This window comes from Caretta caretta, chromosome 1, assembly GCF_965140235.1.
Source record: "Caretta caretta isolate rCarCar2 chromosome 1, rCarCar1.hap1, whole genome shotgun sequence".
NCBI lineage: Eukaryota > Metazoa > Chordata > Testudines > Cheloniidae > Caretta > Caretta caretta.
In genome coordinates this window covers 260,167,119-260,237,016 of record NC_134206.1, presented here as the reverse complement: position 1 = coordinate 260,237,016, position 69,898 = coordinate 260,167,119, and the positions used below count along the sequence as shown (strand labels likewise).

The following is a 69,898-nucleotide window of genomic DNA, read 5'->3' as shown; positions in this document are numbered from 1 at the left end:
GATGAAAGGTTAACATCCCTAGGTTAGTAGAGTTAAATTTGGGGTGTGTGGTCTGTGGTGTAAAGTAGTCGTGGTAGTGATACAATGGTGCTTGGGGGTGGAAGTTAAGAGGCTATGTACTGTTAGGTGGCTTAACTTTCCATTTCTTTGCTTTTGTGGTTTTGTGTCAGGCATGTTATATGTGTAGCAACCTTAGCAGTTTAATGATATTTTTGTGCATTAATTTCCTAGTTTTTCTTACATTTAAGTGATGAAGTTTTATCCATTCAACAGAGAACATTAATCGACTGGTTACCATGTTGTGCACAAACTTTCAGTTATAACAAATAAGGGCAAAAAATGACCCTAAATCCTAATTTTTATTGAACTCCCTATTTCATTAGATACACTCGAGGGTCATCTCTCCGCAAAACTTTGTGTAGGCAGACAATGTTTTTTAAAAGTCAGACTCCAATGGACAAATATGATCCACAGCCCTATTTCAAACATGTACTATTTAAACTTTATGAAAATAAATCAAACAAAAACCACACAGAACATTCAAAGGGCACAAAAAACTAACTAACACTGTATGGAAAGGCCTCTTACATGTAGAGAAAACCAGGAATTTATACCCTATTTTTAGCCCATTTTAAAAAGCAACCATAACTGTTGAAACATGAACAAGCATCTCCATAATATTCTGCAGATTATAATTACTGTATCTAGCATAGCTCATAATTCTAGTTAAACCAAGAGGAGGGGAAAAGGACTCATACCAATTTTGGGATGAGAGTCTGTTGCACAGCACCATTTGGCACAAAGAGTTCCTTATGCTGTGAGAATTCCCCCACCCTGCCCATGTCCTAACTCTGACTCTTTCCTGTAGCCCCCACCTCATCCCCTCTACCCCAAACAGCTGCAGTATTTGTTTGAAGGCGAGGAGCTGCGGTGAGCTGTATCCCAGAGACATGTTGGGACGCAGAGGGAAGAGCGGAGAGATGGATTCAACTTGTCAACTCATGATAAAATATGGTGATAAAACCAAAAAAGTTCAACTTTTGTGGTTTAAAAAAAAAAAAGAACTTGGCTAAGCCTCTAAACCAGCTGCTTCCTACCTAAATAAGAAGCATGTATGATGCACAAAAAGGAATATCTGACATCCCAATCAATTAGACAAGGGGGAAAATGGCTCATTTTCCTTCTCAACGTATAATTATTGTAGTTACAGAGGATTTCAAGGACATCTGGTGTTTTGGCAAAACTGGATTGATGACCCACGAAAATAGCAGGAAAATGGCTGAGTTACCAGTTCGGATTGAAGTGCACTGGCACAACAGCATGTAGAGGTGTGTCAGGAGAGAAATAGCAGGGGATGCTGCCGATCAGGACAGGTGTGCCTTAGTAAAACAGTGAATAAACATCTGTTTGTGATGGTTGAGCCAGAGCTAGCATCAAGAGGAATTGTTTTGAGACAGGATCTGGACAAACTGGAGAAACGGTCTGAAGTAAATAGGATGAAATTCAATAAGGACAAATCCAAAGAACTCCACTTAGGAAGGAACAATCAGTTGCACACATACAAAATGGGAAATGACTGCCTAGGAAGGAGTACTGCGGAAAGGGATCTGGGGGTCATAGTGGATCACAAGCTAAATATGAGTCAACAGTGTAATGCTGTTGCAAAAAAAGCAAACATCGTTCTGGGATGTATTAGCAGGAGTATTGTAAGCAAGACACGAGAAATAATTCTTCTGCCCTACTCCGTGCTGACCAGGCCTCAGCTGGAGTATTGTGTCCAGTTCTGGGTATTTCAGGAAAGATGTGGACAAATTGGAGAAAGTCCAGAGAACAGCAACACAAATGATTAAAGGTCTAGAAACCATGACCTATGAGGTTTGGGTTTGTTTAGTTTGGAGAAGAGAAGACTGAGAGGGGACATGATAACAGTTTTCAAGTACATAAAAGGTTGTTACAAGGAGGAGGGAGAAAAATTGTTCTTCTTAACCTCTGAGGATAGGACAAGAAGCAATGGGCTTAAATTGCAGCAAGGGCAGTTTAGGTTGGACATTAGGAAAAACTTCCTAACTACCAGGGTCGTTAAGCACTGGAATAAATAGCCTAGGGAAGTTGTGGAATCTCCGTCATTGGGGATTTTTAAGAGCAAGTTGGACAAACACCTGTCAGGGATGGTCTAGATAATACATAGTCCTGCCGTGAGTGCAGGGGACTGGACTAGATGACTTCTCGAGGTCCCTTCCAGTTCTATGGTTCTATGAAAGTCTAAGGATTCAGGTGCATCACCAAAACTATGCAGGGGAAACTTGCATAGCTCCTACTTGTGCTATATCTGGCTTTGGAAACTTTTATAAAAAGTTATCCATGGGAATAAAGAAGAAATATACAGTGGCCTAGATGTCTCAGGGGATTGTAAGAGTCCTATTAGAATTCAGTTCAGGACATTTCAGTAGTGACTGAGAGTTGGTACAATCTGTTGTCTGTTTTGGACCTTATATGAAATGGATTGGGGATCTCAGTCCAATTGCCAGAGATCAAGTGCCCATGTCACAAAACCCACCCTCACAATTAACTCTGATTGGCATCCTAATGCAACAATTCAGTAGAGGCCAAGTATTGCACAGGGTACAGATGCTGCATTATCCTATCACTCCACAGAGGGGGCCCTTAAGGGTAAAGGATTTACACACAGTAGGCCATATGCTGGCCCTCCCCCTGGCCCTTTTGTGCCATGCCAGCAATGCAAAGGGGTTGGAAAGTTGCTCTAATGTGTCAGCTGAGAAATCCTCAGGAGCAGGAGACTCCTATACCACACCCTTTTAGTTCCCTTCATATAGTGGGCGGGACGAAGAGGGGGCACGGGAGAAGTGTGCTGTGCTCTGGAGACCCCCAGCAGGCTTAAGAGCCTCTAGGGATCCATTACAGAATCTGAGAGAAGGTCTAAGGCTACCCCAAGTTATGCTAGCTACCACACCCAGGGGTTTGGGGGAGTGCCAAGATGGCTCAATAACATCTTTGCCCCCCAGCCCCCACTTTCTTCATCATTATTGAGCACAGCTCTGATGCAGCTGAGGCTCGTGGACATATGAGCCTGATACTTCACTCATTTATAACAATTTTACATCGGTGTGACTGCAGTCCCTTCAGTGCTATCGCTCCCGATTTATATGGGGAGAGCTGGAGACACTGTATGGGGAAGCTTGACTACTGCTACCTTTGCTGTACCTGTTCTGTGGCAAAACAGAGGACTCCAGCCCTGGTCTACACTACAAACTTATGTCGGTAGAACTATGTCGCTCAGGGGTGTGGAAAATCCTCACCCCTGAGTGACACAGACATACCGACCGAACTCCTAGTATAGACAGCACTATGTTAATGGGAAGGCTTCTCCCCATGCGACTGCCTCTCGGGGAGGTGGAGTACCTATGTGCTGATGGGAGAAGCTCTCCCGTCAGCATAGGTAGCATCTTCACTAAGCACTACAAAACTGCACCGCAGCAGTGCTGTAAGCGTAGACAAGCCCTTAGTCTCCAATGCTGTCAAGACAGCAGCTTTCATCAGCACTCCGTTCACCCGCTCAAAAAAGAGGGGCAGGGTGGGAGGGAGGCCAGGGGGAATTACAGAGATTACAAACCCCAGCCCAGATCAAAAGGAGCCTCAAGAGAGTGCACTCTCCCTGAAACTTTAGGCGTATAGCGCCACCTAATGAGCAATTAGCTTTCAGACATGAACGAAGCACAAAATGAATGTAAACCAAATCAGAATGGTATCATTTTATATCCCCTATGCACTGGTATAAATGACTACACAAGGTGCAAAGCAATGGTGAATCTGGCCCTATGTCGCCTTCTCCCCACAGCTCTGCCTGTCCAGCCCATGCACTCAAGTCTGTGGACCAATCAGAGAGAGGGTGAGATTGTGGTGCTGGCTCATAGTTCTCCTCTCCTTTTCTTTGTTGACAGTTTCAGAGCCATCATGGAAGGCCATGGGGCACTAATGCACACCTCAGCTGGAAAAAGCGATGGAATGCCGTTCCAACCTGTTCTTCCCACTCCAGGTCTGAGTCCTGCTTCAAAGTATGCCTCAACCACCATCCTGGCAAGTTTATAAATAGCAACTTAGCCATAGGCCAAAGTGCCAAAAACAAAATATATTACAATAAAACTTAAAACTAAATCAAAAAAATTAAACTACCAAAATACATGTAAATACAGATGAAAAAGAACATAAAACTAATTAAACCACGTACAATCACCGTGCCACTTGCCTTTCCCTTATTTTAGAGGCTGACCGTGCAAATAGGACAACTGCTTGGATCACAGTTACATTGTCAGTTCCTAATAAATATTCTGTTTTCTGAGAGCTCACAACTGTATGAAGGAAACTGCACAGATGGTGGATTAGGCCCAACTGCCACACCAGTACACCCAACTGCCACCCTCACAAATCTCCCAGCATCCACCCCTCAGTCCAACCACTCACACAAGAACACAACCCCCATACACAATAGCCTCAAACATCACTCCGTGCAACAGCATGGGCTTTCAGCTACTTAACTGTATAATAGCCCTTCACACTTTCTAGTGCCTTCCAGCCACACACCTCAAGGTGCTTTACAAAGATTACTTAAATAACCCTGACAACATGCCTGGAAGCCAGGGAGATAATATTACTCTTGTTTAACAGACAAGGAAACTACAGAACAAAGAAGTGAGCTGTAGCTCATGAAAGCTTATGCTCAAATAAATTTGTTAGTCTCTAAGATGCCACAAGTCCTCCTTTTCTTTTTGTGGATACAGACTAACACGGCTGCTATTCTGAAACAGAACAAAGAAGTTAATTCACTTGCCCAAGGTCACGTAGTTAGTCAATGGTGGAGCTGGGACTAGAACAGATCCTTCCCCTACTCTAACCACCAGATTTCACTCTTTCCCAAGGAACAATAAGGAAACCTGCCACCATATGGCGGCACTGGAGTACTCATCTGTGTCCTTGGCTCAGCTTGAGTGATACTCATTGGGCAGCTTCCCATACTCTACCATTTACCATCCTGTTGGTTTCAGCAGCTCCTTCTCATCTGCTGGGCAGCGCAGGAATGGAATTTAGGTTGGTTCCCAGTTGATTAGGAGCTGAGCAGAGCAGTTGCAATATTAGTAGTAAGATAATATTAATAACATCCATAAAGAACCAGACCTACCATTTAACCAGTATGTAATTACCAGATGGAACCCAGCATTTTATATGATGAAATATCTAACAGAAAATGAACAAACTTTCCATGTTGGTGTGAATTTGGTGCTTGTGGAAATTGCTGATTTGACAGATCCAGTGATCAAAATCCTCAGTTTATCCACAGAATAGGGACAGCATGGGAAAGGCATGTTTCCTCAAACTGCCCCATCAACATGTCTCAAGCTGAAGAGACCATTGTAGAGATGAGAAGGTAATTCACTTGCATGCTCGTTCAGTCCTTGGACTTCAGAGATGCTCAATAAGGGAGCCAATTGTGGTGTTTCTTATGATCTGAGCACTAGGAGCTGGACTAAGACCGCCAAATTTATCTCAGCTAGTGCTATGACACCTAACAGCAATCCGACGATAGCAACTTTCAGTCACTCCAGACCTGGGCAGACTTTGAACCACCAATCTACATGCGAAAGATGCTATAGCCCAGTAACAATTCCCCTATGCCATCCAGTCCTCACAATAAACTTCTTTGAGCGTTGTCTGCACAGAATACCTGAACGTCTCATCACTGACCCCTCTGCAATGGAGGAATTGGGAATTTATATATTCCAGCCATTTCAAGAACTAACAAGAGAAATTAGTGCTGGCTAAAACTGCTTCTCTGTTGTGCTTTCTGCAGTGTGCACTTTGAAAGTGTATGTTCCACTCTGAGGCATAAATACTATGAAACAGAAATAATGAACTCTGTGATCAGAGTGGGATAAAATATTGAATTGGAACAAGGTTATATACTCTTTGTGGTGGATACACAAACCCTGTGCTGGATCTCGACAGAAAGGGGTTAATGGTCTATCCTAGTAACTGAGACTTAAATCAGTCCAGTCGCCACAGCCAAAAACATCAAGCCTGATACAAAGATCTTCCAGCTGTAGTTGATAATCAGGAGGGAAGATGACATAAAGGGGAGGAAGTATAACCTAGAGTTAGCTATTCTGATAGTGGGAACACACATCCGCAGAAGGAGATGCACCTAGGGATTAGAATCCACAAGCAGCCTTCCCTGAACTAGGTAATGTACAGCCAACAGAATGTTTGACCATCCAGGAAATACTGACCAGATCTCCGTGAGGAAAGGGAATGCCTATGTCATAAATATAAAGGGAAGGGTAACCACCTTTCTGTATACAGTGCTATAAAATCCCTCCTGGCCAGAGGCAAAACCCTTTCACCTGTAAAGGGTTAAGAAGCTAAGGCAACCTAGCTGACACCTGACCCAAAATGACCAATGAGAGAACAAGATACTTTCAAATCTGGAGGGGAGGGGGAACAAAGGGTCTGACTGTCTGTGTGATGCTTTTGCCGGGAACAGATCAGGTATGCAGACTCACAACTCCTGTTAAGTTAGTAAGTAATTTAGCTAGAAATGCGTTAGATTTCCTTTTGTTTAATAGCTGGTAAAATAAGCTGTGCTGAATGGAATGTATATTCCTGCTTTTGTGTCTTTTTGTAACTTAAGGTTTTGCCTAGAGGGATTCTCTATGTTTTGAATCTGATTCCCCTGTAGGTATTTACCATCCTGATTTTACAGAGATGATTCTTTTACCTTTTCTTTCATTAAAATTCTTCTTTTAAGAACCTGATTGATTTTTTCATTGTTCTTAAGATCCAAGGGTTTGGGTCTGTGTTCACCTGTACAAATTGGCGAGGATTCTTATCAAGCCTTCCCCAGGAAAGGGGGTATAGGGTTTGGGGGGATATTTTGGGGGAAGACGTCTCCAAGTGGGCTCTTCCCCTGGTCTTTGGGTAAGACGCTTGGTGGTGGCAGCATACTGTTCAAGGACAAGGCAAAGTTTGTACCTTGGGGAAGTTTTTAACCTAAGCTGGTAAGAATAAGCTTAGGGGGTCTTTCATGCAGGTCCCCACATGTGTACCCTAGAGTTCAGAGTGAGGAAGGAACCTTGACAGCCTACATTTGGACTATATATTCTTTTTATATTCTTTTTCTTTCTTGTGGATCTGACCTCAATCCATTCCCAACTTGGGCTATGGTACTTGTATGGTTGTTTTGCTTGTTGGTTTTGAGTAAAGATGATTGTTTTTTCCAATACTACTTACAAGTATCTCATTCTTTTTGGCCATCGCTGTGTCTAGCTGACACTCTACTGGTGTGAAACCCCACTGCAGATGCCAGAATATTAAGAGAGTTAACTGAAGGCTCAGATTTGAACACAAAATCACTCTCTGGGTAGGCTTGTGTGTTCCAAGGGTTCTGGGTTAGCCTAAATTGACACCAGTTTGGCAGGAATCTCCTACTGCATTCTTTCCATGTGCTTCTACAAGCAATAAAATTAAAAATACAAAACAAAAAGTCCACACCATACAGGGTAGTTTTTCTGATTCCCCACAGCTTCCTGACTTGGCTTCTAGTCAACACAGACCCTGTTGGCCTCTTCCTTTTCTTTTAAGCTGTTGAGCCTCTGAACTCTGTCTGGGAACTAATTCCTGAAACTCCAAACTGTGACTTGCTCATCTGGGCCCTCTCCTAGGGATAGTATTGGCATGAGATATGGCAGGGCTTTGGGGTCACTCACCGTCCATGGAGTGCCGCAAGACCTATATATCCTTATTCCAGTAGGTGGTGCTTGCTAATCTGTCCAGGATCTTGGCTTCCTAGGCCAAAGTGGTATTAACCTTATTTGTGGCATTCAGAAGGCAAGCTCTGATGTCAATTAACTATTTTACTGTGTGGTCCCCCCAGCTCTTGTGAGGACATGTATCTCCCTGAATTGCGGTTACATGAGTTCCATATAAAATACAACTGTTTAGGCAGACATATATAAATAGTGCCACCTACTGATAAGACAATAGCATTGGTCATAACTATGTAAGTTCAGTAAACTTGTTGATATGCATTGTAAATGGCTTCCTGAGTGCAGCTCTTAATGGTTGCCAACTCTTGTGACATTACGGGACAATGGCAGCACAGTGCTATCAGGTTGCCAAGCCTTGCTTCTGTTGCAAGGTCACTACTTGGAGCTCTGCCAAACAGCATTCCTTCACGGAGGCTACTCACTTCTGCTGAGGCTACCTATGCTGATCATTGCTGCAGACTTCTCCAAGATTAGGTTTTGTAGAGTGCAACTGACCATGAATAGATGTTAGTTATTAATATCAGTGTCTGCATCAACTGCAAGTTAAATCACTTCATCAAAGAATAGTAGCCATTTAGGGTATGTCTACACTACGGAATAAGGTCGAATTTATAGAAGTCGGTTTTTTAGAAATCGGTTTTATATATTCAAGTGTGTGTGTCCCCACAGAAAATGCTCTAAGTGCATTAAGTACATTAACTCGGCGGAGTGCTTCCACAGTACCGAGGCTAGAGTCGACTTCCGGAGCATTGCACTGTGGATAGCTATCCCACAGTTCCCGCAGTCTCCGCTGCCCACTGGAATTCTGGGTTGAGATCCCAATGCCTGATGGGGCTAAAACATTGTCGCGGGTGGTTCTGGGTACATATCGTCAGGCCCCCGTTCTCTCCCTCCCTCCGTGAAAGCAAGGGCAGACAATCGTTTCGCACCTTTTTTCCTGAGTTACCTGTGCAGACGCCCTACCACGGCAAGCATGGAGCCCGCTCAGGTAACCGTCACCCTATGTCTCCTGGGTGCTGGCAGACGCGGTACGGCATTGCTACACAGTAGCAGCAACCCCTTGCCTTGTGGCAGCAGATGGTACAATACGACTGGTAGCCGTCATCGTCATGTCCGAGGTGCTCCTGGCCATGTCGGCTGGGAGCGCCTGGACAGACATGGGCGCAGGGACTAACTTTGGAGTGACTTGACCAGGTCATTCTCTTTAGTCCTGCAGTCAGTCCTATTGAACCGTCTTATGCTGAGCAGGCAGGCGATACGGATTGCTAGCAGTCGTACTGTACCATCTTCTGCCGGGCAGGCAAGAGATGAGGATGGCTAGCAGTTGTACTGTACCATCTTCTGCCGAGCAGCCATGAGATGTGGATGGCATGCAGTCCTTCTGCACCGTCTGCTGCCAGCCAAAGATGTAAAAGATAGATGGAGTGGATCAAAACAAGAAATAGACCAGATTTGTTTTGTACTCATTTGCCTCCTCCCCTGTCTAGGGGACTCATTCCTCTGGGTCACACTGCAGTCACTCACAGAGAAGGTGCAGCGAGGTAAATCTAGCCATGCATCAATCAGAGGCCAGGCTAACCTCCTTGTTCCAATAAGAACAATAACTTAGGTGCACCATTTCTTATTGGAACCCTCTGTGAAGTCCTGCCTGAAATACTCCTTGATGTAAAGACACCCCCTTTGTTGATTTTAGCTCCCTGAAGCCAACCCTGTAAGCCGTGTCATCAGTCGCCCCTCCCTCCGTCAGAGCAATGGCAGACAATCGTTCCGCGCCTTTTTTCTGTGCGGACGCCATACCAAGGCAAGCATGGAGGCCACTCAGCTCACTTTGGCAATTAGGAGCACATTAAACACCACACGCATTATCCAGCAGTATATGCAGCACCAGAACCGGGCAAAGCGATACCGGGCGAGGAGGCGACATCAGCGCGGTCACGTGAGTGATCACGACATGGACACAGATTTCTCTGAAAGCATGGGCCCTGCCAATGCATGCATCATGATGCTAATGGGGCAGGTTCATGCTGTGGAACGCCGATTCTGGGCTCGGGAAACAAGCACAGACTGGTGGGACTGCATAGTGTTGCAGGTCTGGGACGATTCCCAGTGGCTGTGAAACTTTCGCATGCGTAAGGGCACTTTCATGGAACTTTGTGACTTGCTTTCCCCTGCCCTGAGGTGCATGAATACCAAGATGAGAGCAGCCCTCACAGTTGAGAAGCGAGTGGCGATAGCCCTGTGGAAGCTTGCAACGCCAGACAGCTACCGGTCAGTTGGGAATCAATTTGGAGTGGGCAAATCTACTGTTGGGGCTGCTGTGATGCAATCAAAGATCTGCTGATATCAAGGGTAGTGACCCTGGGAAATGTGCAGGTCATAGAGGATGGCTTTGCTGCAATGGGTACCCCTAAAAGTACCCCTAACTGTGGTGGGGCCATAGACGGAACCCATATCCCTATCTTGGCACCGGAGCACCAAGCCGGCGAGTACATAAACCACAAGGGGTACTTTTCGATAGTGCTGCAAGCTCTGGTGGATCACAAGGGACGTTTCACCAACATCAACGTGGGATGGCCGGGAAAGGTACATGACGCTCGCATCTTCAGGAACTCTGGTCTGTTTCAAAAGCTGCAGGAAGGGTCTTTATTCCCAGACCAGAAAATAACTGTTGGGGATGTTGAAATGCCTATATGTATCCTTGGGGACCCAGCCTACCCCTTAATCCCATGGCTCATGAAGCCGTACACAGGCAGCCTGGACAGTAGTCAGGAGCTGTTCAACTACAGGCTGAGCAAGTGCAGAATGGTGGTAGAATGTGCATTTGGACGTTTATAGGCGCACTGGCGCAGTTTACTGACTCGCTTAGACCTCAGCGAAACCAATATTCCCACTGTTATTACTGCTTGCTGTGTGCTCCACAATATCTGTGAGAGTAAGGGGGAGACGTTTATGGCGGGGTGGGAGGTTGAGGCAAATCGCCTGGCTGCTGGTTACGCGCAGCCAGATACCAGGGCGGTTAGAAGAGCACAGGAGGGCGCGGTACGCATCAAAGAAGCTTTGAAAACCAGTTTCATGACTGGCCAGGCTACGGTGTGAAAGTTCTGTTTGTTTCTCCTTGATGAAACCCCCCGCCCCTTGGTTCACTCTACTTCCCTGTAAGCTAACCACCTTCCCCTCCTCCCTTCAATCACCACTTGCAGAGGCAATAAAGTCATTGTTGCTTCACATTCATGCATTCTTTATTCATTCATCACACAAATAGGGGGATGACTACCAAGGTAGCCCAGGAGGGGTGGTGGAGGAGGGAAGGAAAATGCCACACAGCACTTTAAGCACAGCACTTTAGAAGTTTACAACTTTAAAATTTATTGAATGACAGCCTTCTCTTTTTTGGGCAATCCTCTGTGGTGGAGTGGCTGGTTGGCCGGAGGCCCCCCCACTGCGTTCTTGGGCGTCTGGGTGTGGAGGCTATGGAACTTGGGGAGGAGGGTGGTTGGTTACAGAGGGGCTGCAGTGGCAGTCTGTGCTCCAGCTGCCTTTGCTGCAGCTCAACCATACACTGGAGCATACTGGTTTGGTCCTCCAGCAGCCTCAGCATTGAATCCTGCCTCCTCTCATCACACTGCCGCCACATTTGAGCTTCAGCCCTCTCTTCAGCCTGCCACTTACTCTCTTCAGCCTGCCACTTACTCTCTTCAGCCCGCCACCTCTCCTCCCGGTCATTTTGTGCTTTCCTGCACTCTGACATTATTTGCCTCCACGCATTCGTCTGTGCTCTGTCAGTGTGGGAGGACAGCATGAGCTCGGAGAACATTTCATCACGAGTGCGTTTTTTTTTCTTTCTAAGGTTCACTAGCCTCTGGGAAGGAGAAGATCCTGTGATCATTGAAACACATGCAGCTGGTGGAGAAAAAAAAAGGGACAGCGGTATTTAAAAAGACACATTTTATAAAACAGTGGCTACACTCTTTCAGGGTAAACCTTGCTGTTAACATTACATACATAGCACATGTGCTTTCGTTACAAGGTCGCATTTTGCCTCCCCCCACCGTGTGGCTACCCCCTCAACCCTCAACCCTCCCCCCTCCCCGTGGCTAACAGCGGGGAACATTTCTGTTTAGCCACAGGCAAACAGCCCAGCAGGAATGGGCTCCTCTGAGTGTCCCCTGAAGAAAAGCACTCTATTTCAACCAGGTGACCATGAATTATATCTCACTCTCCAGAGGATAACACAGAGAGATAAAAAACGGATGTTGTTTGAATGCCAGCAAACATACACTGCAATGCTTTGTTCTACAATGATTCCCGAGTACGTGTTACTGGCCTGGAGTGGTAAAGTGTCCTACCATGAAGGATGCAATAAGGCTGCCCTCCCCAGAAACCTTTTGCAAAGGCTTTGGGAGTACATCCAGGAGAACCGCGAATGCCAGGGCAAAGTAATCCTTTCACATGCTTGCTTTTAAACCATGTATAGTATTTTAAAAGGTACACTCACCAGAGGTCCCTTCTCCGCCTGCTGGGTCCAGGAGGCAGCCTTGGGTGGGTTCGGGGGGTACTGGCTCCAGGTCCAGGGTGAGAAACAGTTCCTGGCTGTTGGGAAAACCGGTTTCTCTGCTTGCTTGCTGTGAGCTATCTACAATCTCATCATCATCATCATCTTCTTTGTCCCCAAAACCTGCTTCCGTATTGCCTCCATCTCCATTGAAGGAGTCAAACAACACAGCTGGGGTAGTGGTGGCTGAACCCCCTAAAATGGCATGCAGCTCATCATAGAAGTGGCATGTTTGGGGCTCTGACCCGGAGCGGCCGTTCGCCTCTCTGGTTTTCTGGTAGGCTTGCCTCAGCTCCTTCAGTTTCACGTGGCACTGCTTCAGGTCCCTGTTATGGCCTCTGTCCTTCATGCCCTGGGAGATTTTGACAAAGGTTTTGGCATTTCGAAAACTGGAATGGAGTTCTGATAACACGGATTCCTCTCCCCAAACAGCGATCAGATCCCGTACCTCCTGTTCGGTCCATGCTGGAGCTCTTTTGCAATTCTGGGACTCCATCATGGTCACCTCTGCTGATGAGCTCTGCATGGTCACCTGCAGCTTGCCATGCTGGCCAAACAGGAAATGAGATTCAAAAGTTCGTGGTTCTTTTCCTGTCTACGTCGCCAGTGCATCTGAGTTGAGAGTGCTGTCCAGAGCGGTCACAATGGAGCACTCTGGGATAGCTCCCGGAGGCCAATACCGTCGAATTGTGTCCACAGTACCCCAAATTCGAGCCGGCAAGGCCGATTTAAGCGCTAATCCACTTGTCAGGGGTGGAGTAAGGAAATCGATTTTAAGAGCCCTTTAAGTCGAAATAAAGGGCTTCATCGTGTGGACGGGTGCAGGTTTACATCGATTTAATGCTGCTAAATTCGACCTAAAGTCCTAGTATAGACCAGGGCTTAAAATGATAATCACTATGAGCTAAATCCTGCCTGTAGTGCTTATTCTTATCTTACTCAGGCAAAACTCTCAAGCAGTTAGCTGGGATTTTGACTAAGAGATTCTGGATTTGGGTTTACAAATTTGAATGAGATAATGATTCTGAGGAAAGGAAAGAGTGAGAGCAGCAGAATAAGGACAATGGACTTCAAAAAAGCAGACTTTAACAGATTCAGAGAACTGGTAGGTAATGTGTCATGGGAAAAAAATCTAAGGGATAAAGGAGTTCAGGAGAGCTGGCCGTTTCTCAAGGAGATCATATTAAAGGCACAACTGCAAACTATCCCCAGGGACAGGAAAGATAGGAAGAACAGTAAGAGATCAATATGACTCCATCAGGAGCTCTTTAATGACCTGAAAATCAAAAAGGAATCCTACAAAAAGTGGAAACATGGACAAATTGCTAATAAGGAGTACAAAAGAACAGCACAAGCATGTAGGAAAAATTCAGAAAGGCTAAGGCATAAAATGATTTACACTTAGCAAGGGACATAAAAGGCATTAAGAAAAGGTTCCTTAAATTTATTAGGAGCAAGAGAAAGATGAAGGAAAGTCTAGGTCCTCTACTTAGTGAGGAAGGAGAGCTAATAACTGATGATATCAAGAAAGCTGAGGTGTTTAATGCCTATTTTCCTTCAGTCTTAACTAAAAAGGTGACCAGATACTCAACACAATTAATACTAACAATAAGGGGGAAGGAAAGTAAGCCAAAATAGGAAAACAACAGGTTAAAGACTATTTAGATAGGTTAGATGTATTCAAGCTGGCAGAGTACTTAAGGAGCCAGCTGAAGCAATATTGCAACTGTTAGTGATTATCTTCCAGAACTCCTCGAGGATAGATAAGGTCTCAGCAGATTGGAGAAGGGCAAACATAGTACCTATCTTTCAAAAGGGGAACAAGAAGGACCTGGGGCATTATAGACCAGTAAGCCTAACTTCAATACCTGGAAAGATACTGCATAACTGCAACAAATTATTAAACAATCAGTTTGTAAGCACTTAGAGATTAATAAGGTTATAAGGAATAGCCAGCATGGACTTTTCAAAAACAAATCATGCCAGATCAGCATGATTTCCTTCTTTGACAGGGTTACTGGCCTAGTGGATGGGGGGAAGCAGTAGATGTAAAATATCTTGATATTTAGTAAGGCTTTTTACACAGTCCCACATTCTCATGAGGGAAATGTGGTCTACATTAAATCACTATAAGGTGGGTGCACAACTGGTGGATAGACCATACTCAAACAGTAGTTATCAATGGTTTGTTGTCAAATTGAGAGGGTGTATCTAGTTGGGTTCCGCGGGATCAGTCCCAGGTCCAGTACTGTTCAATATTTCCATTAATGACTTGGATATTGAAGTGAAGAGTATGTTTACAAAATTTGTGGATGACACCGAGCAGGGAGGGGTTACAAGAGCACTTTGGAGGACAGGATTAGAATTCAAAACAATCTTGACAAATTGAAGAATTGGTCTAAATTCAACAAGATGAAACTGAATAAAGACAAGTACAAAGTACTACATCTAGGAAGAAAAAATCACATACACAACTACAACATGGGGAATAACTGGCTAGCTGGTAGTACTGCTAAAAAGGATTTGGGGGTTATAATGAATCACAAATTGCATATGAGCCAACAATGTGTTGTACACAAACACAGGAGGTATTTGTTCCGCCCTACTTAGCACTGGTGAGGCCTCAATTGCAGTAATGTATCCTGTTCAGGGAGCCTCACTGCCATAAAGATCTAGATAAATTGGAGAGTCCAGAAGAGAGCACCAAAAATTATAAAAATTTAGAAAACCTGACCGACAAGGAAGGGTTACAAAAACTGGGCACAAGCGGCAGCGGTACTTATAACAGTCCTCAAATATGTTAAGGGATCTCATAAAGAAGACTGTGATTAATTGTTCTCCATGTCCACTGAAGGTAGGACAAGAAGTAATAGATTTAATCTGCAGCAAGGAAGATTTAGGTTAGATATTAGGAAAAACTTTCCAACTACAAGGGCAGTTAATCTCTGGAACAGGCTTCCAAGGGAGGCTGTGGAATCTCCATCATTAGATGTTTTTAAAAATAGGTTGGACAAACATCTAGCAGGGATGGTCTAGGTTTACTTGGTGCTGCCACAGAGCAGGAGGCTGGACTTGATGACGTCTCAAGGTTGCCCTCCAGCCCTACATTTCTGTGTTTCTATGATAATATTTGCTTTGAATTGTTCTTGTATTTAATAGTTTAAAACCACTTGCATATTGGGACCCTACACCACCGTGTATTTTAGTGTAACAGCACTTTAAATCATGTGCTATTATGTAACAGCACTTAAAGTCATAACAGGCATATTTTCAAAAAAGATCTAAAATCTACCTGTCCTAGATATGCTATGAAACAGTATTTTATCATAAAATTGCTTTTCAAGCACTTCCAAAATAGACTGCAGGATCTGAACACCTTGGTTATCTGTCTTAATTATCCCTAGTCAATATTAAATGAATCTTACTAGCCTTTACCTGGTATTCAAGTTGTAAAAACCATTATTTTCCTTCCCCTTCCTCTTTAATTTTCCTCTGGATAGATGACCAGAGGTAGAAAAAGTGGAATCCCACTTCAAAACATTACTACACTCCAGTGATTAGCAACTCCAGTGACAATAAATGTAAACCTAATGTAAATTATTTTCTCTGACGTATAAGATAAAATCGAGTGAACATGTTTTGACAAAAAAAATTATTTAGATGGTTTATCTCTAGAGTTCAAAAAGATGTACCACAAATTACATCTATTAGATGTCTTAAATAATGATTATGAACCCTATCAGCAATCCTTTCCTTTGGAAATAGCCAGTGGTTTTCAACCTTTTTTCATTTGCGGACCCCTAAAAAGTTTCAAACAGAGGTGCAGACCCTTTTAGAAATTTAACCGGTTGTCTGTGGACCACTACCATAGAAGTCTTAGACTGAAAACTAACTGAACAGAATTCAATTATAAACGTTGCAGGTGCTTGGCATGGCATTTGATGCAGCGTGAGAAAGGGCGCTAAATTATTGGCTTCTACAGTAACACTTCCGGGTTTTGACCTGTAGGTGGGAGTATTCACATATTTTTGATAGATCAGAAAAATGGAATGATTACTCTGGGATCTAACATAGTCTGTGGCCCCCCAGGGATCCGCGGACCACAGGTTGAAAACCACTGGTCTAACTGAAAGCGGTGGAACTACTCATGTAAATAAAGGCTACTTGTCTGAGCAAGGGTTGTAGGATCAGGCTCTTCACCATCATAATCATCACACAGAAAACAGCCAACTTACACATTTTGTGCTGTCTTGGAATCAAACTGGAACTTCGCTGCTGGTGTCATCTGGTGCCAAGAATTAATTTGCAGTCATTCCAGGTGAGATACAAGTGCCATTTCAATACCTGTAATACCAGTGATATAATAAGTGACATTCATGAAACTTACAATTTTAGGCAACTATTAATTTGGGGGTTTTGTGATTGGGGATAAATAAATGATACTAATGGGGTCAAATGTGACCATTTCTATTGGATTACCCTAATTTATAGCGACACTGCCAGGTTGGTCAGGCCCCAAATGCAGGTTGCTTAAAATAAAAGTTTGAAAACTTAGTATTAAAAATGTTCACAAAATATTTCTTAAACGTCAATGAAAACAGTGCGCGTTCAAAATTCAAGGAATATCATCTACTAAAAATCAACCTGTAAATCTTTTATGTTTAATGGCTTAGATTACTAAACATTGACATTTTAAAAATTCAATTTGGTTCTTGCTATTCACATGCTCCTTGTTTTTCTGCTTCTATCTCACACTGAACTATGTCAATTTTATTATTGTCATTCTCAGGATCATAGTGCTACAATGTCCACTACAAAGGAAGCTTTTAAAAATCTGATGGATTTGTTGCAGTTCAGAGAAATGTTTCCAATTTGTTCATCTTTTGCTTTCTGAAAGCTTGTGTACCTCAAACTTAAGCTTTATGCCAAATTTAAGTTACTGCTGCCCTTTAAAACATTCTCTGTAGAATCTGAACCCCAAAACTATTGAAGTTTGTGCAAGTGCATGAGAAAATGAAACAGACTCAAAATAAATGTGAAATTGTAAAGTCTTATTTCACCATGCAGTTCAGAAAATAATCAAATATTGGTGGTGAAAGAACTTTTGTTCTAATTTTAATAATCTAAGTTGTTAGATGGAGGTTAAGAAATTTTTTAAAATGACTTCTAACCTAACAGTGTCTACTTAAAACTCAGCAAAAAGAATACAACCTCTACGCTATGCTGTTTGTGTAGTTTTTGAACGAGTGTGTAGCTGTAGTAAATATAAAAACTATTTGCAAGTTCAAATGAAATAGATCAAATGCAACATATTTAAAGCAGATAATTAAATAAAACTTCCCTCCCTCACGTTTTTGAGGAGTTCAAATGTACCTGCAAATTACCCCACGCTGTATATTAGTCTGCTCCTCACATAGGCGTCCTTTTCTCTAACATTTCAATTTATGTAGCAGAATTGATACCAAAGTCCTCTAAAAACTTACATACATACAGCATCAAAGAAGTGCAGCCACTTCTCCCAGAGCTTGCTACAGCTGTTTGGTGGTGGCAAGCGCTGGGAGGTAGGCAGAGGAGCGGGGACCCAGCACACTCAGGGGAGGAGGCAGAGGTGAGGTGGGGCAGGGCAGGGAGCTTGGCTGCCTGTGGGTGCAGAGCACCCACCAATTTTTCCCCGTGGGTGCTCCAGCCCCGAAGCACCCACAGAGTCAGCGCCTATGCCCCCCACGCCCCTAGTTCCAGCACCTATGACCCCAACCCTCTGCCCCAGCCTTGAGCCACTCATACCCAGCCCCACCACACATCCATATTGGCACACATAATAAAATTCATTCCACACATGGGTGGGAAAAATTAGAGGGAACTTTGCCCCAGCGTGGGGACACCCCAGCCCCTCTCCTAAGTGACCATGACAAGGTTGGGGGTCGAGCCCCTCAGCCTTGCGGTTACAAGGACTCTGCCACACAGGAAAGTGGAAGAGGAGCCCTCGAGGTCAGGCAGGCCTCTGGGTAAACGAAGTGGGTGCAAGGACTCAGATCCTTTCACTAGCCCATTTCACAGGGGTTATTTATAAGCCAGGAAAGTTCCCCACAATAACAGGACCATTCCCCCGCTTACATACAGCAAAAATGAGAATATAAGAAACCATAAAGCAACAGCAAAGTGACTTACATGCTAACAGCACAGGGGAGACTGCATCAGACAACATTAACCCAATAAGAGAAAAGGCACAAATGTGAAAGCAGCAGTCGAACCAAATTAAAACATAAGAACAGTGCACAATTAGAGAGTGGGAAACCAAAAAACCTTCATAGGAGGGAAGATTGGAAAAGCTGTGGAAGATGTGGCAAAACACCAAGCCACAGATGACAACAGTGTAAAGAGGCAGAATGTAGGAGATACCACAAAATGAGACATTTTACAATAGCATGCACCTCACCAAGAGCAGTGGAACAATCCAAGAGGGAGCGTTATCATCAGTTGACAATGAGTTCATATTTCTAGGGACTATATCCTCAACAGAACATACAAACTTTGTTATGCAAGCATGAATCTAAACAGCTGAAACCTTATATTTAAAATTGATACTGGGGCAGCAATCACTGCAATTCCAAAAGAAGATTATAACTGATCCAGGGATGGAGATCTGCAAAGACAAAATAAGAATCTCCATGGGGCTAGTAACACTGCATTTCAGAGTAGCAGCCGTGTTAGTCTGTATTCGCAAAAAGAAAAGGAGTACTTCTGGCACCTTGGAGACTAACCAATTTATTTGAGCATAAGCTTTCGTGAGCTACAGCTCACTTCATTGGATGCATAAAGTGGAAAATACAGGGAGGAGATTTATATACACACAGACCATGAAAAAATGGGTGTTTATCATACACATTGTAAGGAGAGTGATCACTTAAGATGAGCTATTACCAGCAGGAGAGTGGGGTGGGGAGACAGAAAACCTTTTGAAGCGATAATGAAGGTGGGCCATTTCCATTGGATGTCTGTGGCCAGTTCCTTGGGAAACTGGAGAAAGGACAGAAATTTCTTCAACAAATATATGTAATACATGGACTGACAATTCCCCTACTAGGATTGCCAGCAATATAAGGAATACAGCTAGTAGAGAAACTGGAATGCATTAATGGCAGAAAGCAAACTATACAGGAGATGTATCCACAAATCTTCACAAGGCTAGGAAAGCTGTCAGGGGGGTACAGAATAAAATTGACACCAGCAGCAACTCCCTTTGCTCTCAAAGCTCCAGGTCACATCCCTAAACTCTTGTTAGGGAAAGTTAAAGAAGAATGAAAGAGACTGGAACATAGAGGGTTTATTTCCCAGATAGAAGAACCCACTGACTGGAGTCCAGGGATGATTGTAGTACCAAAGCCCAATGACAAAATCCAGATTTGTGTGGAACTCACACAAATTAATAAAAGCATGTGCAGAGAGAGATACTTGCTTCCTTCAGTTAACCAGAAATTAACTCAGTTATCAGAAGCTAAAGTCTTCTCAAAGTTAGATGCTACAGCAGGCTTCTGGCAAATCCCCCTTGCTAAGAATTAATACATTCATCACCCCATTTGAAAGGTACCGTTTTGGTCATCTTCCTTTTGCCATATCTTCAGCACCACATCTTCAGCACTAGAACATTTCCAAAAGAAACTCTTTCAGATCATTTCAGGTTTGCCTGGCACCCTTTGCCATGCAGATGATGGGTTAGTATACGGCAGAGATAAAAATGAACATGATGAGCAACTACATGCAGTTTTGAGATGCTTCCAACAAGCTGGCCTCACTCTGAAATGAGAAATGTGAACATGGAAAGAAGCAGATATAACACATCATTAGCAAATGGAATTCAGCTGAATTCAAACAAACTGATGGCATTACTCGCCTTACCTGAACCTACAGACGTTTTTGCTATAAGAAGATTCCTGGGCATGATTAGTCATTTTTGGAAATTCTTACCAGATTTAGCTCATCTAAAAAAACCCTTAAAAGATCTCCTTAATGGTCAAAATATCTGGATTTGGGGAAGCCGCAACAAAATGCATGTAGTAAAATAAAAGAACTATAGGCATCTCCACCTGTTTTGGCACAATATTCGGTAAACTACCCAACAATTGTAGCAGCAGTATATGTTCATAGCGGTTAGAAACAGTGCTGACATAAAAGCAGACAAAAGGTGACCACAGACTGGTTGCCTTCATACAATCATAGAATATCAGGGTTAGAAGGGCCCTCAGGAGGTCATCTAGTCCAACCCCCTGCTCAAAGCAGGACCAATCCCCAATTTTTTCCCCAGATCTCTAAATGGCCCCCTTAAGGATTGAACTCACAACCCTGGATTTAGCAGGCCAATGCTCAAACTACTGAGCTATCCCGCCTCCCAAAAATAACTTCTCTTCACCCCAGATGGGGCTTGAACCCCTAATCCCTGTTTTAAGAGGGCAATGCCTTATCCATTAGGCTACTGGGGCTGCCTCATTTCAAGAAGCCTCACAGAGACCAAGCAACTGTAGGCCCAAATGGAAAGGGAAGCTATAGCAGTCATGTGGGCCTGTGAACAGCTCAGTGCATATCTGTTTTGCCTGAATTTTAACACAGAAACAGACCACAAGCCCTTAGTAGCACTATTGGTTCAAAACCATTGGATGACCTTTCACCTAGGATTCAAAGATTTTGACTATGGCTAATGTGATTTTCTTGCAACATACATACTAGGGAACGCACTCATAGCAGCGGACACTCTATCTAGAGTCCCAGTTGAGTAGCCACCAACAGAAGAGGTTTCAGAGAAAGATGTCAAAGTCTACATTGACCGTGTTCTGGCAGCAATTGCAGCATCTGCCAGCTGACTTCAGCAAATTAGAGATGAACAACTAAAGAATCAGACTTGCCAGAAAATGACTCAATGTTGCCAAAGAGAGTGGAGATAAAGCAGTCAACTTCCAACAGATCTGTTATCATACTGACAGGACTGAAATGACTTTCACATGGCCAAGGGCCTGTTTCTCAAAGGCCAGTTCATTCTTATCCCTGCAGTACTTCAGAAACAGATACTCTCCACAATCCACAAGGTATGCCAAGGTATAATCAAGTGCAGGGCACAAGCATAGCAACCTGTATGGTGGCCCAGTCTGAGTAGGCAAATTCCTTGGGACCTTAGTAGAGGACTGCAATATATGTAACAAGAGGAAGAAAAAAAAAAAAACAATTGCCAGAACCATTACTTTTTACAAAGCTACCTGACAGACCTTGGAGGTGGGTAGCCATAGATGTTTTTCTGGAAAGGACACATATACATTATTGTAGTTGATTACTTCTCCAGATATATTTGACTTGGCTATAGGTACGCAGACTTCATCGGCAAAGGTCATACAGAAACTAAAATCAATATATGTAAGTCATGGAGTTCCTGAAATCCTCATATCTGATAATGACCCTCTATTTACCTCTGAAACATTCCCAGAATTTCACAGGACTTTGATTTTGAACATGAGACTAGTAGTCCACATTACCCCCAGAGCCAACAGGGGGAGGTGGAAGGAGCAGTGCAGACAGAGGCGGATTAAGTTCTCCTGGGGCCAGGGCCAGAGCAAGTGGAGTGGTCCCAGCACTGAACCATGGACCTGCCTCACGCCTTCTGCCTGCAGCCCTGCCCATGGCCCCATCCCATTCTGCCCCTTCCCCCGCAGCCCTGCCCCTGTTTCCCCAGGGCCCCTGGGCACATGCCCCATGGGCCCATTGGATAATCTGCCAGTTAGTGCAGACTACAAAATGTTCTGCAAAAATCAGTGGACTCATATAAAGCATTCCTGGCATATCAATCAACACCACTTGCATCTAGACTATCTCCAGCAGAATTTCTCACGGGAAGATGACTAAGGATGCCTTTATCTGTGGCACAAATACAACTTAAACCTAGGTAGACCAACCTGCACGAATTTTGAAAATAGGTTGCCAAAATAAAAATTCAGCAGCAACAAAACATCAATGTTCAGCACAGAACAAAAGCGCTACCGAACAAAAGCACTACCTTTTGAGCTAGGGAACAAAGTTTGGCTCAAAAGCTCTCAGACATCTGGAACTGTTCTGAACTCCTCAGTCTCTCACATCCTAACTAGTGAAAACTCCAAACCCAGTGAAGAGAGGATCTGGGACCTGCTGGCACAGGTGCCAACTTTCCAAAGTGCTTGGGGGTGCTCGACCCCTGGCTCTGCCCCAGGCCCCGCCCCCCACTCCATTACTTCCCCCAGGGCCTCCCCACATCCCCACCTCTTTCTGACTCTGCTCCACCCCTGCCCTGCCTACCCAGTTCCGCCCATCCCCTGAGTATGCTCCTCCCCTCCGGGAACCTCCTGAATGCTGTGAAACAGCTGACTGCGGCTGGCAGGCGGGCGGGAAGCACAGGGAGGGAGGGGGACGCACTCATCCACAGGGTACACCGGTGGGCGGGAGGCGCTGGGAGCTAGGGAGAGCTGATGGGGGGCTACCGATGGGTGCTCAGCACCCACCATTTTTTCCCTATGGGTGCTCCAGCCCCAGAGCACCCACGGAGTTGGCTCCCCAGCCCCAGAGCACCCACAGAGTCGGCGCCTATGCCTGCTGGTACTTTGTCAGGAAGTGAGCCCCCTCCACAGGGAATGCCATGCACAAACTCAACAGAAGTGAGAAAACATCTGGAAGACTGATCAAAACCCCCTTAAAGACCTGATCTTTAGAATACTGTTCAAGACTATTTAAAAGGGAACATAGAAGTTTAAATAGTTTTAAGGAACTGAAGTTTATTTTGAACTGCTGTGTGTATACACATTGGTTTATAATTTAGGTTTTAATCTTATAGAGTACCTGGTCCTTCACCAGGTACCAGAGGGACCAGGATGTGTAGAAGCAGGGATCTTAATAAGCGGGGGAACTTCGTGGTTAGGGAATTCTCCATTTGCTGCTTAAAGCATGGCTCTCTATGTTTATATCCTCCTACTACAGAAATAGCACCACAAAGAGGTGAAGTGACTTGCCTAAAATCACACAGCAGGTCTATTCTGTTCTCCATAAGATTTTTATATTGTGCTTATCACTGTAGTATCTGAGCGCCTTCCAGTAGCACATTACTAACATTTGTTATGTGGTGGTTGTTCTCTCATCCTTTCCCCAGGGGGAGAAGTGTGTCCCGTGGAATGTTTTGGAAGGGTTTTTTAAATAGTAACATACCACAGGCACTGACTTTTCAAAGTGCCGGGGGTTCTCGACCCCCAGCTCCACCCCAGGCCCTGCCCCCACTCCACCCCTTTCCCTCAAGGCTCCACCGCCGCTCCACCTCCACCCCGCCTCTTCCCGCCCAGTTCTGCTCTCTCCCCCAAGAACGCTGCGTCCTCGCTCCTTCCCCCCGCCCCTAGCCTCCAAACAGCTGTGCGCAGTGGGCAGGAGGCACTGGGGGGTAGCAGGGGGAGACGCTGATCCGCAGGGCCCGCCAGTGGTCGGGAGGCACTGGAGGCAGTGGGGAGAGCTGATAGGAGGGCTGCCGGTGCGCGCACGCACACACACACACACACACAGAGCTATGTGTTTATATTCAAGAAGGTAAGGTCAAAGAATGCACCTTGCCCTTTGAGCAGAAGGCGATGAGGTTTGTGATGGCCCTCAGAGTTCATTCCATTCTTGAACTGACCCCCGAGAAAACTCTGTCTCTTGCACAGACAAACTTTACCCTTGTGGTAGAGATTCCATTGTGTCAGAGAAGCAAAGTTGTCAACCATGGTCTTCATTCTGTAACTTTAGATTGTCTTTTAGATATCCTAGGCACAGGCCGTGGAACATCTTGAAGATAAATTCTGAGACCTTCAACTTGATATTCTCTGAGAAGCCAGGGTAGAGAGCAGGGGACAGGTGTGATGTGCTCACAGTTGCCCGTGTTGCTGAGGTGATGCACTGCAATGTTCTATACTAGTTGGAGTTTCCTGAGAGCTGAAGTCTTCATGCCCAGATACATCACATTATTGTAGCCTAGCTGAGAGGTGACAAAAGCGTGAACAGCTGAGGTCAGATCATTGTGCGCCAGGATAGAATGTGTCTGCTAGCCTAATGGAGATGATAGAAAGCATTACTTCCACATGCTCATCAGGGGCAGAGCTGGGAACAGAGCCCAGGTCTCCTGGCTTCCAGTCCAGTGCACTATCTGCCTACTGCACTGCATTTCCTCCTTTAAGGTCTCTTCTTAAATAGTAAAAAAGAACCCTACCCTGCTCTACACCCCACAGAGCTCAGCAATGCTGCTCTTGGGCTTTCAGATGGAATGAGAACTGCTGGAGGGGAAAGACAGGGGTGAGGCACTCCATCCCCATCTGCTTGATCCCCCTCCCCATCATCTTCCAATTATGAGAGGAACACACTGCATGGGCCCTCTGCCCCTCCAAACAAGGGCAGTTCATCTCCTAGAAGGGGGTAGAACCTATGGCAGGGAGGATCGGGAGCGCAATGCCTCTCGCTCCCCCAGCTCCTCTTACACAGCTTGGGAGTAGAGGAGCTCCGGGCTCAGCGGGCTCCCCAGAGAAAACTGGCCTAGGCCCCACCCTTCAACCTCAGCCGTCTAGTCAGCGCCAAATAGAGACCCATCGGGAACAGCGAGCGAAGGCCCGGGAAATATCTCACATTCACGATCCGCTGGGCGGGAGGAGGGACCCGGCAAAGCGCGCGCCCGCGGAAGGTGGTGGGGGGGGGCTCGCGCGCGCCTGGGAAAATGTTGCGCAGATTCTAAAATGGAACGTTGTCGGCGGCGTGATTGAGCGCGAGGGGGTGTGTGAGCGTGAGTAAGACAGGGACCAGCGGCAGCAGCCACCACCGCACCCGCCGCCTTCTTGCAGCCAGTCCCCCCGCAGCGGTACGGGGAGCAGCCGCCTCCTCCTTCCCCCTGCATGGAGCTCTCTGCTATCGGGGAGCAGGTTTTTGCGGTGGAGAGTATCAGGAAGAAGCGCATAAGGAAGGTGAGGAGGGGGCGGGGGGCACCAGCATCTATTCCCCACCTCGCCCTCCCCTGCTGCAGGCAGGGGGGGCTCCAGAGCCTACTGCCTGTAATCTCTCCCATTCGTGCACCACGCTGCAGGGAAGGAGGGCAGGGGCCCTGTTCCCGTCTTGCCTCTCGTACATATTCTGTGCTGTAGGGAGCGTGGTGGACACTGGGATCGCCCCATGCTGCAGGCATTGGGTATGGGGGCATCAGTATGTACCCCCAGCCATGCTGCATGCGGGGGGGGGGGGGGGGCGTGGTGATGGGTACTAGCACCATGCTGCGGGCAGGGGGCGTGAAGGGGATCATTGTCAAGCCCCAGTGCTGCAGGACATGGGTATGTTTTTCTGTCACCATGTTACAAGTAGAGCTGTATGGTGCGGGTCACCATCACCTACTCCTCCAGCGTCCCATAGAGAGGACAGGTACCATTTCCATACATGCGTCTCTGCATGCTGTTCCTTTCGGGGATGGAGAGAAAAATAGCTAGATGCGAGGCTTGTAAGGGAAAGAGGACCCATGCCTGTTCTTCTTCCCTTTTTCCACCTCCCACAATGAGGTCATCTTTTTCTTTTACCACGTCCCCTTAAATGAGTAATGACCTGGTCAAGAATAGGCCACCTTGCCAAATTTCCTGACCTCCCCTTCCTGACTTTTCATGCCTGTGGATGCAAGTCTTTTTGAGTGTGGCTTATATCTTCAATTCTTTGAGGATCTTAATTTGTAGTAAGGGTTCATTCCCCACACCCACATTTTTCCAAAAAGAAGAGAGGCACAGATGGACATGGGAGAGATGGCTGCATGTTTAACCTCTCACCTCTGCTACCTTAAGACAAGTCATTTTTGAACCATGTCCTGACTCTTAGGTGCTGAGCTATACTTGTGGTTTGAATGGACACTTCTGTAGATGATGGGGTGATTGAAAAAGTGCGATGAATGCAGAATTTGTTTTGAAATGCTGATGTGGGACTCTAGGATGGATCATTGTATAAGAAAGCATGGCTTTGTGCTTAAATGATAGAAGCGGGAGTTGAAAGAGCTGGGTTCCTACTTCTGACACTGACTCTTTTGGTAACCTTGGGCAAGTTATTTTGCCCCCCCCCCTTTTTTAAATTGCCTCTAATTTTAGGTACTGTTTTTGGATGCTTGGGGGCTCTGAATTTTTTCAGGGGTGCTGAGCTCCCATTGACTTGAATTGGAATTGTGGGTACTCAGCACTTCTGAAATTCATGCCAAGATGTGACAGATTGGGCACCCAAAATCAATGGACACTCCTGAAAATGTTGGTCTTGAATTTAGTGACTGTTTTCACAGCTGTAAAATGAGGATGGAGAGGGTATTAACCACCTTATGGGATATTGTGAGGATTAACCCATAAACATCTGCAAAGTGCTTGAGAGCCTTCAGTGGAAGGCATCTTATAAGGCAGTATTTTTTTTTTCACATATTTGAAAGCTGAACCCCCCCACCCCTTTCAAGAAAATGAAATCAATTCCATGATCTCCCTTCCTTCTACAACCCATTGTGTATGTTAAGTGTATCTTAATTTGTATATTTTCGATGCCCTGCCTCCATAAGTATGTGTGTACACACCACACTTCAGGCAAACTTTAAGGGTAAAGTGATGCTGTTATTTATTATTACTCAAATATCATATCAGTTGTACACATACTCAGGGCTCTTGAACTGATTTCCATACTCTCCCATTTCTTCCATCTCCCCCCTATATAGTGAACAACTAATTGGATACCTTTAAATTCAGTTTTGAATTGCTGTTTGTTCAGGTCAGAACGTTGAGTGGCTTGGATGGAGGGGGACAGTGTTTGGGTAAAACATGTAGCAACTGGAAGGGGACATGCCAAAGAGGCATTTCATAGCTTCTAAAATTTTGTATTTCTTTTGGCTTCTTATAACTAGCCCCTCAGACACTTGTTCCATTCCTGGCATGAGTCTTCCTCCCATCATGTTTATGCATGCGGACTTGTTGTAGGGTTGCTCATGAGTTGTGGAGCTGTGCGTATGCGGTATGCCTGTTGGAGGGTTGCTGGGGCTCCGCCTTCTAGTACATTAGTCACTTTTGAAGCACCTGCAGAGCTGTGTTCCCTGGTTGATAGTAGGGTCATTTGAGAGCACTAGGAATACGTGTGCGTTTGCTTGTGAAATCTGTGGATTTATTCAGTTTGAAGAAAAGGCTTAATTTTTTTTAAAGGTGGTGATGGGGAACAAGCTCTTCAGTGCGCGCTGTTGCCAGTGCAGAACAAAGGGCATTCTCTTGACACAGTTTCTCCTCTTCCTGTAGTACCCATTTTGGGTTGCAGGGCTTACCTCTTCTTTTTGTTTCCCTCTCTCTAGGGTAAAGTAGAATACCTGGTGAAGTGGAAAGGATGGCCCCCAAAGTAAGTATCTCCTCCCTCCACCCCGCTTGTCAGTAATGGCTTTGGCTGTATTTCTGCTCCCCATGTTATTAACATATGTTCTCTTGTGCCTTGCTCCAAAAAAGACAGACAGCCCCAAACAAAGTCTATGTACCCATATTCCTGACTGACTTAATGACTGGTGAGGCTGAAGCATGGGCCCATATCCTTCAGTTGCCTGTCTCTTTTCTTTCCATTATCCTCTCCCCTCTGTAACTGTTCACTTGCTAACTACTTCCAGTCTATCCATCTTACACAGGAAAACTCCAAGGGAAACCCAGGTGCTAGGGTTTTAAGTGTTACATTCAGTAGGTGTTCTTCCTCCCAGGTCAATACTGAGAAGACCCCCCCCCCCAACATATTATTAGAGGGTGGGTTGCATCTAGAAGTGCTTCCTTTTGGATAAGACACAAATTGTGAGCATTATCTCTTATAATTAAAGATTTCCTTTCATGAGAGAAGAGGCACTGACTCAGATTTACTGGTCACAGTCCTCTGTGTTGCCTTTTGAGGATTCCCACTATTTTCCATTGGTTAGGGTATATTTCTGTTCCTGTCCTAAATTATTTTAGTAGTTAGTTTAGTCTTCCCCAGAAGTGGCTGCATTTCAATTGGGAGTGACTTTTTTGGCAAGGAACAATCTGTAAAATGCTGTAAGATGAAAGGCATTATGTAAAATTATTACTGTGTGAACTGCCTGCCTAAAAGGATTATGGACATCTGTCTTCACTCGTCTAAAAAGAAGTTTAAACATCCCCAGATGCCCTGTCTCACCCCCCAACCTCCACTTCCCAGGTGTATGTGTGCGTGTATACAGTCCCTATCTCTTTGGTTGGTGTGGGAAGAGAGATTTTCTTCCTGGCTATAAATTCTGTGATCAATTTAACCCTGTGCACTTGAGTACCAATCTCTATAGTGCAGTTTAGCACCAAAGCCATTTTCTGTGGACCTGCTGACTTTAGAGTTAACTTCAGCTTTTTGTATTCAGGCATTCAGATTGGTAGCATGTCTGCACTGCTAGAAGCACAGAACATTGGTGTTTGTCCCCTGTTACTTTCCACAAGTGCAGTCACTCCAGTGGTGCCTATTTCACTTCTGCTTGATTATTAGTCAGTAGGAATGGGTGGACTGAGTTTGGTCTAATAGCTCTTCTGAAGGACAGTGCAGCACTTACCTCCTTTTGTCTTTTTCTTCCTTCCTTCCTTTCCCCCAGACCTTGAGATCCGCAACAAAACAAAATCCTAGCATGGGCATTTGAACCCTCACAGCCTCCTGGCTCAGAGGCGAGAGGATTCCTTGTTTTGCTGCCATAACACCTCAAAACATAAAAATATGAAACCCTGTTGATTGGTATCACATTTTTGAAACCTGTTCTCTCCAGAGCTAGCATTGCTTGAAACCTAAATGCTTCAGTTGTTAACTCTCTTCCTTCCTTTTATCAGTCTCTGTCTTGATCTCTGAATGCTCTGTACATGCAGAGGTGTGCAGCATACTTAGGTGTTTACATCCTAGCCTTCCAGCACATCCCGTCTCCCCCTACCCATCTTGGTTTTCTCTTCCTGTGTGTGTGTGTGTGTTGCCATTTCTGATCTCCTTTACCCGTTATTCAATTACTCCCACTGTGGTGTTGATGGAAAGGGGTAAAGGGTCGGGTACAAGTAGTGCATTTGCTTCTTTCCTGTGTGTTCCATGTACTCTTCTCAAATTTCCCTCATTAATTTGCCACACCTATCAAATCACTGGGCTGTGCTGCTGCAGGCAGGGACTGGAAGGGTTACAGATGTGACTCAGCCACAAGCTTGTTTACAACTTGTGTTTGAGGTGGGGGAGGGGAGAAGGAAGATCATGTGATCTGTGTTTTCCAGAGTGTGTGCTCTCTCTGCAGTTCTGCTGCTGCAGCCTGGACTCTGTGTGTGTGTGGGGCGCAAATTGCACCATGTTGTTTTTTTTTTTTTTATATATATATGCAGTGTTTTGTCACTGCAGTGAGCAGGGAGCTGAGCTGCAGAGGAAAAGGAAACACCCATCAGGTTTTTTGTAACAAATCCCCCTCCTCCTCTGCCATCAGAAAAGGAATCCTCTGGCTGATTTTTTCTCTCCCTCCTCTGTAAAAAACGAATGCTGAAATTTCTGGAAGGGAGAGAAAGGAACCTTCCTCTGCACGAATAACATCTTGACTTTGACAGCCTGTGCATACAGAGACTGCTGCAGGAGGCTTGAGTGAAAAGATGGGGGAGAGTTGGTGATGGTGGAGTGAGAGGGGACGGAAGAGTCAGTTAACAGGGAATGGTGAAGGCCTGTCTGTTCTTAACCCTGTGCCCTGTCCATAACCTTCTGAAGTAAAGCACATCTTAGAATTCCTGGATTTCATACCTGTCCTTCTCCCTTGTTGAGGAATCTACATTAGGGTTTCTAGAATCATCCTCGGGAATCTCCCCTATCTTGGTACTCTCTTCTGCCTCAGAAGTGAATGTTCCAGAACCACACGCACAATATACACCTCTTCATCCAAAAACCAGACCCTTCTGTAATAATTTGGCTTGCTGCTCTGCTTCAGAGATGTTTGTACAAACACCACTGCCCTGCTTGTGATTTTTGGTACCACTTCTCTCTCCCCTTCAGGAATGTATGAGATTGTGTGCCCCGCTGCATGGGTGTTAGACCTTTTTAGTCCAGAAAATAAATCACTCTGGAACATTTTGTTCTAGAGCTATATTCTTCTCCCTGGTGGGATGGGCATTCCAGATGTATACCACCCCCAGTCCCAGTCAAACATGACCTTTGCGAGTGGTAACCCTTCCAGAATTGTTCTCTTGCATTTAGCTCTTCCATGTTCTAGCTCTTCTCTGAAAGCGGTTTTTAAGGACTTCCCCATAGTCAGAGTGTTTCGCTGATACCACACCTAACCCCTAGTTCCTGTCTCAGCTGCATAACAGTCAGGGAGGAAGACGGGTTGATGACCTTTCTGCTCTGCAGCTCTGCAAGGCTAGCTTCTGTTTTCTGGGTGCCGAGTTCGGAAGCACTATTTCCAGTCCTCCCCCCTCATAACACCTGGCTTATGTTAGATAGTTTCTGTGCCGCTGAAAACAATATGCATGCATCCCTTTTTTTCTTATCCCAGTCTAGAACTGGTGTATAAAAGCTAATTGATCAGCGTCTTGTCACCTGTAGGAGGAGTTAGGTGCATAAGAAATAGCAAAAGGTCTGAAGGCTCACAGTCAACTTACTTTAGGCCCCAAATCTAGGTGTGTGTTTTTGTTTTTGTTTTTTTTAAATCAGCATCTGTGGTGAAAAATCCATTCAGCTGTTATAATCCTTTCATCTTCAATAATCCGAGATTGTTTCTTCACCTGTGTTGTTAACTTATTAATATTTCTGCTTAGGACTCTATTAATCTCGAGTGTCCTGTTTTCTTGAAAATCCCATCCAGCCGGGCCCATTGCCTTAGTGGTTAGTGCTCTGCCAAGGGGGAGAGCTGGATTTGCTCCCCGAGTTGGGAGCAGCACTGCAGAGCAGATTTGCTCAGCCTTCAGTGGTGGGAGTAGTTTATGATGCTCCTGCTGACTTTAAGAGAGGTTTCGAGGGGGCCTGTGGTGGGAAGCTCTCTCTCTTCTCTCACAAAGAGTGGATGATGTAGGGTTTAGACTGATTCAGAGGGGTGTATGCACATGTGAAAATGGGTGATGGGAAGTCCCCAAAGCTCTCAAAGTGGTGTGGCTGATCCCTGACCTCCCACTGAGGAGCGATCTATGCATGGGAGGCAGGTTCCAGGGCTTCAGCAATGCCAGTAGCAGCCCTTGCAGAGAAAATGTTTCACTGAAGCCTTTTTAAAATATATTCATTTTTATTTCTTCAGATACAGCACATGGGAGCCGGAGGATCACATCTTGGATCCTCGCCTGGTAGTGGCTTATGAAGAGAAGTAAGAGGGCTCGTTCCCCCCCCGCGCCCCTCCCCCCCCCCCCCCCCGAGGCAAACTTTTAATAAAAAAGTCCTGTATGCATAGAATGGGCATAGCACGGGCAGCAGGGGCATAAGCATCTCTCCTGTCCTGCCAATATGCCTCAGTCGCCATCAAGGGTGGCAGCCTCTTGGAATGTCTGGTTCATTCTCCATGGCCTATTCAGCCCTGGGACTCTGCTGAGACTGGCAAGAAAGAAGTCCGTGCCAGTCATGGCGGTTTTTTGAGAAGGACACTTCTCCTCTCATTGCCCAAACGCTGCTGGAGAGCTATTGTGAATAACTTCCAGTCGCTGCCACCTGGGCTGGATATAAACAGGTGACCTAGAGGCACCATATCCCAACCTAGATCAACTGAGCTGTGACCTTTCCTTCCCAACAAGGTTTTTACTCCCACAAGAAGCAGCTCTGGGGTTTTCTCCTCGCTCATGATGCTGGCCTGTGGGGTTTGGTGAAGGAATTAAGGGAACTAGCTAGATACGGAGAGTGGAAGCCCTAGTTGGGCCTTGAGCTGTGTTGTTCTGTATTGTAGTTTGTCATGTTGTGTCTCACATTTTTTCCTTACAGGGAAGAGAGAGACCGTGCATCAGGATACAGGAAGAGAGGGCCTAAACCGAAGCGCCTCTTATTACAGGTAACCTTTCACTCTTCCTGGCATGTCCTCTCCCATCCTTAGCCCCTTCGGTACTGCGTCTATGGATCTTCCAGGGTGGAGCTGACTTTCTGTTTGCAATGGTATATCCTCTGACTATCTGTACTAGGAAGAAAGGTGGTGGGTTTCAAACATAATAGCTAACACGCTTTAAAATCTTAGTGTAGACAGGGCAAGCTGCAGTTTTGACCCACTTAGCGGATTGAAATGAACCCAAGGCATTCCCATCGAGGGCGTGCCTATACTCCCAGGCTGGATATGCAAACTTGTGTTGGCAGGGCTCGCGCTAGCGTTGCAGCAGTGGCAGAAACTGGCTAGCGCGTGTTAAAACTAGAGTGTGCCCTGTCTATGCAAGGATTGTACAATGTGTCAGCTGGCATGTTAAACATCTCTTGTTCTAATGTGCACACGTCCCCTTTCTTTGCTGCTTAAGGCTCTGAGAGGGCACTGAGAGCATCCCTCTGCTGGAGATTATCCCTACCTGAGGGATGGAGGGGGTATGGGCGAGCACTTGGATATTCTGTCTTGTAAACAGCTCTCCAGTGAAGCTTGTGCCTCCGTGTTAATGTTTATTTTCAGCAAAACTTAAACCATGCTCAGGCTCAGATGGAGCTGGCCTGTAGAGGGTCGTTGTGGCAGTGGAGGAATCAGATTAGGGCAAGTGGGTTCCACTGTGCAGAAGGGATGGCTGTAGGTCCCCTGCAGGGCAATTAGGGCCAGGTAAGTACCTAAACAATTAGATTTCTAGCATAAAAGAGATGCTACCTGTTTGTGTGCTCACTGGATTCACCCTGTGAGAGACCTTAGAGGACCGACAAAAGATGGGAGGGGAAATGGAGGCACAGAGGGGTGAAGTGACTTATCCAAGGTCATTTAGAAGACACAAGAGTAGAACCAGGTCTCCTGACACCTAGACCAGTGCCTAGGGATGGACCAGGCTGTCTCAAGAGACTATTCTGTACAGCAGCGGTTCTCAAACTTCATTGCACCATGACCCCCTTCTGACAAGAATAATTACTGCATGACCTAAGGAGCAGGATCTGAAGACCGAGCCCTGTCACCCTGGGTGGTGGGGGCCAAAGCTGAAGTCCAAGGGCTTCTGCCATGGGCAGGGGGCATGTAACCTTAGCCCTGAGAGGTGGGGCTTGGGCTTCAGACTTCCTGGTTGCGACCCACTTTGGGGTCCCGACCTACAGTTTTAGAACCCCTGCTGTACAGTAACAGCTCTTGCTGTTGGGACTGTTGACTTGATGCATTCATCTCAAGCTTTCCCTCTGCTCAGTGACCTTGCTGTACAGCTGTCTCCTCCCTAGGCATTTAGGCACCTGTAGACAGTTATTCCCCTTCCTCTTAGCATGGTTCTGTCTCTGCAAGGGCATTGAAACACACAGGTGCTTTAGTTCTGTTACTCTGGGATGATTGGCTTTTCTGCTCCTTTCCCATTCACAGAGGCTTTACGGTATGGACCTGAGGAGTGCCCACAAGGGAAAGGAGAAGCTCTGTTTCTCTCTATCACGGCGATTTGGAGGAGGAAGCAATCTGGTGGGGGCCAAGCCAGGACAGACAGAGCTATCTGAAAAGAGTGGGGGAGGCGTCCTACCATTCCCACTCCGGAAGCAGCGCAAGAACCAGAAATATCTCCGGCTGTCGCGGAAGAAGTTTCCACGCATGTCAAGCCTGGAGAGCCGTAACCACAGGCGTGAGTTCTTCTTGAAGGAGTCAGTGGCACTAGAAACTAGGCAGACTCCCAATGACTGGGATGCGACGCAGCATGCTAGCAAAGAAGGTAAGGCCAGGGACCCCATTTGACTGTGAATTCAGGGGCATGAGCGTGATGCTGTCTGATTTCGTTTACTGGACACACACTCTTCCTCCTTGCCTACTGCATCCTGGGAGTGTGGTTTTGGGTCAGCTCTTTACAATGTGTGCAAAGATTATAATTGGCAAGGTTGTCCCCAAACACCTCTGCAAGTTGTCTGGATGAATAACTCGGTTAATCTATCAGTCTGCTTCTGTGGTGTTGCCACCTATGTGTTCTTATATTGGTGACCATCATCATAGTATCAGAGTGCATGTGAAAGCTAGTGCTGCTTCTCTTCCCCACTGCTTTTCCAGAGGGATGACATGGCTGTCTGTTGCAGTGAGAAACTGTCTTGTCATGTTCCAGCATATAGTCCTTCCCCACACCCTGATAAAGGGAACCTTCAAATGGATAAATTCACATACTCATCATCCTCTCGCAGTGCCACTTTGAGGCATGTGTGCAAATGTCAGTGGGAACCCTGCCCTCCTCTCTGCCACCCAAAATCCCTTTACATTAATATTGTGCTAAATCATCAGCTTTGAGGGTGGGGTGCAAAGGTCACTGGAATTTCATCAAATGTCATAAGCTAAGTAGGGCAGTAAGTGGATTGCAGACCGCCAGGCAAACCCCGGAAGCTGCAGGGCGGGCTCATGGCATCTCAGGAGTCATATCCTTCAGAGTCAGTAGCAAACCCCATTACCCTTGCATAGTTTGAGCTTCTGAAGGTGCGGTTTTCCTGTCGAGATGTAAAATCAATGTCATGGCACTCCTGGTAGGAGCAAGGTGTTACCCAAGTTAGAATTAGGTTGGGCCATGGGGCTAATTAGATTCTGGCGATCTAAACTTTCCCTTCTAGTTTCAATTGGAGAAAGTACTCAACTTCCCCTCCACGACTGTCCTGTAGCACCACCAATGCAGAATGGCTGTCGTGCTGCATATTGATGGTGGGTGATGTGATCCCTAGCTGTGCAGTCTGTAAAGCAGTTTGGGATCTGAAGGATGAAAGGTGCTAGAGAAATGTAAAACTATTTTTCTATTCTCCCCTCGACGTGTGCACATTCGGAATTCCGGTTAGTGTCTGGGTGAATGGACTCTTTCCGAGGTGAGAGTAGAGACACCTCAGATATCTGAGACAGAAGCCAGGAAATGCCCAGTTAAGGGGTCCACATTCCATACCCAGGTGGGACAACAGGGTGCAGTACAGGTAAAGTAATAGAGAGGGGATGTTTCCCTCCCCTCTCCATATATTTTTGTGGCTCTCTTTGGGTGCGGGTTTGTTCAATCTGTTCTTGAGTTTTTTACACTGTGGGGAAGTGGAAGTGGGGGGTATTTGGGTCCCTCACTTTGAGTGGTAGAGATTAGGAGCTCCAGGGGAGAGTAGATGTTTTTAGCTTCCTCTCCTCGGTGGGGAGGAGCAAAGAGGAAGACTCTTGTAACCTTTGGACCCCCAAAGGAGTGGCATTGATGGGCTTTGGAGAGAGTCACATCCAGCCCTTCCCTTGGCTGGATTTGGAGGTACAATGGAGGAAAATCCTCAGTTTGTTAGGGCCCCCTTAGGCCCAGGGAACATGGGGTATCGGGGATGAGCTTGAAAAAAATGAGTTCTGATTGTTTGTTTTTTATTTTGGTTGATTGGTTGGGGTGGGGGTTGAATTTACACTACAGTGAACACGTGCACTAACCAGGAGACCTAGTGGGCTGAGATCCAGTTTCCAGATGTTTCCCCTAAAGTGGGATATTTTGACTCCCATTTGGAAAGAGGGTGGGGAATGTATAATGAAAATGCTGGTGGACCTGTAAGCATGGTGGTGCTGTTGGGGGGCTGTTGTAGTATCAGCCTGCACAGTTGATTGTGTGTCTGTCGTTCTTCTTGACGCTCTCCCTTCTTTCCCTCACCTTTCAATGTCCCGTTATTATCTTCCCACCTCTTCCCTCTGCCCCTTACTTTCTGTGTGGGAGGGTTAGACACCTACAGTGCCTTGGAGCATGTGCAAACTTGGCACAGGTTGATGTCACCCACCCATAGCCAGCAAGGGTGCTCCTCTTCTGTTAGCCCTTCATTCTTTTTCTAACGTGCTCTTATCCACCTCCCCCTCTGCAGTAGGCATGGATGCAGTTGATGGCAGCCTCCCCTGGATCCCCACCTTGTCCCCCAGCGAAGTGACAGTGACAGACATCACGGCGAACTCCATTACCGTGACCTTCAGAGAAGCACAAGTGGCCGAGGGCTTCTTCCGAGACCGAAGTGTGCAGTTCTGAATCTCCATTTTTAATGTTCCTAGTCAGATTCTTTTGGGGATGGGGTGATTATTTCACTCTTTAAAAATATCCAAAATGTTTCTTTTAAAAAATGTTTACAGAGGAGGGTTTTTTTTTGTTTGATTTTTTTACTGAAGTCTCATTGATTTTTCTTTTCCCCTTCAGATATGCAAAAACGAAAGGCAATGTACGCGGTGCCCGTGTTTTTGTTTGTTATACTTGTCTGTTGTTGCTTTGTCCGTCTGAGAAACTGATACCCCTTTCCTTGGCAAAGACTCCCCTGGTAGGGCATTTTGAGAACCTTTTTTCTCTATGTATTTCCTTTACTCTGTTAGTTCTGACAGCTGCATTTAGGGTGAGAGAGGACACGGAGATGGAGAAGGGGTTGGACCTATTGCTTGCTTCCCTGATTTGCAGTTGTTGTCCCTTGGATAAAGATGCTTCCTCTGGACATCACCCTCCCCATCTTCCTCCTCCCACCCAGCTAATGCAGTGAGATGTAATGGACCCGATCACTTTAGGTAACTCAAGTCTGTTACAAGCTTCCTCCCTTCCAAATGTTTTATCTGTGGCGGTATTGCAGGTAATCTGTTTGCCTGGGAAGGTAGGAAACTCCATGGCAAATAATGAATGGGACAGATGGTTACAGTGTGATTCCATGAAGAGTGAAGGGATGTCTTCCTTGTCTGCATGATCCATTTATCCTGTAACACATAGCTTTGTAATCTCCTAGCTGTGGTATATTAGCTACACATGCTCACTTTAGATTTCTGAGCCTTTAATAAAGGCATCACTGTAACTTAATTGCCCTTTAGGAGGATAACTGTATAAAGAAAAGGAGTACTTGTGGCACCTTAGAGACTAACCAATTTATTTGAGCATGAGCTTTCGTGAGCTACAGCTCACTTCATCGGATGCATACCGTGGAAACTATGTCTGCTGCAGTTTCCACGGTATGCATCCGATGAAGTGAGCTGTAGCTCATGAAAGCTCATGCTCAGATAAATTGGTTAGTCTCTAAGGTGCCACAAGTACTCCTTTTCTTTTTGCGAATACAGACTAACACGGCTGTTACTCTGAAACCTGTATATATTAACATAGTGGTACTCATTCTTCTCTATCCAGAGACCTTCCCAGAACCCTTCTATGATCTAGAAATATGGGAAGAGAAAGGTATTTATATGTAACCCCCCCACCCCACCCCCTGGGGGATGAGGATTCCCCCCAGGCTGAGAACCCCTGTACTAAAAGATTTACCAAACCCAGACTGTATATAAATATTGTCCTGAAAATGCTTTACTAAGTCAGTGAAAAGGGTGGCTCTCTTCTTGGGAAGAATGGCTTATAGAGGGATTGAAACATTGCCTGGCAGTGCTGGAAAACCGCAGATAAGGGCAGAGGCCAGATGCATGAGAAGTAAGCAGTGAAACTGGACTTTAGCTGGTCAGTTTCCACTTTTAGGTAGTTTTTTTTGCTCTCTGATCAAATTTAAAGGGCAAAAGTGAATAGCATAAGGGCTGGGAGGAGTCTACTAGACTTCTAACATTTTTTAACTTTTAATTTATCCTCTAAAGTGATAAGGACTCTTGGACTGAGTGTCCTACTTATATTTTCCCTCCTCAACTTACCATATCTGTGACCTCATCCTTATTTGTTCCCTTTACCAGGGGAGTTTCCCTTTTGAGGGTTTAAAAAGCTTTGCCAAGGAAAGCCATCTGCAGTTCTATAGACTGCACCTGATCTTGCACTTAAAAACGCCTGGAGATTTGTGCTGGATTCTACCTGTGACATTTTGGGGTTTCTAAGAATTGCTGTATCTTCAAAGTTGATGTTTAGCATCTGTTCTTGCATGCTCACTCTCTTCCTTCTTTATTTTAAACTTAAAAATCTTTCTCTCTGTGGAAAGCAAGAGGGGAAAGCTAGGGCCTTGGGGGGGAATTGTGGGGCAATGTGATACAGTGCAGACTTGACTCTTTCTTCATTTGCTCCCCTCCTTTAATTCCTTCCCTCAAAAAAAAAAAAAACTTCATCTGCTGGTTTTGTGCTATCTGAAGCTACTTTCATACAGAGCTGAAGCTAAGTGTTAGTGTAAATCCTAAATGCTGTTTCTCTGCAGCTCTCCCCCTGGAGGGCTTAGCTCCTGCAGAACTTCGGAGTTCTGCAACGCTGATGCTTTGGATCCTGCAAACACTTGCTTTTTACAAAGGTTTTGGACTGCTCCTAAGCTTGCTTTAAAAGCACATTTTACCTCTAATAAGCTCTAGCTGCTTACAGGATACTAAGATTCACCCTCCATTGTCTGAACTAGACTGCCTTCCACCAGGTCATGGTACGTGCGGGATGGATTGACACGCCCTATATTTCAGGTGTCTCGGTGCAAATATTTTTGTCCCTCAAAATAAACACAAAGTGGGGGATGCAGGAGACTGCCCTAGCTCCAAGTTTTAATGAGTGGTGAATTTTGAGAGGAGGGGTAGGGGGTGAAACCTGAGTTGATTTTTTTTTTTTTTTTTTAGTGGTGGGAGAAGGTGTCAGATGAGAAGAGGGAGTGCTGAATCCTTTAAAAAAAAAAATAGAAACAGTGCAACCTGTGGGATAAACATAGACTCAGGACAAAGTTTGTCAATCGTGGTTGCCTAGAGTTATGCTTCTAAATACATATATAGTCACCTACATAGAAGTGTCCTCTTTCCCCATCCCTTCCCTCAAAAAAAGAGTGCTGAGCACCTGCATCTTTTACTGACTTCCCTGAGAGTTGCAGGTGCTCAGAATGTCTGAAAATCAGGGTGACTTTGATCCAGGTGACTCTAGATTTAGAAGATTAATCCTAGGCACCTGAGTTTGAAGAACTTACTTCCCAACTCCTTGTTCCAAACTTTTGTAGGATCTGGAAGAGAGGCTTTAACTTTTTTTTATATGTGGGTACGGCCTTCTATGCACTTTCCCCAGTTTAGTCCAGAAACACTGCAAGAAAAACTCTTGTTTGTGGATGTTTCCAGCCCTGGCCAAAATCTGCAAGGCAGCAGAAATCCTGTAAAGGGCAAGAAAAAAGCTTCTTCTCTCACCAGACTTCCGTTCTGCTTTTCTCTCTCTCCTTGGTGTCACGTCTATGCACCCATTGAGATTTTCCAGACCAAAGAATTCTGTCTTGACATTCATTTTCTTTGAAGAACACTGTTTTTGCAAACTTGACTGTAAGTGGAACTCTGGAGCCCTTGCAAACAGGATTCACCCACTGCTTCATTTTTAACCCTTTTGTAGATGTTTACTTGTATTGCTTCTGATGACTAATATCCTCTCCTGACCTAAAAGGATTAAGGAGGTATCTTGGTAGCCGTACTACCTTATGCCCAAGTCACTGGGGGGGTTAATTCATTTCCAGTTGTGATGCAGAACTTTGCTGATGTGTGGGTTGGCTTTTTTGGGGGCATGGAGAGAACAAGTGGGGAGAGGGTGTTTTGTGGTAGGAAACTAAACATGTATTTATCGATTTTTATTTTATTTTATTTTTTTGACACATCCTTAGCAAGGTTTGCATGTTGTAAAAATCAATCTTGCTCTCTTAACAGAATGGTTTTATTGTTTTTAGTCTCTGTAAAGTGTCGTTCTCTTCTGAAAAGTGACTAGAGAAATGGTGGCGTGGGCTCCAGGGTGGTGGAATGTCAATGATTTTCAAATCAAATGTGCTCAGTTTACAAGTGCAAAGTTTAACTGCAAACTCAGCCTGGAATCTGAAAGTCATGCGGGGGCCTTTTTGGCTGCTATCACAAAAATCAAAGATTCTGTGATTAGAGCTTCACTAGCTATTATGTTTGATGCAAGAGCCAAAATAGAGTCCAGTTGGAGCTTACTTTAATGATTCTGTTTGAAATATGAGCCAGAATAGAATCCAACTGACTCCCCTATAGCTCTGTTGACTGCAAGGCTGAAGCAATGCAGACTGACTTCAGCCAGCAGAATCGCACAAAAAGCAGGTCCCTTGAGTAAGAAGGGACTGTTCTTATAGAGTCAGTCTTCAGAACAGAACTGCACTGTAATAACTTGCCAGCAGTTCGTAGGGCAGGCAACGCTTGTTTCATGCATCTGTTCATAGTGGTATTTTATGTATTGTTTGTATCATGCCCACACTTAGGGGCCCCTGTCACATTGGGACTCGACTCCATTGTACTAGGCACTGTATAAACACTTGTGGAAGACTGCTTCGGCCCCCCCCCCATACCTTCCATCTCCACGCCCCAGTATTTTTGATTCCTCTGAGCACCAACTACAAATCATTTGTGGTATCTTAAGGTACATCTATGCTGGAAAAAAAACAACTCCTCAGAACAAAGTCTCAGAGCCCAGGTCAACTGACTTGGGCTCCCGCTATAGGGCTAAGCATACCAGTGTAGATGTTCCCATGTCCAGCCAAGCAGGAACATATACACCGCTATTTTTAGTCACTCAGCATGAGCGCAAGTCAGTTGACCTGGGCTCTGAGACTTGCTGCCCCAGGTTTTTTTTTTGTTTTTGTTTTTAAACAGTGTAGACCTACCCTTAGTAGCCCTGTGTCTCCAGCACACCCCTTATTCTCCTGTAATGACTTGGGCCCTTGGACGTGTCAAGTCCAAATTTGTTTTCAGTGGCAGACAGGATATTGTGGGAACACCCAAATGCAGTTCCTTTTGCCAAAATAAACCCAAGTCTGCCAGTGAAGTGACCCTGACTAAGTCAGAGCCTGAGACACAAACGAACATAGATGTGATTTAACATATCAGAACAGGGTGTTTTTGTTTTGTTAGTGTTGTGAAACTGTCTGGAAAGATTCTTCTGGTGTGTTTGATTGAATGTGTGAACTTGGTTTTGACCTCATGGGGCCCATGGCCCCAGTACTGCTTCCTGCTCTACCCCAGCCCCACTCTTAGTACTGTTTGACAGTTTAACTGGAATAGAGAGAGTGGCCTCATGTAGGCTGAAAAATAGGCAGGCTGCTAATAGGAGATACTTAATGCAACCACCACAACAAAGGTTGGGATGAGGAAATACAGTGCTGATGGCTGTGGGCAACAGCCCAGGGTTGATGGTTAAAGCAGGGCCCCTTTGCTGAACATTAATTTCATGATTTTGAAATAGGAAAGAAGCAAACCTCCTTTCTAAAAATGGTAATATTTTCCCTTCTCTTCTGTTCCTATTCCATATACTCTTCCTGTAGCCTAGGAAGGAGGGCAGTGTAGCTTCCTGGGACAGTGTAGGGGCTGCTTGATGAATGGGGCCCCTAACTTGTCCATTCCTTGGACTCCAGAGTTGTGCTGGATCTGTGTACCATATCCCCATTGTCAATAATGCCCTTGCTAGACTGTTCAGGACAGACTGTTGGGTAGAGTGCCTGTTACTTCAAGAAGAGAGTGCATTGCGATGCAGGGAGCATTCATTAACTCCCAAAGCCCTTCCGGGGTCTGCATCATGCTGATACTTCCCATTGAATAAAATCAGATGCCAAAGTGAGAAATCCAAAACCTTCCTTCTTGTTGGAGACTTCTGCTCCCATCCTTTGTACGTCCCAGTTCTGACTAGTTAATGGCTTCGTTCAGCTGGGATGTGCACTACACAGTGGCCTGTCACAGCTTTGGTTTTGCCACATATTTGTTCTCATCTTTTCACTCAGATGGGGGAAAAAAAGGTGAATATTAGATGGGGGTGTGCATGGAGAGGGGAGTATCTAGGAGATGGAGTATGTTTCTGTTCAGTGTAGCCTAGTGTATTCAAATGCACAATTTTCTTATCTCTTCACTTCCTTCTCCCTCTTAGGACATCACTGCCCTGCATCAGCATTTTAGAAGGATTAACTGGCACTCTTCTGTGTGCTCTGAATGGGTACTGAGTAAGTGAGCATGTGTGGAGAGAGTCGTTTGCTTCTGTGTTAAGTAGCTGGGTCTTCCAGGGGGAGGGAAAGCAGAGACTTATCTTTGTGGGGGCGGGAGCCAAACAGGAGAATGACAGTTCAGAGCCATTATTAGAAAGGAAAATCTATCATTGGCAAATGCAGGTGATGGGAACAGATTGTTGCAGATCTCAAGTCAATATCTCCCAGAACACAATGATCTAAAATCAGCTCTTTCTCATGTCAGAGGGTCCGTGTTGTCCTCTGCCCCACCGAGCTCAAATGCCCATAAGCCAGGACTGTAGCCTTCATGCAAAAGGAGAATGACTGTCCCAAATTATTTTATCACTCAGATGAAACCTAAGCTCTTAAGCAGGTGGAAGTGGTTGTGGGACTTGCCCAAGAGATGAGCATTTGTAAAGCAGAGGTAGGTTGCCAGTCTCATCAGAACAGTCACTGGTGGGGAAGGGCAGACATAGCATTCGTTCAGAACCTCATATCTTCCTCTAACATCCATTTCAGATTCTTCTTTAGGAGAAGGAATGTTTCCTGGGGAGTTGGTCGCTTCCCGGATTTCTGAATGGGCAATGGCTTCTGGATGATCAGAAGTAGCACAGAGCGATTGAGCCCAATAATGGAAGCTGGTAGTGGCTCCCATTGAATGGGAGACTGAATTACTGTACTTGCGAAATGGGATGGGAGGAAAGCTTAGGCTCAGAGAGAGGATTTGCTGCTTTCATTAATTGTGGGCCACTTGTTACCCTGCTTGTCTTTTCAGAGAAGAGGCACACTCCCCTCCCACAACTGTGTGTGTGCTGGAGGTGCCAGATAGACATCTTTGGATGGGAGGGGGTGCACTGTGTGATGGTCAGAAACGTGACCTTTTAAAATCTATCTGTGCTGTATCATTTTAGTGCTAACAGTGTGGGAGGGTTGACCAGAAATGTAGAGGTAGCATCAAAAACTCTCTGAAATCTAAAAATGTTAGTCTGCTTTTTGGCTTTTCTTAAGTCAAGGCCTAAGTATGTTTGAAGCACTTTGAAGATGCAAAGCACTAGGAGCGCTGAGTACTCGTATTGCCTCTTTAAAAAAGTGGCATTTGAAAAGGGAAAGATGTATCCATTTCAGACCACTGGCTATTCCTTATCTCCTTTCCACAGCTGCCATCCAGCCCTTGGCATCCCTTCTACAGTTGTAGGGTGGGTTTGCCATTCCAGGCATCCCAAGTGAACAAGGGCACAATGAAGGAGGGAAGGAGACTTTAAAACTCCACATCCACCTTCAGAACATGTTTTTCCCCCACCACTTGCGGTATATAGGGGAGTTATTAGGTTCTGTTCCCATGTTAAGTAGTCCCAGTGCTCAGAGATGGCCGAGATGTGATCCAATGGGTTTCTTCCATCTCTAGTTATGGAGACCTCCTTTTAGTTCCCTTTTCTGGACAAATTGCACTTTAGTAGCTTAATGGGGATGGGAGGCATGTGTACCTCTTTGGGGTCGGGGCAACCCAACAGCTGTTCTCAGTGGCTGCTGGACTCTTCCAGTGGGTTAATGTCTCACCTCACATCCAACAGAACAGGTGCAAAGGAACTTGCTTAAAAAAAAACTAATCACAAAGTTTAGGCTTAAAAAAAATTGAACATTTTAGCTGGCTATGTGGGGTGTTTTACTTAGTAGCAGGCACCTGTGTTTGGAGGAAGCCCAATCCTCCCAGCTTTTCAGCGTTGACCTTCTCTACCATGCTCCTGCACTGCTTGATCTAGGTGGTTCTAAGACTGCTGTGTGACTTTATTGCCTATTTTATATGCTTGTTTTCCACCAAGGATGGGGTTGGGGAAAGTTACTTTATTTTTTATTCTTGGCATGATAGAGCACCTGAGTCTTTGCACAAGAAAGCTTCCTTTGCACAGAATGAGCTTCTAGCTTTTGTACAGACTAATTGAATGTATTTGGGCAGAGGGGGCTGAGGGAACGAATCAATTCCAAACAAACAAAAAACCCCTACATATATAATGCCTTTTCTGAGTGAGCGCGTGTTGTAAATGGAAATTGTAATACAAATGGGAGGACAGGTCTAGTTACAATTTGATGCAAAGTGTGGTTTTATTTTTGTACTGATATGGGTAAGAGACTGTACAGCATCTATTTATTTAGATGATTTATGTGGTAAATGTTGCAATCAAAGTTATTAAAAATATTAAATATGATAACTGACATTTAACTAATGGCCTGTTTCTGTCTTGTCATTTTCCCCCTTAATCCTACAATTCCATTCTTGGCCTATGGAATGAATGTGCAGTAGTGCTACCGGCTTAGAAGAGATGAAAATCATATGTGTATGATGCACAGGGATCATGTTTAGTGAGGGCATTTTCTGACAACACCTCCCTTATTGGATCATCTCAAGCAGGTTAGGGTTTTTTTTATTAATTTTTAAACCTGGAAAGTGAGTTTTAGCTGACCTCTCAAGATCCCTTTCAGTCCTATATTGCTGTTCTTCTTAGAGTGCTTGCTCATATCAGTTCCAATTAGGTGTGCGTGCACTGCATGCACGGCCGTTGGAGAATTTTTACCCTAGCAACACCCAGTGGGTTGGCTGTGGAGCTCCCTGGAGTGACGCCTTCATGGCATTCGATATATACCCCAGCCGACCCAGCGCCTCCTCAGTTCCTTCTTACCGTCTGTGATGGTCATTGGAACTGTGGAGTCCCGCTTCACTTGCTCTCCACTCTCCCTAGCGTATACCTAACAGTGGATAGTTTATAGTTTTGTTTTGTTAATTATAGGTGGTTTACTTAGTGGGGTTGCTGGGCCTTTCCCCTCCTCCCAGATTCTTCTCTTGGGCTCATGCCCAAAGCTCTGGGATTCAAGCCCTGCAGTTTCTGCTCTAAGCCCATGCCAACAGGAGATCCCCATGCCTCTTGCCTGAAGTGTCTGGGGGAGTCTCACCAAGGAGAGAAGTGCATGGAATGCACCTGCAGGGCACCGAAAAGTAAATCCATGGTCTTTGCTGCCAAATGTTCTGTACACACGCTGCTTTAGGATTGACTGGATTCCAAATTGCTGGAATAGAGAGGGAGACTGATTTTTTTTTCTTCCCCTTCACCAGGCTTTTCTCCAGAAACAGCTAAAGTGACCTTAAAACTCCTTAATCAGTGGAAGCTGCTGGGGGGCAAAGACCCTCCAAAAATGCAGGACCTCAAGAGGACATTTGCATTGTTTGTGCCTAGGACTATCCCTGCTTCTTTGTACATTGAGGTGAAACACAGCCACGCGCTGTCCTGGTCTACAGTTTTTGTACCAATATAATTATTTAAGTTAAGCGTGTGAATTTGTGTTATTTGGTACAACTCTTACCATGAATGCAATTATACTGGCATAAAGATACATATATGGCAAAGCTTATTCCCCTTCCAAGCTGGGAATAAGCTATAGGAGCATAAGCACCCTCAAGTAGATATAACTACATCCACATTAGTGGCTGTTACTGTTTTACCAGTACTGGTGTAGTTACAGCACAACAACTGTGTGTAGATAAGCCCTAATTTTGAGCACTCTATTGATTTCAAACAGAATAGTGAGTGTAACAGAGCAAATGGAACCTAATTGTGCTTCAAGAATCAAACTAGGACCGTGGGTAGTTCAAGGGAACATGGTTAGGTTTTACCTGCTGTGTCATAGGAAAATGGGCTTTAACCATGAGAAAAGAACAATGGGAAAGGGAGTGCTAGGGTGGGTCAGACCTATGGTCCATGTAGTGCAGCATTCTGACCCTGGCAGGGGCCAGCACTAGCTGCTGCTTCAGGAGAAAGGGCAAGAAACCCTGCAGTGGGAGTTATAGGATAACCCGATCTCAGGAAAACTTTCTTCCTAACCCCCATTCTTCTACGGGCAGTTTATGTCCTGAAGCATGAGGGTTTCCATTCCTTCGCCTTTGATGCCTTACTTATAAATTGCGCTAGCCTTGTTAGCTTGATCTGTGTCCAGACCTTTTCTGACCAACGTGCTACCGGCAGGTCCCTCTAACTGCACTGATGGGGTAGACGGGCTGCCTACACATCTGCCCCCTTGACCCTGGGATCCGGGATCTCTTAGGGGGAAGGCAGCTTCACTGGCAACCGGTTCACAGGAGCCGAGGGACGGGGGCTGTACCTCTAAAACTGCCCCCCGCCTCCCAGCGCGTTTACACCCCAACCCCCCGTTCTTTGTACCCCCAGCCCCCTTCCCCGACCGCGCGCTTTGCCGCCCGAGCAGCGACCCAGCTCGCGCCCCGCTCCCTGCAGCCCGCGCGCGCGCCTGCGCCCTCCTCCTTTTCCCCTAGCAACCGCGGCCGGGGAGACCCTGGTAACGGTGCACGGGGGAGGGGGAGAAAGAGAGGAGGGAGGGTCACGTGCGGCCGCGCGGCCGCAGAGCGAGCGTGAGCGTGCGCGAGCCGGTGCGGCTCCAGTAGCGGCGGCGGCGGCGGCGGCGGCAGCAGCCTGAGCTGGGGGGAGGGAGGGAAGGAAGGAGGGAGGGAGAAAGAAGCGGGCGGGATTATTATGGGCTGTGGGTGCTGCTGCTGAGCAAGATGGAGCTGTCTGCAGTGGGGGAGCGAGTGTTCGCGGCCGAATCCATCATCAAGCGGCGGATCCGAAAGGTGAGCAGCCGCCCAGCCCGAGCCCGGCCCCGGCCCCCCGCTGCCGTGGGTTTGTTGCAATGGCCATTTCGCTAATCCGCCCTCCCTCCCTCTCCCTCTCTCTCTCTCTCTCTTCCTTCTCCCCCCTCCTCCGTTCCCCTCCTCATCTGTGTTTTGCAGGGGCGCATCGAGTACCTGGTGAAATGGAAAGGCTGGGCCATCAAGTGAGTTGTTCGAGTATTTCTCCGTGTGTGTGTGTGTGTGTGTATGTGTGTCTGAAGGGTTTTCCCCCAAGTCCGCGCTGAGATAATATTATGCATCCCTTTCCCGTGCGCGCAAACTGTACTCTGGGGTTGCTCCCCCCCCCCGCCCACATTCTCCTTTTTTATGCGGGTGCTCGTGTTTTGTTTATTTTTTTGTGCCTTGGCAGGTACAGCACTTGGGAACCTGAAGAGAACATCCTGGACTCCCGACTTATTGCAGCCTTTGAGCAGAAGTGAGTTTAACAGGGGAAACCACGTTTGTTTATTTGACATCTGAGCTACCCCAAAAAAAAAATGTGTATGTGTGTGTTTTTTCTTAAGAAAAAGTTTAACTTTCTAAAATTTGACTCCCTAAAGGGAACGAGAGCGTGAGCTGTATGGGCCCAAGAAGAGAGGACCCAAGCCTAAAACTTTCCTCCTGAAGGTAACTTTTATTTAAATAACTTAGGCCCAGTTAGATGTATCCAAAATCCCGCTGCCTGTCCACTTTTGGAGGAACTTAACTCTCAAATGCCTTGGGCCTCCCTTAGTCTGCATGTCTGGTGCAACTAAATAAAAGGGGGGAATAGAAGTAAGTGCATGAGATGCTGCTTGGGGTAGTGAGGGATTATCACCAATGGGATAATAAAAGCTAGGGTGTGTGAACCTGTGTTTGTGGGGATGTTCTCTTCTTGTCAGTCTCCTCCTCTCCTTCCCCTCCATCCACCCCCAGATGTTTGTCCCTGTGGTGTTTGCACCTATCTTCTCTCTCTCCCCACCACAGTGGTATTTCATTCCTCCCTCCCCACCTTTGGTCTGCATGTGATAATATAGTGGCATACTTGGTGGCTATGAAAAGGTTTTGTAGTTGTTCTTTTTTTAAGATATGACAAGGGTCCTGCTGCTGCCCCTCCTCTTCACATGTCAGTATGCTAGATGCCCACCGGCGCTATATTGGCAGTCCTTTGGGGCTCACTGCTTGTTCTGAAAGTCATGGAATAACTATGCCTCTTCATGGCATAAAGACTCCACATCGTCCCCATTGACAGTGTCATTTTCATGATATCTGTTTTTTCATGCATAGTCGTGTTTTGTCTCAGAAGGAAGACTTTTTTAAAAAAAAAAAAGGTGGAGTCCCCAGTTTCCTCTTTTTAAAATGTGGTGGTGGTGACCTTTGTAGCGGAAGTTAACAGATTTTTCCTGTAAGAGTTGGTATCTGCCATATTCTGCTCTCTGACTGACACCCTGCAGACAAATTTGTTGCATTATTGCTCCCCTACAAATCCCAATCCTGGATCATAAATGAATGGAGGTGCCAGAATATCATCCAGTGTATTTAAGACAAATTTGCATGGGGAGTCAGGAATTTCTCAATTCTGGTCTCATCTGTTATCCAGATGCTATGGAGATGGGTGCTGTAGCAGTGCATCTAATACTCCTATCTCAGGCATTGACTCATTCTGTGCCTTTGGGCAAGTGAAGTTACATTTTTGTGTCTGCTTTCCCTATCTGTAAAATGGGGTTAATACTTTGCTTTCCTGCCTCACGGGTGTTGAGAGGCTTCACATCTTCAAAGCTCTGTTGAAACATAAGTGAAGCGCTAAGTGGCAGCACTCAAAGTTCTGTGCAATTGGACAGTGGTTCTCAACCAGGGGTATGCGTATGCCTGGGGGTACTCAGAGGTCTTCCAGGGGGTACATCAACTCCTCTAGATATTTGTCTAGTTTTACAACAGGCTACATAAAAAGCACTAGCAAAGTCAGTACAAACTAAAATTTCGCACAGAGCAGAATAAACAACTCATTTTTTATCTACTGTACACTGAAATGTAAGTACAGTATTTATATTCCAGTTGATTTATTTTATAATTATATGGTAAAAATGAGAATGTAAGCAATTTTTCAGTAATAGTGGCTGTGACATTCTTGTATTTTTATGTCTGATTTTGTAAGCAAGTAGTTTTTAAGTGAGGTGAAACTTGGGGGTACGCAAGACAAATCAGAATCCTACAAGGTGTACAATATTCTAGAAAGTTGAGAACCATTGCAATAGGATGCCCCCTGTTATCTGCTTTGGAAGGATAGAGCATATGGGAGGACCGCAGACATAGTTTAAACATTGTGGGGAGAATCTTCCTGGGGTTTTCTGGATGCCCTGGTAAAAATTGGGGAGCTCTCTGGAAATTTTTAGGAAGCACTGCTTGTGATTGGAACATTCTCCCCCCTCCGCGGCCGCCACCACCTTGTCTACATTGTTACTCTTTCCTTAATTAAAAACTGAAAACGATAAAAATCTGTTTGCTTTCCCCACTAATGAGTGTGTTTCTTTTTACACTTCACTCCCTGAAACGGAGCTAGTCAGTTTCATTCTATAGTCAGTTTTTATCTCTGACACTTATGCTTTAGATCTTCTTGTGTTTGGGAGTCTAATAATGCAGAGGAAAGCTTAAGACGACACCATTGACTTAAAAATAACATTTCTGTTTGAATTTTTTTAACCTACTATTACTTGTAACACTTGAAATCTGAAAAGAAACATTCTAATTTTTGCTTCTTTATTTACATTGAGTATTTGACAACTCTAATCAGTTTTCCTGAATAGTCGGTTGGTTTCCTCTTCTATGTGTGTGGGACAGAGCAACATGGAAGGGGAACATTTAGTTAAAAAATTTAAATGTGTAATACTATATATAGCAACATGTGATTGTATAGTCGCAAAGAGCTGGCAGGGCATCTCAGAAACAGGTGCAGATTCTGAATCCACCTTCTTCTGACTTACTGTCTAAATTGATTAGATTTCTAGTTAATGGTTTTCTATTTTAAAAAGATATTGGGGTTGGGGGACACAAATCATTGACACTTCAAGAAATAAGCATTCCTATAATTTCTTAAACACCACCACAACAAACAATATTCCTTCACTGGCGTCTTGACTTGCCTTAATTCTTTTCCCTCCTCAACTCTTGAAATCTACTTGACTGTTTCTGTAATCCTCTGACTTGTGCTTATAGTTAGCTTGTCACGCTGGAACAAAAAATCACCACTAGTAGGTTGATGCCTCACTGTGGGGAGCACTGAGTAGGGCAGGAGCTGCTGGTGTCTCCTCTGGGGAGGAGGTCTGGTGAGAGGAGGTTGTGTTGGGGACTTCCCTTAGTTGCTGGTTTCTTTGGGGTGTTATTTTTAGGGTTGGATCAGAAGTCAGACTAGACAGCAAGAAGTAACTCTCTTTTGGTTTAGTACCATCTGAACTTGTCCAAACTTTTTTTGAGGAAACTTTACAATGTGATTTTAGTTAGAAAATCAGCTAAAAGAGCCCTTCAGTCCTTTGTACTGAAGTCCTATCTTTCTGTCTGCCAAAGCCAAGGTTTTGACTCCTGTAAATGCTGCAGGACTGATGCCACTACAGGAGGAGAAGGAGGGTTCTGTTCTGTCTTGCACATTAAACATGTTGTCAGTTCTTTTGACTGCAGAATCTCTTGCCGATGAGGACTTCTGAAGCACGGGGGAGAAACTTGACTCTTGGGTCCCCGGGGGAGTTTGCAGAGCTGGCAGTTAGAACAATATTCTTTTTGACTGGCAAACTCAACCGATTAGAACTGGAAGGCATGGAGATTAAATACGGAACCAAACCACGACTGGTTGTAAAAGGCTAGCATGCACTTGTAATGAATGGTTTCATATATAATGTTTCTGACCAAGATTTTCAAATGTGGTGTTTAAAGTTAGGCTTCTAAATCCATATTACAGCATCTAAATAAGTGGCCTGATTTGAAATTCCGTTTGCTTATTTATTTAGTTATCTTAATATTGATTTGGAGCCAGATTTACAAAGGAATTACTCTTTGAATTGAGTTATGTGCCTAATCTGCTTGGGCACTTCTTAAAATCCCACTAGGTGCCTATCTGCATTTTAGGGCACCTGATTGTTTTATAAATGTGGCTGTTGGTGCCTTAAGTCAGGCTTCGAATGCTTGGCTTTTCTATCGGATCGCTAAGGGATATCACACCGGTGTTTGTGATATCACTAACATGCTCTTGCATCATGGATGGCAGGACTGAAAGTGTGGGCTTCAGCTACAGTATTTTGGGTAGAAGGTTTGGCTGTATTCCCTGGATATTAGTCAAACTTTCCCATGGATGAAGAGCTGAAGCCCAGAGGACAAGTTTACTTGTAGGGGGGATCATGGCATGCAATAGCCTGTAAGGTGACACTAATTTATGGAAAACGTAAATTGTTGCTTTGGGAGGGGAATTTGGAGTGGCTGATGTGGGGCAGTCCTTTCCAACCTTTATTAATCTGACATCCCTGATAGATCTTGTCTGTAGGAGGTTGCTTGAGGGTTTAGAAATATATAGATAGGAAATATCAATAAGATTCAGTCTGGGGAAAAATGGAAGCTCATGCAGAGTAATAGAGACACATTAACTGTCCCACACATATACTTTGCATGCAACTTTTGTCTTCCTTTCTCACCTCCCTGACATACTTCTTTCCTCACAGCTTTGTTGGCTTGGGAAATGCAAGGGTCACATGCAACTCCATAAAGTCATGCATGTGCTATTGGAGGACATGTCCCTGACCCTCCTGCTCAGCTTGCAGAGATCTCTATTCTCAGTCACTCTAAATAATAAGGTAAAGATTGGAGGGTGTTAATGGAGAAAGTAATACTGAGAGCGTGCAGTAATAGACAATAGGGGATTTCCCTCTTGCTGCTTGCAAGACCTAATTTAGTCTGTAAACTGAAGTGGAGGGAGGCGCAACATGGTGTTAAGCAACTTCCTCCCTCAAACTCCGCTTTTGATCTCCCTGTTCATAAATTACCCCTCAGCAGATTGAAATTGAAATCTGTTCCCTCATAGCATTCATTTTCCCTCCAATGGGGAAACACAGTTTATGGTAAGGTTGCTTAGGAGCCACAGCTTGCTGTTGCTCTGTCAGCTAAAGCTTGCAGAATGCTAGTCAAAGAGGTGAAAGGGGAAATAAGGGCTCTTATAAATATATTATTTGAGGGGGGAGTACAAGACAAAGCAGATGCACTACTAAATAAGGAGGGACTCGTGTAAATACGGCAGAGCTACTAAAGTGTTTTCTTTTGAATCAAAACAAAAAAGAGTTGCATCCTTTATTACTTCCTATTTGTAGAGTTATTGACATAAATTAGGTAAAGTAGGATTTGTGGGGAACTTGAATATGTACTTCTCACCCTGTCTTCAGTATGTGTATCCTAGAGTGTGAAGGGAATGAACTGATTAAATTATTTGTTGGATCACTAGCAATAATTATTTAAAAAAGAACAGAAGTAGGGAGGTGTGAGCTGATGAGAATTCATTAGGGGGCGGAGCAAATGTGATCCAGATTTCCAAAAGAAGGGAAAAAAGTGATTCTAGCAATTACTGTGCTGTAAATCAACCTTTGTTCTCTGTTAAATGAGAACAAAATCTCTAGAGGATTGCAGACTTTTATCTTGGTGAAAACTGAACCAGGATCAATCAACAGGGTATTCTATGTACAGCACTGAACACATCTTCCACTCTTAAGTCACCAAGGTAAAGACCGTTCCCACTCCAAGGAATTTACCATCTGAAGGAGACATTTAAGATGCACTTGTGAAGTTCAGAGAAAGGATCAACTTTTGTTGTCTTAAACTATGAACCCTTACAATTCATGAGCACCATAGAAGAACTGAGCCTTCAGCAGGGAGAAGTGTGTTTCTTGCAGAGATTTGAGTGAGAAGAAGACTTTGTAAACTGGGATTGGGAGGTAGCTCCAGGTATAGAGGGAAGCAGGCACATAACCAGGAATAGGAGAAAATGAATGGGTCAGTAAAACTATCAACTTCCAGGGGGAAGAGAGAAGCGTTTGTAAATGATATCTGACAAACTTGATCACATATTTGGTAGAATTACTGGACTAGTGTCTGGAAGGAACACGGTAGTTGGGACATCTGGATTTTCACTAAAGCATTTGATATTGTTTCTTGAAACTTTACTTGAGAAATGAATTCAAGCTGACTTGGGTATGTGTACTCTAACATGAATTGCTAAGCATTGCAAAGAATGTAAACTAAGCAATGAGTAACAGCAGTGTATTGAGTTGGAGGGAGTGTTAGGTTCCATTTTAGCCTATTTGTTGTAAATCTGTCAGAGGAGAAAACCAGCATGTTAATTCCATTCATAGGATAGTAAAATACAAGGTTTCATGAGGGTAGGGAAATAAAATATGGGCAGGAAATAAGAAATGGATTCAACCAGGAAAAATGCAGACAGGTGCTTCTGGGATGTAAAGTAATCTGGGACACAAGTATTCAATGAGCATAAGACACTTTGAGAGCAGAAATACTTCTAAAAGAGAGAGAGAGTGACACACACCATGGTGTGATAGAGAAAAGCAAATTAGACATCAGATTAGTGTGATATAGTGGCAAAAAAGACAAGGTGATTTATGGGTTTGCTGTGCAGGGGGAGCCATGCCAGCTATCAGGGAGTTGTTAATCCCTCATTATATGGCTTCAGTTCGCTTGGAATAAGAGATTTCATTCCCTGCACTGCACCACACTACTAGATAATCCCAAACTGGAGGGAGTTCAGAGAAGAGCAGTAAAAATGCTTGAGGGGCTGTGATAATGATGTTTGAGATAAGACACAGATTCAAAGTAAAATATGGACCAGAATAGCTTGGTTAAAAGATGTCTGAAGAGAACCAGTGTGGGAGGGATAGCTCAGTGGTTTGAGCATTGGCCTGCTAAACCCAGGGTTGTGAGTTCAATCCTTGAGGGGGCCATTTAGGGATCGGGGCGAAAATTGGTGATTGGGCCTGCTTTGAGTAGGGGGTTGTACTAGATGACCTCCTGAGGTCCCTTCCAACCCTGAGATTCTATGAACCACTGCCATCTGTATGTATTTAAATGGTGATGAAAAGAGTGAGGAATTATTTGGCTTCAAAGAGCTATTGAAACATACTAGACTGTAGTCTCTTTGGGTTAGGAATCTGAATATCTGTGCTGTAAGGCACATAGGCCGTGGAATAATAGATGAGTCTGAGCCAAAGAAACTCTGGATGCGCATTAGGACGTCATGCCTGACAGTGAAATCTGTGAGGATTTGTGTGTGCTAGAGATTTTTAACCTTTGCTGAGGATAAACACATGTTTGTGGCCTATAGTAAACATTTGGGGAGTGGCAAACACTGTCCTTACAGATACATTAACCACCTTGAGTTATTTGACAATCGTTTAATTCCAGGTATAAAACGCCTAGTGTACATGAGCCTTTAGACTGTGGAATTTGTTTCCAGACGAATCAGTCGAAGCCCCCAGCCATCACTGGAGCCACTTACAGCTAGACTAGACAAAGCATTGGAGAGCTTACTGTAGGGAACGGCCCTGTATTAGCCAGAGATGAGCTACATGCCTTCAAGTCTCCATTCCCAACTTCTCCCATTGTGTGGCAGGGCTGTTTGAGAGGTTTGGGGCTTCCTGCAGCGTGTGCTGTTGTCATAACTTGGGATTGGAGTGGGCAGGGTGGGGGCAATCAGCAGGAGTGGAATCTTTTGGGATCAGATATAAGGAGTTGGGGAGATAGGCAGGGGAGATAATAGTGCAGCTTAAAACCTTAGCTCCCCAGAACCTGTCCTGAGCTGTGTGCCTGTGAGTGAGTGTCAGTGTCAGAAGGATGAAGTGAGAAAGTGGATGTTGTATCCTGGGGACTGCAGTTCTCACTGTGGTCACTAGATGGTACAAGAATCATTTGATTCTAAGTTGGCAAGGCAATGATGGGTGTGGGGCCAAAAGGTCTGGTTACTTCTGTCCGGGGCTGGGTTTTGGGGGCAAGGGAATTATAGAGTGACTGTTTGGGATGAGGGAGAGTCTGTTTCAAAGGGGATGGGGCATCTTATCCTTGCAGGGCGCCATTTAAAGTGTGGCTCTGCTCTGAAAAGCGAGTGTAAAATTACGCTGTAGGGTTCCGTGTTTGTTGTCTCCAAATCAGACTATCTCAATTTACAAATGAAAATGTAGTTAGCTGCTCACGACAATCCTGTTGCTGATGCATGAGCCAGAGTAAATTCCAGCTCACTCTGCCAGAGCTGTCATGGCTCTACAGGACTAAGAAGAACTAAAAACTTTTGTCCCAAATGTTAGCAGATATGACTCCTGATACATTTATTGGGGAGGAGGGGGAAGAGCAGCTCTCTTTTCTCTGAGAAGAGCAGGTGCCTTTCACTATTTAATCTGTCACGTTAAACAAATATCTCATCTGAAGGGGCAGGACAAGTCTGGTTTTTAGGGGGAGAATAAGAACACAGGAATTGCTTAGAAACCTAGGGGTGGAATAGGAATATAAGAATTGCATCGGAAACCACGATAGACCCTAGGTTAGGGTTAGTTAATTTTTTTTTTTTTGTCAAGGTCCAAATTTCTTGGTCAAGGTCCAGACTCCAGAGAAACATTTTTCACACCACAGTAATAATAATAAGTAAATAAAAAGATTTTGCAGTCTGTTCAAAAGCATCTCATGGTCCGAATTTGGCCTGCAGTCCGCGTATTGACTACACCTGCCCTAGTTCCATTTAGCCCAATATCATGTCTATGACAGTGGCCAGCACCAGATGTTTCAGAGGAAGGTGTAGGGACCCCACAGCAGGCACGTGTGAGATAATCTGCTCTTTCTCCCCCTCCTCCCACACCCTGACACACACACTAGGCTAAAATCCTAAAACGTGAGGTTTAACATCCCTTCCAAAATTTGCATTTTCATTAATTATGATAACTCCACATATTCTTGATCTCCCTGCAGACAACCCAGGGGATTAGAGACCAGTCATCTTAACTTCAGTACCTGGAAAGATAATTAAACAATCAGTTTGCAGATACCTAAAAGATAATATGGTGATAAGTAAGTCAGCATGGATTTATCAAGAACAAACCTAATAGCTTTCTTTGATAAGGTAATGAGCCTTGTGGATAGGGAGGAAGTGGTAGATGTGGTATATCTTATATATATGATTTAATAAGGCTTTCAATACTGTCTCACATGACCTTCTCATACACAAAAGTGGGAAATACAACCTGGATGAGGCTGCTATAAGGTGGGTGCATAACTGATTGGATAACCGTTCTCAGAGAGTAGTTAATTATCAGTGGTTCATAGTCAAGCTGGGAGAGCATATCAAGTGGAGTCCCGCAAGGATCGGTCCTGGGTCTGGTTCTGTTCAATATCTCCATCAATGATTTAGATAATGGCATAGAGAGTATACTTATAAAGTTTGCAGACGATACCAAGCTGGGAGGGGTTGTAAGTGCTTTGGAGAATAGGATTAAAATTCAAAATGATCTGGACAAATGGGAGAAATGGTCTGAAATAAATAGGATGAAATTCAATCAGGACAAATGCAAAGTACTCCACTTAGGAAGAAACAATCAGTTGCACACGTACAAAATGGGAAATGACTGCCTAGGAAGGAGTACTGCGGAAAAGGATCTGGGGGTCATAGTGGATCACAAGCTAAATATGAGTCAACAGTGTAACGATGTTTCAAAAAAAGCAAAAAACATTCTGGGCTGTATTAACAGGAGTGTTATAAGCAAGACACGAGAAGTAATTCTTCTGCTCTGCTGTGCTGCGAATAGGCCTCAAGTGGAGTACTATGTCCAGTTCTGGGGGCCACGTTTCAGGAGAGATGTGGACAAATTGGAGAAGGTCCATAGAAGAGCAACAAAAATGATTAAAGGTCTAAAAAGCATGACCTGTGAGAGAAGATTGGAAAAAAAAAATGGGTTGTTTAGTTTGGAGAAGAAAAGACTGAGGGGGGACATTAGTTTTCAAGTACATAAAAGGTTGTTACAAGGAGAAGGAAAGCAAATTGTTCTCATTAACCTCTAAGGATAGGACAAGAAGCAATGAGCTTAAATTGCAGCAAAAGTGGTTTAGGTTGGACATTAGGAAAAACTTCCAGACTGTCAGGACGGTTAAGCACTGGAGTAAATTGCCTAGGGAGGTTGTGAAATCTCTTAAAAATCTCCAGTGACAGAGCAGGTTAGACAAACAACTGTCAGAGATAGTCTATACTTAGTCCTGCCTTGAGTACTGGGGAATGGACTACAAGACCTCTCGAGGTCTCTTCCACTCCTATGATTCTATGTCCAGTATCTTTTTGAACCTTGAATCTGAGACTTTCCTCTCACAGTATCCATCAGACCACTACCTTCTCCATCAACCCTTCCTAAAGATCCATTTCTCCCATGACATCTACAAGAAATTACTAATAGTCTGGATGGGACTTTGCTTGCTTGCTTTATTCCTCTCTCCTATCCTTTGTCTTGTTTGTCTTCTAGATTGTGAGCTTATGGACGCAGTCCCTGCTCCCTACATTCAGACAGTGCCTAGCGCGCATTGGGGTGCTTACTCACCACAAATAAACTTCTTGGTGTTGAGCCCCACCAACAACCACCAGATGCTTATGAGGATGATTGGCCCCTTCTCCTGGTGACAGAGTATAGTAACAATTGAGTGTAGCTTTAGAATCTCTGGCACCAGGCTCCCTGGGCACTTTCCTTTGTGCTCCTCTTTCAGGGGAGCATGTAAGAAGGGGGAGGTCAAGGAAATGCGCTAAAGCAGCACTGCATGCTTCGTGAGGATGCTACTTATGATGACAGGAGCGCTTCTCCTGTCAGCGTAGGTACTCCACCTCCTCGAGAGATGGTGGCTTTGTCTACAGGAGAAGCCCTTCCGTAGACATAGCGCTGTCTACACAGGGGGTAAGATCGGTATAACTGTGTCGCTTGGGGTGAGGATATTCCACACCCCTGAGCGACGTAGTTCTGCCGACATAAGGCTGTAGTGTAGACGTAGTCTCAGACTTCCTCCAAGTGCAGTCCTTGGTAAGTCCTAGAACCTGACCGGCTGCCCTGCACTAACTCCCTTGTTTGTGGAGGGAGCCGTTCATGGTGATCGATAGTAACAGTCTGCAGATGAAGTCTGCTGTTCCTTTCCCATGGCTCTGAGTTCCTTGGTTGGTTGTTTTAATTGCTGCTGAACACACACCGGCAGGTCATTTCTCTCATCTGTCAAAGATGATGCAAGTGTCATAGCTGCCGTCCTGGCTGATGCATTGGGGATTGAACAGGGGACTTCCGGAGCTAAAGCAGTAGCTGCTACAGCTTGAACTAAAAAGCCAAAGCTCCATAGCTAGGGGCTGTAACAGGCACTGAGGGGGACTTCTGGCAGCCGTTCGCCACTGGGTTACCTTAGTACTAGGGTCCTGTGCATTTAGTTCTTCATTTAAATGTGTAATTTGTATACAAACAAGGTGTAGCCCTCTGGCTCTTGACAGGGTGCCTCTCATGTGGTCTTGTCACCACAAGCTGAGGTGCCCCCGATTCAAGGCCTGGCAAATCTCAGGTCGTCTCTGACTCCATTCTGCTCTCTCCCCCACCACCGCAGGCTCGGGCCCAGGCGGAGGCCCTTCACATTGGGGATGTACACTTCTCTGTCAAGCCTGGCTCTAGCACCTCGTCACCCAAGCTGCACTCCAGCGCTGCAGTGCACCGGCTCAAGAAAGACATCCGGCGATGTCATCGCATGTCCCGGCGCCCCCTGCCCCGCCCAGACCCCCAGAACGGCGGGGGAGTGGGAGGAGGGGCTGGCATACGTCCGCCAGTCTCGCCCTTCTCCGAGACCGTCCGCATCATCAACCGCAAGGTGAAGCCTCGTGAGCCCAAACGCAGCCGCATCATCCTCAACCTCAAGGTTATTGACAAGGGCGGGAAGGCCGCGAGTGGGGGCGGGGGCCTGGCCCGTCCAAAGATCCCCTCACGAAACCGCGTCATTGGCAAGAGTAAGAAGTTCAGCGAGAGCATCCTCCGCACCCAGATCCGCCACATGAAGTTTGGCACCTTCTCGCTGTACAACAAGCCGTCCGCTGCACCGGCCACATCTCTGGAGGGCAAGATGGAGGCAGGAGGCTCACAAGGTGCCTCCTGCGGGCTGGTCATGGGCTCCACCCCTTACGATGCCCACAGCTCCAGCTCCTCAGGCTGCCCCTCTCCTACCCCTCACTCCTCCTCCGACCCAGACGATTCTCCCCCAAAGCTGCTTCCCGAAACCCTGAGCCCTGCCATTCCTGACTGGCGCGAGTCGGAGGTCCTGGACCTGTCGATCCCACCAGAATCAGCAGCCACCAGCAAGCGCTCTCCCCCCGGGGGATGTGCTGGGGGCCAGACGCCCTCATCATCCCTCTCCTCTTCTGACCCGGAGCAGGAGGCTGGCGACTGGCGCCCTGAGATGTCCCCCTGCTCCAATGTGGTGGTCACAGATGTCACCAGCAATCTCCTGACCGTCACCATCAAGGAGTTCTGCAACGCAGAGGATTTCGAGAAGGTGGCAGCAGGTGGAGGAGGCAGCAAGTGAGAAGTTGGCTCCCAGCTTCGGGGGGGTAGGGGAGGCTCTGCTGGAAGAAGTCATGGTGTGAATGGCTGTTGTTAGTTTTCTCCTGCTCTCCCCCCATCTCCTTCCCCGGTTCTTTTTCTTTCTGCTTGGAGACTGGGGTGGGAGTTAGAGGGCAGAGGTGTCTGAAGTTCCCAGATGTCACAGCTGCGAGGGGTTGGGCTGGGGAATGATCATTTGTCTTCAAAGAACATGTTGTCAAACTGGTGTGGAGCCTGGGTGACAACGGGGGTGTGTGTGTGTGTGTGTGTTGGGGCTGAGTGGGGAAGGCTCCCCCCCCCATCTTTTCTGAAAGTATGGGGGAACTCCTACTACTGGAGAGATGGATAAGGCATTTGAAAGGGGCTGTGCTACCCTCCACCTTCCCCCTCTGCCATGCACTGTACACACACTCCTCCACTTCTCCAGTTCTTCACCCTGCCTTCTCCCAGGGAAGCTCTGACCCTCTCCCTTCTCTGTGGCATGGGTTAGCTGTCTCTTATGATCCAGCTTCAGTAGTTCTGGCTGCATCTCTGGGAGAGGGATACTATTGGGGGGAGGGGGAGGGGGAGGAAGAGGAGGGGAGGAGATCAGAAGTTAAAGCATCAGGGTTAGAACGAAATTGCAACAGAGCTCAAGTGGGGGGTTGCAACCCTACAACACATGCCCCAGGCTCACTTCCTTCTTGCTTTTACTATTGGTGCTAACTTGGCAGTTGTATGGGCACTTTGAGACTGCCTGGGCCCTTCCTCCTCCCTTCTGCTCCTTCCCTTCCAGATCTTCCAGTCTGCTGAGCTTTGTTGCGCCTGTCACTTCCAGCCTGGATCTTCCTCCTTCTGTTCATCACTTGCACTTGCTCGGGTCTGAGGCATGCCATACCCTTCCTAAGCCTTTTCCTAGTGGAAGTGGGAAAGCCACACATCCGTCCTTCAATTCAGGAGGAGCAATGGCTTGGCATGACATTACCCCAGCAGGATGAGGTCAACAGGTCTTACCTCCCAGGAAAAATATAAGCCTCCTTGGGTCCACTGAATCACTTCACAAGCCTTGTGGGTGTGAAGGAAGATCTGCTACTCTTCCTGCTTGGTTTCATCTGTTTGTGGTGGGTGCGTTGGAGAGGGTTCACTGCAACCATTTCCAGGATCTAAAATTGCCTCTACAATTGTCAACCAAAGGTGCTAAGAACCTGTTGTAAGAATTACCGTGTCTTGCATTTTGTTTGTTTGTTTGTGTGTGTGTGTGTGTGCCTGCCTGCCTGCCTGCCTGCCTCTCCTTCATCTGCTCCCCCCCCCCCCCCCCCCACTCCCCAACTCCTTGTTTTTACATGTTCAGTGTGAAATTGGATCTGGAATCGCCCCCACCCTCTGTAATTGGAAGCAAGCGATGATGTGGCTTCCTCCAGTTCCCTGAGACATACTCTTAATGTCCAAATGTGCAAAAGCGCTCTTCTTTACCATTAGTGGCTTGTTTGACTCAGTGCTGAGCTTTGTGGCTGGATACCCCTCCCTCACTTCCCCACTCCTCTGTTGCCGAATCTGTGAAACACTTGGGTGTGGGGAAGAGGGGCTGATAAAGTCCATCTAAATTAGTGTTGCAGTAAGTGTCTGCCTTGATTCCCTGACCACGGGGAAAAAGGGGGTGGGAGGGGTCGCCTGTTGTGGGATCCATAATTCTTTATATGCCTACAGGGCTGCACGTACTGGGGGAAGGAGAGAGAAACTCAGCTCTAAGGAGAGTGTCTCTCTCTCTCTCTCTGTCACACAGCCACCAAAATAACTAAATTGGGAGGAATTCACCCCTTTTGTGGTTTTGCATGCAGACACCCTGGATTTGAAGGGTATGTCTATACTACAAGCGCTATGGCTGCTGCTACGCCACTGCAGCGTAGACACTTGCTACAGTGACAGAAGGTGTTTTTCTGTCGGTGTAATAAAACCACCGCTTCAAGAGGAGGTGCTTGATTGACAAAAGAATTCTTCCACTGACCTGGCTGCGCCTACAATGTGGGTTAGGTTGACTTAACTACATTGCACAGGGCACAACATTTTTCACAGTCATAAGCAACGTGGCTAGTGTGATCTAATTTTTAGGTGTAGACCAGCCTTAAAACTCACCTACTGCAAAATAAATGTCTACACAGAAACTTGCATCAAAATTTTAAAAACGTGAATTCAAATGAGTTTAGCTCCAGTTTGTGTGTAGCCAATCTGAGAGATGATCCCATATGTGGTTAGTTGTATTCCCACACAACCACAACACCCACCTCCACAAAGCTGCCCATCTTTTATGGGTTTTTTAAATAAAACTTTTAAAATCCAGCAGAATATTTCAAAACCAAATACAGGGTGGGGGAGACTTCCCCATTCATTCATCAGTCCAAGGCTTCCTGTAATTTGTTGGATATGTATGTGTGTATGTGAATTAATACCTGCCTGTTGTCTCTGCTTTGTTTTGCATCTTTCCTTCACCTTGCACATGCAGGGTTCTCTTATTTCATGGTAACTTCAAAAACAAGCAGGCCTTGGAGAGGTGGGAGATCTATATTGGGAGAATAACAAGGAGACTTGTGTTTTAAAAAGAGATGATTTTAAAAAGGAATTAATTTATGAGGCTGCAAGATAAGAGGAACTATTTTACAGAGTAGATGCATGCCAGCCAGTCACTTTTTTTTAGGTTGCTTGGTTACTCTTGGCGTGTATGTGATGGCGTTCTTGTTTCGTGGTAATAAAGTTCAGAAATATTTGAAAAGTTTAAGTGGGAGAAAAAAGGGAACTTTCATAGGAAACTCTTGACATGTTTTAGCCAAGAAATGATCACTTGGCAGAGTTTTGGTTTTTTTTTTCCCCTCCTGATGTCTGTTGTTTGGTGTTCCTGGATTTTTCCATAATAAGTGGTTTTCGCCTTCCTCTGAAGCATTGGCCAGAGGATTGCATGGGGGCTCGGTGACCCTTCTTCCTGGAATTATAAAGACAGGAGAGGGGCAGTGGGCTTTGGAGGAACTCGTATCGTAGATCATCTCTCAGTAGGAAAGACGTGCAATCCAGTCAGGGGAAGTAGCTTGAGTCCATTTGTCACCACCCTCCTGGGTGGGTCACCTGTGGGGATTGAACCCTGAACCTCTGGATCTAAAAGCATGAGTCTCTATTGCTTGAGCTTAAAGAACAGGCAGTAGCAGTCTCATAAATCTTTGTGTGGTCCAGCCACTAGAGGCTGACAAAACCCCACGCTGGTATGAATGTGGGTTATGCTCACCTTCCATCTCCCATTTATTTTTTCCTCCCTCCCTACTGGAAGATAAAAGGGAGGTCCCATCCATGCCTTTCAGAGAGGGCGTAGGGTTGGGGGGAGTATTCAAAAGCATTCCCCCAAAACCAGGGGAACAGTCTGTGTCTGTGCCATGTTTATTCTCTTGTTGTGTTTTTAGAGGAGATTTTATGATGGAAAGTGGAAAAAGTGAAATGAATAGTTTTTCAAAAAAAAAAAAGAAAAGAAAAGAAAAAAGAAAAGTTTTTAAAAAATGAAATTTCTATAGGGGGAGAGAGAGTTTAAAAATGAATAATAAATGCAGTGATTGCACAAACTGTAGTGGTATTAGATGGTCCTTAGAGAAGAGAGTATTTTGTAGTGTTAAAGTGTGTGTCTGGGATGGTATCTGGCTCACTTGAACTGGAGGAGGGTGTCCTTGGGGTAACCAGCAATTTTTGATTTGAAGAGGCAAGTCCTGTTTTGGAGAAAACCCATGTAATTTACCCTTCTCTTCCCCACTTCCCCAAGTGTTGGCATGAGTTCCATCCAACAGCACTACCATTTCCCTTCCCTGCCCCCTCTCCAGAAATTAGACAGAGGCTCTGTATTTTTCTCCCCTTCCCAGGTACAGTGGTGCCAAAGTTGTTGCAGAATGGTAAATCCTGACCTGATGGGGTCTGGGCCAGGCTGGTAAAATGGAAATGGCATGTGAGTGGAGCTACTGAGATCTTGGATTGGCTTGCATCTTTCTTGCTAGATAACCACCCCAAGAGCAGAATAAACGCTCATTCAGAACAAGGCAAAGCTCCCTTCCTTGTCTTATCAGCTCACTGATTTCAGTGCTTGGTGGAAATGGCATTTTAAATACAGAATTTGCCACAGCAGAACCCGATGTAGCCCAGTCTAGTTTGGTGTCCCACCTCTGGCAATGGCCACTACCAGATCTTCAGAGGAAGGCAGAAACCCCTACGTGTACCTGAAGTTTTGGACAAGTGGGGATCACCCTCTCCTTGGGAAGGCTGGGGTGCATCGAGTGCATGTAGGGGTGAGAGCCAGGATGGCGTTGGTGGGTTTTTACTAGCGCAGGATTGTAGTCTCCTGGACTGTGGGATGTGTGAATGTCCCATAGTGGTGGAGGGAGCTTTCCCAGCCAAGGCTGCACTGTGTCTCTTTGCTGCATATTGTTCATCTGCTGTGTTGGGGTGACTGTAGGAAAGAGGATGGGAACCAGGCGTTGGCGTCTGAATGTAATAAGTTACTAGATATGGGACTCTAAGATTTCTGGCTTGTCAGGGTCTCCTCTGTGCATTTTGGGTAAAAAAACAAAACTGTCTCTTCCCTTCTCTGGGTTGTTCTTGGGAACTCATTTTCTCCACTCTTCACCCCTGAGCTCTGCCAGTGCTCCTCTGTCCTGACCTACAGCTTCAGTCCTGAGCTGAGCGTACATACTAATCTCCCACCTTTGCTCAGCACTCCGTTCTGGTCTCACTGAAGCTAGCATATGGGCATGGAGCTGACAAGCATACAAAGCCTTTGCAGGGATGGAAGGATGTATGTAGGCCCAGTGGGGAGTTCTGCCTTCTAATCTTAGGTGAGCCACTTACTTGCTGTGTCTTTTCAGGGGATGGGGGAGTGTCTCCGCATCTCCTGTACTTCAGTCACCCCTCTCCTGCCACCCCTGCTGGGATGGAGGTAAGGTACCCTCCCTCCTTTACCAAATGGGTGCTGTCTGAGCTGAGTCTTCCTGGGTCATTAAATCCCCTTCCTCACCTCTGCTGTTAAAGGAAGTTTCAGGCGCTTTGCAATATTCCCAACAGTCAATCTAACTTCCTTCATGGACCTGACAGTACTGGGGATGGAGAGTCGGAACTCCCTGTGGATATCCAAGCTAAAGCACAGGTTGGGGTGGGGGAGCAGCTGTGCTGGCAGGTAGTCATTTCCCCCACAGTCCCGCCCTCCACACCACGTCAACAGTGGTGTCTGTGGATGTGGGATGGTGGGAGGAGAAAGTAGCGTAACCAACTGGGATGGCCCTTCTCGCCAGCGGGTGTGGGATTCCAGTTCCATAGCCAGGATTTGAGTAAGGAGGTGCAACAAACCAAGAATGGGTGTCTGGCTAAGTGCTCTGTGTCCCTTTGGAGGAGTGCTTGTCCGTCTCCCATCCCCACACCTCTAACTGAGGCCTTGCACTGTTTGGCCTGATGTATCCTTTTCTCCAGTGTTGCTTGCTTTGCTGCTTTTTGGATTGCCCAATATCATGCAAGAGCTGGGATCTTATTTACTTTTTATATGAATATAGATATATATAGATATATATGTATATATATATATATAAAAGAACCCCCCACATAATCCGTCCCAATCCGTATATCAAACGCATAATAGTTCAGAAGGTTGCTCTTGGGGCTGGGAGCTAGGCATTCCTGGGTTCTTTTGATTTCCTGTGACCTTGTGCAAGTTGCTTCAAGGCCCTTTGCCTCTCTTCCCCTGTCTGTACCATGGGGGCAATGCCCTGTAGAGGTTGCTGGGAGGCTAAAATTTAGTAATGTGCATACAGAGCTATAGAAGGGCTGAGTATTGCTTCAGAACCCACGCATTCCTTCCCAGATACTTTATAAATCCATTGCATTGTCACTCTGGCTTTGAATGAGGGAGCGTTTTGGCCCTCCTCCAAAAGTGCAGTGTGTACATTTCTGAGGAGCAGAATCTCTCATCTCCTCTTCCCCCACCCTTATTTTTCCATTTGCCGCTTAACCTCCCCACGTCAGTTATCCAGCATCAGATCTGGGCATCCCTACTGCTCCTAGTCGTCTCCTCCCCCAAAGCGAGGCAATTGTGTTGACACTGGGGTGGTCCTGTATTCTCATTAAAACATGCTATTCACTTCCAAGGTTGAGATAGCCCTCACTGGTTTACAAGAAGTGGAGACCAAGAAGTCCCTTCTCTTCTCCTCCCCTCTCTCTCCCCCGCCCCCCAAAAAGAATCTCAGTCAGGTAACAAAGGAAGATACCAGTTTTTCCAGGGTTGTACCTCTAGCAGTTCTTCTGTCCTTCCCACCTTCTGCTGCCTAGCACAAGATGAAACCCTACAGGGCCATCCAGAGTTCTGTCTTCGATGCAGAACTGCATCCAAGACCTGCTTTCCACCCTAACAGGACACATCAATCCCTTAGGGATGTTCCACTCTTGTCCCTCAAGGGGGTGCTGTCTGGGGTCTTCTGCAGAGACAGCATGTTCAGTCTGGGGTGTGGACTGCCCCACTTTTGCACTCTGGCCAATCTAAGACTGGTATGGGGAAGAGGGTATTGAGATATGGCTGCAACTGGGGAAATAGTGTGGCAGAGGAAAGAAACAGGGTGATTACCCCAAAGGAGAACATCAGTAAGAGAAATCAGAGTAATGTGATCTTAAATATTGGCAATGGTGGGTGATTCAAGAGAGATTAATTTGATGGGGGGTAATGGCAGGTTAAGTAGTTTAAACATTAATCCCTGTATTAGCTAACACCCCATGATGCCCCAATTCAGCAAAGCATCGAAGCACATACTTAAATCCATCCCTGTTCAGCAAAGCACTTAAAGCATGCACGAAACTTCTAAGCGGGTGGTTATGGATCTAAGTACTTTACTGGATTGGGGCCTCATACAGGAACTGTGTCTTTTTAAATCCAAGTAAATTTTCCCCATTATTGCAGTTTTCTTCTTTGCACTTCCGCTAGGATGGTGAAATTAACTTCCCCAGGAGTAGCCCTGACTCTTCCAGTGTAGCAGGGACAAGTGGGTTTCCTTGTTGTGGGGGGAGGAAACTTCATTCAAGTTCTGAGAATAAATAAATCTACCATCATATTTTTTTAAAATCTAAATTTTGGAGCTAAACTACTTGCCATGCCCCCCCTTCTCCTCTTAACAGTAGAGGATTCTTTTTTTTTTTTCTTTTTTTTTTTCTTTTTTTAAATTTTGGGTGGAAAATTGCAAGGGGGGGTGGGAATCAGGGCTTGCACATCTGCCTCTTCCCTCCACCTCCCCAGGTGCCAAACTGAAGCCCAGGTCCTGCAGACTTATGCAAGTACTTAACTTTAAGCAGGCGAGTAGTTCCACTGATGTCTAGAGGTACTTGCTTCAAGCTAAGCATGTGCATAAGTCTTTGCAGGATCAGGGCCTTACTCTTTATCCCAGAGAGAGATTTTGATTTAATTTCTATAATGGTGATGGTCCTGATGCAACCCATATACCCCCCCCCCATACCTACCCCACACTTGGCATACAGGGTATGGTTACCCTTTAAGCTGGTTGTGTGATTCCCAGCTCAAGGAGACATTCACACTATTTCTTACTGAGCTAATGCACTAAAAATAGAGTGTAACTGTGGCAGTGCGACCTTCAGGACTGGCTAGCTACTCTAGGGTCTCAGACGGGCATGTACTCGGGGCAACTAGCCCGTCCTGTGGCTTGTGCCACCATGGCTTCACTCTATTTTTAGTATGCAAGCTCTGAGAGCTGGCACAAGTATGTCTCTTCAAGCTGGGAATCACACACCCGGAGCCAACTGGAGACCTACCCAGAGAGGGGAGGTGGTGACTTTTTTTAATTTAAAATAAACCTAAATATCTTGTAACTTTTTTTTATTTTGAAAAATGCATTTAATTAAAGAATCATGCACGAATGAATTGTATATCTATATATTTTTTTGTCTTGTAATTTTCATTTTTAAATATAGTGTTTGCGTTTGTTTATTTTAATCCAGTTCCCAGCTGGCTAAACTCTGTCTAGAGTGGATGGATGGGACGCGGGGTGGGGCGATAGGATCCCCCTCCCATTGGCGTTTCCAGCGGAAAAATGGCTTGTTCTGGGTTTGGGGGCAGTTTGTGCTAATTACTCTCGTATTCTTGTACATTTTGTTCTTTCTGCTGCTCTTGAGTATTGTATCGATGCCAGAAATGGGGAGTTAATGAAAAATATTAACCCCAATAAATTGTTACATTCCAAAGCCTGTTGCCTGCCTTGTGTGTATGTGACTCTTTGTGATTTTCAAAGGTGAGTGGCGATGTTTTAACCTGCCAAGGGAAGCAGTGTCCGCCCCATCACTTCTGTTACTTACAGCTAGCTTCGCCAAAGCACAGGAGAATACACTGCAGGTAACAGTCTTGTCTAACGAGGAGTGTTGGAAAATGGACTAGATGTCTTAATAGGTCTTTTGCCCTTTAATTTTTATGTAATTGGGGACAGACTAGCAGAGCTGTTAACTTGGCTCTTTAGGTAGTTTCCATGTTTAAAAACAAAACAGCAACAAATACAAATGAAGCACAAAGCTCGAGCCAAACTTCTGCCCAAAAACAAAAACACAAGGAACTGGGCTGCTGCTCTCAGAGGCAGACACACAGATGTTTTCCTCTGGAGGCATCCATTCACCTGGAATCCCAATATGAGTCTGGCAACAAGTGACCTGTTAACTACCTGGACAAGCCTGACGGCTATTTGTTATTGATACTGGCTCATATGTAGCTCTTGGACTTCAAAATCTATCGTAACTAGAAGAAGAGGAGATAGAAGCCTGGTGCCCTTTTTCTACTAAAAGCAAAACAACAATCTCAGTGTTATGATGTGAAAATGCCGAACTCCTGCCTTCTATTTAAAACGCTTAATGAGAGGCATATTGAAAACCCATCTAGATGTGGGGCAAGACAAGTCTATGCTCATCATCTGTTTCCCATCCTTTTGTCTTCAGTGCTTGCTGCAAGTTGGCCCAGAAGAACCTGTGGGCACCAGATCTGATCACTAAGGCCTGGTCTACACTGCATGGTTAGGTCAACACAAGGCAGCTTACATCAACCCAGCTATGGATGTGTCTACACTTAAATTTTGTTCCTGCCAATATAACTGCCCCGGTATGGCAGCTTAACACCACCACCTCCCTGAGTGGTGGAGAGTCAAGGTTGATGTAATTAGGTCGACTCAGATACTGTGTTACTTACGTCAACTGTTACTGGCCTCCAGGAGCTGTCCCACAATGCCCCACAGTGACCACTCTGGTCACTGTTGTGAACTCCATTTCCCGTGGGCCAGGTGGACAGGAAACTATTCCTCCCCTTTAAAGCCCCACAGATTTTTGAAATTCCTTTTCCTGGTTGCCCGGCTTGGCAAATACCTAGCAACAACACTCCATTGTTATGTGCAACTGCTCACCTGCCCATGCCAGCTACTTGCAGTAGGCAGAAGGTTTTGTACCTCCTGGGTTTGTGGGGAGAAGAGGCAGTGCAGCCACAACTCCGATCCAGCTGTAGAAATGTTGACGTCTATGAGCAGATTCATTGGGGCATGCAGGAGAAGGGCTAGAAGAGAGACCAGCAGCAATGCCGCATGAAAGCCAAGGAGCTGTGGCAGGCATAACAGAAGGCAAGGGAGGTCAACAATCAATCTGGTGCAGAGCTGTAGACCTGCCACTTTTACAAAGAGGTCCATGCCATCCTTGAGAGAGACCCCACACCTGAGCCCTGTGGATACTTTGGAGGAGCCCGAGTCACAGGACCCTGCCATGAACAGCAAGGAGGAGTATGGGGGACAGACGACCAGAGGATCCAGCTGCACAGTGAGCCAGGGTATTTTTTGACCCCATCGCAGTCCAGCCAGTTCTGACAGTCACACAAGAGCAAGCCTGATGCAGGGTAAGTATGCCGTTTGCTTTGAAATTACAGAGATGGAACCCCCCAAACTAGCAGGACACGTGTTGATTTACTCTTTTATTTATGCTAGAAGAGGTAGTGAAACAACCAAGAGACGTGGTGGTGGTATCTGCTTCTCATCCCCCTCCAGAGTTAGACAGAGGGGGCCATGCAGAGCAGTTTGTTTTATGTTCTCCAGGATGTCCTGTGAATTCTCCATAGAGATAGTGATGAAACTGTGATGAAGGTACTCTGCAATCCTCTGCCAAAGGTTTCTGGGGAGGGCTGCCTTATTTCTTCTGCTGCAGTAGAACACTCTTCCATGCCACTCAGTGATTACTTCAACAGGCACCATTGTAGTACATAGGCTAGCAGCATACC

At 45.6% G+C, this 69,898-nt stretch overlaps 3 protein-coding genes and 1 long non-coding RNA gene across 9 annotated transcripts in view; 2 read left to right on the top strand and 2 right to left on the bottom strand.

The window, feature by feature from the left end:
• Nucleotides 1-11,012: 11,012 nt before the first annotated feature.
• LOC125630523 (uncharacterized) lies at nucleotides 11,013-24,469 on the bottom strand. Of its 2 annotated transcripts, none has more exons than XM_048836603.2 (4): nucleotides 23,987-24,469; nucleotides 16,623-16,731; nucleotides 12,331-12,934; nucleotides 11,013-11,735 (listed from the first exon to the last, which is right to left on the bottom strand). In XM_048836603.2, the coding sequence occupies exons 3-4, from the start codon at nucleotides 12,911-12,913 to the stop codon at nucleotides 11,194-11,196; spliced, it is 1,125 nt and encodes a 374-aa protein (XP_048692560.2). In that variant the 5' UTR covers nucleotides 12,914-12,934; nucleotides 16,623-16,731; nucleotides 23,987-24,469; the 3' UTR covers nucleotides 11,013-11,193. The 2 variants fall into 2 exon arrangements, with proteins under 2 accessions (XP_048692560.2, XP_074980739.1); XM_075124638.1 differs by having other exon boundaries at nucleotides 12,331-12,739.
• A 618-nt stretch (nucleotides 24,470-25,087) lies between these two features.
• CBX7 (chromobox 7) lies at nucleotides 25,088-45,661 on the top strand. Of its 4 annotated transcripts, XR_012666369.1 has the most exons (8): nucleotides 25,088-25,367; nucleotides 27,743-27,786; nucleotides 31,661-31,726; nucleotides 32,332-32,398; nucleotides 33,866-34,202; nucleotides 36,322-36,465; nucleotides 44,639-44,749; nucleotides 45,449-45,661. XR_012666369.1 is itself a non-coding variant. In XM_048834342.2 (6 exons), exons 1-6 carry the CDS (start codon nucleotides 25,299-25,301, stop codon nucleotides 36,477-36,479), a joined length of 741 nt encoding a protein of 246 aa, XP_048690299.1. In that variant the 5' UTR covers nucleotides 25,089-25,298; the 3' UTR covers nucleotides 36,480-37,356. The 4 variants fall into 4 exon arrangements, 2 of the variants coding, with proteins under 2 accessions (XP_048690299.1, XP_048690312.1); XR_007354346.2 differs by lacking the exon at nucleotides 36,322-36,465 and having other exon boundaries at nucleotides 25,089-25,367; XM_048834342.2 differs by lacking the exons at nucleotides 44,639-44,749; nucleotides 45,449-45,661 and having other exon boundaries at nucleotides 25,089-25,367; nucleotides 36,322-37,356.
• A 1,184-nt stretch (nucleotides 45,662-46,845) lies between these two features.
• On the top strand, nucleotides 46,846-67,845 carry CBX6 (chromobox 6). Of its 2 annotated transcripts, none has more exons than XM_075124181.1 (5): nucleotides 46,846-46,975; nucleotides 47,135-47,178; nucleotides 47,385-47,450; nucleotides 47,575-47,641; nucleotides 58,688-67,845. In XM_075124181.1, exons 1-5 carry the CDS (start codon nucleotides 46,907-46,909, stop codon nucleotides 59,597-59,599), a joined length of 1,158 nt encoding a protein of 385 aa, XP_074980282.1. In that variant the 5' UTR covers nucleotides 46,846-46,906; the 3' UTR covers nucleotides 59,600-67,845. The 2 variants fall into 2 exon arrangements, with proteins under 2 accessions (XP_074980282.1, XP_074980281.1); XM_075124180.1 differs by having other exon boundaries at nucleotides 58,634-67,845.
• Nucleotides 67,846-69,632: 1,787 nt separating this feature from the next.
• LOC125629072 (uncharacterized) overlaps nucleotides 69,633-69,898 on the bottom strand; it is a 2,566-nt gene continuing 2,300 nt past the window's right edge. Inside the window, exon 3 of the long non-coding RNA XR_012666368.1 lies at nucleotides 69,633-69,898. This exon is cut by the window's right edge and continues 70 nt beyond it. This is a non-coding gene — a long non-coding RNA (uncharacterized LOC125629072).

Excerpts from the sequence above, each read along its gene's own strand:
- LOC125630523 (XM_048836603.2), bottom strand. The coding sequence starts at position 12,913 with ATGCAGAGCTCATCAGCAGAGGTGACCATGATGGAGTCCCAGAATTGC. Across the intron at positions 11,736-12,330 it reads AGGCGGAGAAGGGACCTCTG|CTGCATGTGTTTCAATGATC; the intron begins GTGAGTGTACCT and ends TTTCTCCACCAG.
- CBX7 (XM_048834342.2), top strand. The coding sequence starts at position 25,299 with ATGGAGCTCTCTGCTATCGGGGAGCAGGTTTTTGCGGTGGAGAGTATC. Across the intron at positions 31,727-32,331 it reads GTAGTGGCTTATGAAGAGAA|GGAAGAGAGAGACCGTGCAT; the intron begins GTAAGAGGGCTC and ends TTTTCCTTACAG. Across the intron at positions 34,203-36,321 it reads GCAGCATGCTAGCAAAGAAG|TAGGCATGGATGCAGTTGAT; the intron begins GTAAGGCCAGGG and ends CCCCCTCTGCAG.
- CBX6 (XM_075124180.1), top strand. The coding sequence starts at position 46,907 with ATGGAGCTGTCTGCAGTGGGGGAGCGAGTGTTCGCGGCCGAATCCATC. Across the intron at positions 46,976-47,134 it reads TCAAGCGGCGGATCCGAAAG|GGGCGCATCGAGTACCTGGT; the intron begins GTGAGCAGCCGC and ends TGTGTTTTGCAG. Across the intron at positions 47,179-47,384 it reads TGGAAAGGCTGGGCCATCAA|GTACAGCACTTGGGAACCTG; the intron begins GTGAGTTGTTCG and ends GTGCCTTGGCAG.